The sequence below is a fragment of the Notolepis coatsorum genome (assembly GCF_963971535.1).
Source record: "Notolepis coatsorum genome assembly, chromosome: 11".
Classification (NCBI taxonomy): Eukaryota; Metazoa; Chordata; class Actinopteri; order Aulopiformes; family Paralepididae; genus Notolepis; species Notolepis coatsorum.
In genome coordinates, this window is record NC_140175.1 from 74,715,531 (window position 1) to 74,787,619 (window position 72,089).

The 72,089-nt window shown below is 44.1% G+C and overlaps 2 protein-coding genes across 3 annotated transcripts in view; both read left to right on the top strand.

Annotated features, from left to right (window-relative positions):
- The first annotated feature begins 20,201 nt into the window (after positions 1-20,201).
- Positions 20,202-53,920, top strand: swi5 (SWI5 homologous recombination repair protein). The gene is made up of 5 exons (XM_084324563.1): positions 20,202-20,329; positions 21,097-21,142; positions 27,318-27,427; positions 28,638-28,732; positions 53,090-53,920. Exons 1-5 carry the CDS (start codon positions 20,235-20,237, stop codon positions 53,152-53,154), a joined length of 411 nt encoding a protein of 136 aa, XP_084180689.1. The 5' UTR covers positions 20,202-20,234; the 3' UTR covers positions 53,155-53,920.
- Positions 53,921-65,199: 11,279 nt separating this feature from the next.
- The window catches only part of slc27a4 (solute carrier family 27 member 4), a 62,153-nt gene continuing 55,263 nt past the window's right edge, over positions 65,200-72,089 (top strand). Inside the window, exon 1 of one of the 2 annotated variants that reach the window (XM_084325224.1) lies at positions 65,200-65,329. The gene's annotated coding sequence lies outside the window, so the exon portion shown is untranslated. Of the gene's footprint in view, positions 65,497-72,089 lie in introns of both variants that reach the window. The other variant, XM_084325223.1, reaches the window with a different exon arrangement.

Below are 72,089 nucleotides of genomic sequence, written 5' to 3' on the forward strand. Positions count from 1 at the left end.
CCAACTCCAGTTGTTGTAATGCCAGTACCTTGGTCAACTTTACCTAACCAACTAACCAGTATTAACTTTATACTTTTACTCCACTGAATTTCAAAGGAAATATTGTACTTTTTACTCCACTACATTCATCTGAACACATATGTTACTAGTTACTTTTAATAAAAAGATTTTGGGCTTTGTTCCCTCCTAGCACTGTTTTATTTTTTTTTAAATAATGTGCTAAATTGTTAAAGTTAGATGTTATATGTAGGGTTGCAATTAACTGTCTAACTGAACATAACTGCTTCCATTGATTGTATATAACTGTTTCCACTGGAGGGCGCTATAGGCGGAGCTTTTACTGTTACTACCAGGTAGAGAGTATAAGAGCTCATGTCGACTCCCTCTTCTTCCTCTTCTCACATCTGCCTCTCACAGAGAGGAGACCCCATGTACTGCTGTGCTATGATCCACTGTAAATAATAAACCACGCTGATTAAGGGCTCAAGGTAGAAACCATGTCTCTTGACCACATTATTGTTGCCCTATAGCCTGATTCTGTCAACAGGTTATGGGCCAGGCCCCAGATCACGCCGGGGGCGAAATAATAAGGGTAGCAAGTTTAGCTAAAGTATAGGCTAGGTTAGCACCGGTAGTACCGAGTGGCTAGACGCTACCAACAGGAACTAAAACTACGGCCACCATCAAAGAGCAACATGAAAGCCAAGAAGTCTCCCAGGAGGGTCAAGAAGGTAGCAGCCGGGAGTTCCAGGAAGGTAGCAGCCAAGAGCCCCGAGGAGGCGGCACCGGGGAGACGGAGCATGCTGAGCACAACGGAGGCGAGGGGGAGAACCCCGTTTTAGAATGCGTGATGCCTGCTGAGCACAACGGAGGCGAGGGGGAGAACCCCGTCTTAGAACGCGTGGCGACCAAAGGGAGGAGCAAATGGCCCTCATTCAATGGAAAAGCAGAGGACTACAAGCTCTGGGAAGAGTGCATGCTATGCTGCATGCACGGTGCGGGACTGAAGGAGACGATCCTGGCAGCCCCCACGGGAGACCTGACGGCGGAAGAGCAAGCCCTGGACGACCAGCGTAATGCAGACGTGTACTGTGAGTTAGCGCCACTGCTCGACGACACCAGCTTGGGGCTGATATTCTGTGACACTAAAGACAAAGGCAGAGAAAGCCTGGAGGTGTTGAGAGAGCATTACATCGGGTGAGGAAGACCCCGAGTCATGGCCCTCTATATACTGACAGCCCTGAGGAAGGGGCACACCGAGACGGTGACTGAATACGTCAACAGAGCGGAGCAGATCACGACGCCATTGAGGAGTGCAGGAGAAGCACCAAGTGATGGGCTAGTGATGGCGATGATGATGAGAGGACTACCGGAGCTGTACAAACCGTTCACACTCTTGGTAACACACGGTTCAACGGACATGACGCTGAGACAGTTCAAGGCCAAGTTAAGAAACTTCGAGGCCTCAGAAGATACCCACCCAGCCGCCGCGGAGGCGGGAGAGAGGGTGTTGAAGGCCCGAGCGACACCAACGGAAAAGAACAGGCCCACGACGGAGCTGGCGTGTTGGCGATGTGGAGAGAAAGGCCATCGGAGAGGTAACTGCACGAGGACTGTCTGGTGTGGCTTCTGCATGAAGAAACGCGACCAGGGCGCGCGACACGCGCATGGACAAGATGGCGGCGATGGTCGGCGTGAGATGGATCGAGGCGACGCCTGGAGAGTAGCGGAACGAGAGGGCTTCATCCCCAGGGCGCAGACAGCATACGTCACCAGGCCAACGCAGCTGCAACAGGCCCAAAGGAAGGGACTGATCGTGGACACAGGTGCGTCGTCCCACGTCATCAACAACAGGAGTCGGTTCAAGAACTTTGACAGAACTTTCCGCCCGGAGAGACACAGCATGGAGCTGGCAGACGGAAAGCGCACCTATGGGTTGGCGAAAGGGAGAGGAGACGCACAGGTATGCCTCACGGACAGCGGGGGGCGCCGGCGTACAGTGACGTTAAAGAACGCTCTCTACGTACCATCGTTCCCACAAGGACTATTCTCTGTAATAGCGGCTACTGCGAACGGTGCCAGAGTGTTCTTCATTGAAGGTAAAAATGTTCTTGTAAAGCCCAACGGTACGCGATTTGACATAGAGGCGTATCAGAGAATGTATTACCTGAAAACAGAGTGTAATGACAATGATATGTGTAAAGTAACTGTCAGCCACGATATTCAGACATGGCATGAGATTATGGGTCATTGTAATTACGAGGATTTACTGAAACTGCAAGCAGTGATAGAGGGCATGCACATTGAAGGTGAAAAACGTAGACCTGATAAAGAATGTGTAGTGTGCATAAAGGGGAAGTTTGCTCAATCGAGAAACAGAAATCCCACAGAAAAAGTAAGGGTACCTGTTGTGAAGGGCCAGATTAAACCGAATATATATATTTATTTATATATATATATTTAATTGTATTTGTATATTCTCTAATATTCCCTGATATCCCTTGTATATTCCTTGTACAATATGCATTGAATATCCATTCTAGCCTACTGAACATCCCATAATAGTCTCCATTCTACTATTGGTCGAGACCTTGGTGCCAGGCTGCCATACCCCCCAGACCCAGTTCAAACGTACCGCTCAACATGTACGAACAAGTCCTAGTTCCGCGTAGGAATCTGGCTACCGCACCACTAATGGGACTATTTGTTCATAGTGCGTATATATACTGCGCTACTAAAGTAGGACTTCCCTTTCAGTCCAGTTTCTTACCCTCCAATAGAGTCACAGACGTAAAGCCTCCCCGCGACGCCACGTGTGGGAGTAAGGCCAAGTTCGGCTTACCATCGGTATTGAGACATCGTGTATATTAATATTTGAATAGTCATATTTGGCACTATATCGTTGAGTTGGACGTAGTCTATTAAGCTAATAATAGTCTGTTAATATATAGTGCTTCGTGCGGTGAGAATACTACCGTAGTCAGTACCCCATCGTTTCGGGCAGAGAACTGGCTGCTTATCCAGGGTGGTTGACCCCACGTGAAGCTGCACCCGAGGAGCCCCAGAGCCGACGAGCGAGTGGACCTGTATACCGGATTATTCTACCGACGACAGCCCGCCTTCCCCGGCACGGATTATGCTTTGTATACGTTGATTATTCCATGGATAAAGACCCCCGACACTGCCGTGTGTTGAAACCCCCCCCCTGGAGAGGACGCAAGGTGAGGAGACGCTCTGCAAGACGAGGTCGCTTCACGTCTCTCCTCCGTGGACCGGAGGACGCCGGCCCACAAAGAGTCCACCTGCTTTCATCTGTGGTCCAAGGATCGCCGGCGCATTGAACGGCACTACAGTGGGTTCACCTGGGATACCCTTGGCCGGATGAGGCAGCCGGATTCTACCCCCCCCCCCTTCCTACTCCTGTCGGCTTACAAGCGACCGGATTAACCCCCCCTAGTGTATCCAGTATATAATCATTCAAGTATCATTGCTGTTATTCCTTAAACTATTCCAGGTCGTATATGTACCACCTGCGCCTTCAGAGATTGGACATTCTCTATTGATATACCGACGAATACTCTTGCCATAAAAGTGCATACTAATTCCCATTCATAAATGTGATTGATTTGATTAAGTGCTTGCTCTACACACCATCGCTGTGTAGAAATAAAGACCTATTTCTAATTCGTACATTTGTGTTGGATCCGTTTCATCTACGTGACAGTGTTCATCATAATATATTTATGCCGAGTACTGGGTGGCCGAATATTAAGTACAAAGGTAGTGGTAGTAAGTACTAAGTATCATATCTAGTAATACAGTCAGGGAATTGTACCCCTCAGTTACAATTGGTCCTTCGAGCCGGAGGGTAATTAGTGTAATATTAATATAGTGTTATTAATATTGAAATGGCCTATGATGAACACTCCACGAAACGATCCTCCTAACCAACGCCCGCAGCGCGAACGACGGCTCCCTCAGTACTTAGAGGCTTACGCTGTCAGTCAACAACCTAGTCTTCTACTAACAGTAAACGCGGTAAAACTAGAAAGTAAAAGTATGTCTAACCCCAACGCCCAGACTACCCCGACCATAGAGGCTCCTACGGGTTCTAATGTAACTGACCAAGTTCACGGTGGGGACCAGTGGGAACCAGACATGACTTCACACCCCGCCAGTACTGAAGAAGTAGTCCCCGATGAGTCCCGGGAGGAATACAACGCTACCGAGAGAGAACTCGGCACGGAAGAAGACGGGGAGAGCACCGTGGAGATAGAGCTCCAATGCTCCGCAAGGAGTACCCCGAGGGAAGGCTCCCCTATACAACCGCCTTCTCCCAGCGAGGCAGAGAGGACCCTACAGCAGGCCTTCCTCATCAGCCTGAACGCCGCTGCTGAACGCGACCGACTGCAGATCCAGCAGCGGAGCGAAGAAGAGCATATACGTCTAGAAATAAGACGCATTCAGAGGGAAGAGAATGTGGCCCGAGACCGAGCAGACAGCCAGCGAGCAGCTGCTGGTGCTCTACGGGACGCAGAGTGCGACAGACAGCAAGCGCAACTAATAGAACAGCTGATCAGACGGACAACACCCTCTCCCTCCGCCAGAGACTCCAGGAACTCGTCTAGACACACCTCCAGGGCGGCATCCCCTAGCCGAGTAAACAACCCTGAACTTGACCAACAGACGAGGTCTATACCCCCCACAGACCACGTCCCCCCACTGGTCCAAGCGAGACCTAGCAACCGGGAAGGAGCAGCATATCCTGTGGAGAGGCTAAACCAGAGACTACAAGCACTGGATGACCTAACTGAAGACGAAGAGGAAGAGGAGGAGAACCACGCCCGACGACAGCACAGTACTCTACCGGACCAGGAGGTCCGGTACAGCCCAGGCTATACTCCCGCGGAGCTGCGCTACAGACCCCCGACTCTATACACGGGTGAGCACGACGCACGACCCGCACCGAGGAACAGCACCTGGACAAGCGGGCCATGGTACACTGCCGGTACCAGCCCATACCAAGGAGCGGGAGGAGACTCGCCTAGGAGGCCTCTCCCCCAACGCTCGCCGATGTATCCACAGTCAGCGTCATACATTGGAGGGCGCTATAGGCGGAGCTTTTACTGTTACTACCAGGTAGAGAGTATAAGAGCTCATGTCGACTCCCTCTTCTTCCTCTTCTCACATCTGCCTCTCACAGAGAGGAGACCCCATGTACTGCTGTGCTATGATCCACTGTAAATAATAAACCACGCTGATTAAGGGCTCAAGGTAGAAACCATGTCTCTTGACCACATTATTGTTGCCCTATAGCCTGATTCTGTCAACAGGTTATGGGCCAGGCCCCAGATCACGCCGGGGGCGAAATAATAAGGGTAGCAAGTTTAGCTAAAGTATAGGCTAGGTTAGCACCGGTAGTACCGAGTGGCTAGACGCTACCAACAGGAACTAAAACTACGGCCACCATCAAAGAGCAACATGAAAGCCAAGAAGTCTCCCAGGAGGGTCAAGAAGGTAGCAGCCGGGAGTTCCAGGAAGGTAGCAGCCAAGAGCCCCGAGGAGGCGGCACCGGGGAGACGGAGCATGCTGAGCACAACGGAGGCGAGGGGGAGAACCCCGTTTTAGAATGCGTGATGCCTGCTGAGCACAACGGAGGCGAGGGGGAGAACCCCGTCTTAGAACGCGTGGCGACCAAAGGGAGGAGCAAATGGCCCTCATTCAATGGAAAAGCAGAGGACTACAAGCTCTGGGAAGAGTGCATGCTATGCTGCATGCACGGTGCGGGACTGAAGGAGACGATCCTGGCAGCCCCCACGGGAGACCTGACGGCGGAAGAGCAAGCCCTGGACGACCAGCGTAATGCAGACGTGTACTGTGAGTTAGCGCCACTGCTCGACGACACCAGCTTGGGGCTGATATTCTGTGACACTAAAGACAAAGGCAGAGAAAGCCTGGAGGTGTTGAGAGAGCATTACATCGGGTGAGGAAGACCCCGAGTCATGGCCCTCTATATACTGACAGCCCTGAGGAAGGGGCACACCGAGACGGTGACTGAATACGTCAACAGAGCGGAGCAGATCACGACGCCATTGAGGAGTGCAGGAGAAGCACCAAGTGATGGGCTAGTGATGGCGATGATGATGAGAGGACTACCGGAGCTGTACAAACCGTTCACACTCTTGGTAACACACGGTTCAACGGACATGACGCTGAGACAGTTCAAGGCCAAGTTAAGAAACTTCGAGGCCTCAGAAGATACCCACCCAGCCGCCGCGGAGGCGGGAGAGAGGGTGTTGAAGGCCCGAGCGACACCAACGGAAAAGAACAGGCCCACGACGGAGCTGGCGTGTTGGCGATGTGGAGAGAAAGGCCATCGGAGAGGTAACTGCACGAGGACTGTCTGGTGTGGCTTCTGCATGAAGAAACGCGACCAGGGCGCGCGACACGCGCATGGACAAGATGGCGGCGATGGTCGGCGTGAGATGGATCGAGGCGACGCCTGGAGAGTAGCGGAACGAGAGGGCTTCATCCCCAGGGCGCAGACAGCATACGTCACCAGGCCAACGCAGCTGCAACAGGCCCAAAGGAAGGGACTGATCGTGGACACAGGTGCGTCGTCCCACGTCATCAACAACAGGAGTCGGTTCAAGAACTTTGACAGAACTTTCCGCCCGGAGAGACACAGCATGGAGCTGGCAGACGGAAAGCGCACCTATGGGTTGGCGAAAGGGAGAGGAGACGCACAGGTATGCCTCACGGACAGCGGGGGGCGCCGGCGTACAGTGACGTTAAAGAACGCTCTCTACGTACCATCGTTCCCACAAGGACTATTCTCTGTAATAGCGGCTACTGCGAACGGTGCCAGAGTGTTCTTCATTGAAGGTAAAAATGTTCTTGTAAAGCCCAACGGTACGCGATTTGACATAGAGGCGTATCAGAGAATGTATTACCTGAAAACAGAGTGTAATGACAATGATATGTGTAAAGTAACTGTCAGCCACGATATTCAGACATGGCATGAGATTATGGGTCATTGTAATTACGAGGATTTACTGAAACTGCAAGCAGTGATAGAGGGCATGCACATTGAAGGTGAAAAACGTAGACCTGATAAAGAATGTGTAGTGTGCATAAAGGGGAAGTTTGCTCAATCGAGAAACAGAAATCCCACAGAAAAAGTAAGGGTACCTGTTGTGAAGGGCCAGATTAAACCGAATATATATATTTATTTATATATATATATTTAATTGTATTTGTATATTCTCTAATATTCCCTGATATCCCTTGTATATTCCTTGTACAATATGCATTGAATATCCATTCTAGCCTACTGAACATCCCATAATAGTCTCCATTCTACTATTGGTCGAGACCTTGGTGCCAGGCTGCCATACCCCCCAGACCCAGTTCAAACGTACCGCTCAACATGTACGAACAAGTCCTAGTTCCGCGTAGGAATCTGGCTACCGCACCACTAATGGGACTATTTGTTCATAGTGCGTATATATACTGCGCTACTAAAGTAGGACTTCCCTTTCAGTCCAGTTTCTTACCCTCCAATAGAGTCACAGACGTAAAGCCTCCCCGCGACGCCACGTGTGGGAGTAAGGCCAAGTTCGGCTTACCATCGGTATTGAGACATCGTGTATATTAATATTTGAATAGTCATATTTGGCACTATATCGTCGAGTTGGACGTAGTCTATTAAGCTAATAATAGTCTGTTAATATATAGTGCTTCGTGCGGTGAGAATACTACCGTAGTCAGTACCCCATCGTTTCGGGCAGAGAACTGGCTGCTTATCCAGGGTGGTTGACCCCACGTGAAGCTGCACCCGAGGAGCCCCAGAGCCGACGAGCGAGTGGACCTGTATACCGGATTATTCTACCGACGACAGCCCGCCTTCCCCGGCACGGATTATGCTTTGTATACGTTGATTATTCCATGGATAAAGACCCCCGACACTGCCGTGTGTTGAAACCCCCCCCCTGGAGAGGACGCAAGGTGAGGAGACGCTCTGCAAGACGAGGTCGCTTCACGTCTCTCCTCCGTGGACCGGAGGACGCCGGCCCACAAAGAGTCCACCTGCTTTCATCTGTGGTCCAAGGATCGCCGGCGCATTGAACGGCACTACAGTGGGTTCACCTGGGATACCCTTGGCCGGATGAGGCAGCCGGATTCTACCCCCCCCCCCCTTCCTACTCCTGTCGGCTTACAAGCGACCGGATTAACCCCCCCTAGTGTATCCAGTCTATAATCATTCAAGTATCATTGCTGTTATTCCTTAAACTATTCCAGGTCGTATATGTACCACCTGCGCCTTCAGAGATTGGACATTCTCTATTGATATACCGACGAATACTCTTGCCATAAAAGTGCATACTAATTCCCATTCATAAATGTGATTGATTTGATTAAGTGCTTGCTCTACACACCATCGCTGTGTAGAAATAAAGACCTATTTCTAATTCGTACATTTGTGTTGGATCCGTTTCATCTACGTGACAGTGTTCATCATAATATATTTATGCCGAGTACTGGGTGGCCGAATATTAAGTACAAAGGTAGTGGTAGTAAGTACTAAGTATCATATCTAGTAATACAGTCAGGGAATTGTACCCCTCAGTTACAATTGGTCCTTCGAGCCGGAGGGTAATTAGTGTAATATTAATATAGTGTTATTAATATTGAAATGGCCTATGATGAACACTCCACGAAACGATCCTCCTAACCAACGCCCGCAGCGCGAACGACGGCTCCCTCAGTACTTAGAGGCTTACGCTGTCAGTCAACAACCTAGTCTTCTACTAACAGTAAACGCGGTAAAACTAGAAAGTAAAAGTATGTCTAACCCCAACGCCCAGACTACCCCGACCATAGAGGCTCCTACGGGTTCTAATGTAACTGACCAAGTTCACGGTGGGGACCAGTGGGAACCAGACATGACTTCACACCCCGCCAGTACTGAAGAAGTAGTCCCCGATGAGTCCCGGGAGGAATACAACGCTACCGAGAGAGAACTCGGCACGGAAGAAGACGGGGAGAGCACCGTGGAGATAGAGCTCCAATGCTCCGCAAGGAGTACCCCGAGGGAAGGCTCCCCTATACAACCGCCTTCTCCCAGCGAGGCAGAGAGGACCCTACAGCAGGCCTTCCTCATCAGCCTGAACGCCGCTGCTGAACGCGACCGACTGCAGATCCAGCAGCGGAGCGAAGAAGAGCATATACGTCTAGAAATAAGACGCATTCAGAGGGAAGAGAATGTGGCCCGAGACCGAGCAGACAGCCAGCGAGCAGCTGCTGGTGCTCTACGGGACGCAGAGTGCGACAGACAGCAAGCGCAACTAATAGAACAGCTGATCAGACGGACAACACCCTCTCCCTCCGCCAGAGACTCCAGGAACTCGTCTAGACACACCTCCAGGGCGGCATCCCCTAGCCGAGTAAACAACCCTGAACTTGACCAACAGACGAGGTCTATACCCCCCACAGACCACGTCCCCCCACTGGTCCAAGCGAGACCTAGCAACCGGGAAGGAGCAGCATATCCTGTGGAGAGGCTAAACCAGAGACTACAAGCACTGGATGACCTAACTGAAGACGAAGAGGAAGAGGAGGAGAACCACGCCCGACGACAGCACAGTACTCTACCGGACCAGGAGGTCCGGTACAGCCCAGGCTATACTCCCGCGGAGCTGCGCTACAGACCCCCGACTCTATACACGGGTGAGCACGACGCACGACCCGCACCGAGGAACAGCACCTGGACAAGCGGGCCATGGTACACTGCCGGTACCAGCCCATACCAAGGAGCGGGAGGAGACTCGCCTAGGAGGCCTCTCCCCCAACGCTCGCCGATGTATCCACAGTCAGCGTCATACATTGGCACGCCTATGGTACCCGACTTCACCCAAGAGAACCGGGCCCAGTATACAGAACTCCGCATGTGTCTGGAGACCATGTTGGTGGATGTATTGGATGAACGCCACAAATACGCCATCCTACTGAAGCACTTAAAGGTACCCCGCGCACATAATATAGCGCTCGCCTACGCGACCTCCACCACCCCATACACAGCAGCGCTGGTAGCATTGGACCAGAGGTATGGGCGCATATGGGATTACGTGATCCAGGAGATCCGACACATCGACCGCTTACCCCCAGCAATAGACAATCGAGCACTGGACGACCTGTCCATCAGAGTGCAGTCCCTGGTAGGGATGTTGGGAGCGCAGAGAGAGAAGGGGAGGCATGAACTTTACGCCAACTCAAATGTGGAAAGGATCTTGGAGAAGCTGCCGCCCGCTCGACAGGAGCGTTTTAGACGGCAGAGAGACCACCGAGACCCGAATGGCCCCGAACCGAACCTCCTCGATCTAGCAGACTTCCTGGCGAGAGAAGTCAGCAGCCTACGGCTAGATACATTCGGACGGAGCACCCCTGGCTCCAGAGAAGGAACCAGACGACTAAATGATGGAAGAAGATCGGTGACTGTGATGCACCAATCGGAGTCAGTACCGAGCAGCAGGAGCCACAGTACCCCCTCCAGAACGGAGAAGTGGAAGATAGTGTGCCCCTACTGTGAGAAAGAACACTGGCTAGCGCAATGTGACTCCTTCCCCAAGCTGAACGCGGAGGAAGCAAGTCAATGGATAAAGTCCAACAAGCGCTGTTTTCGCTGTGCGCGCTCACACATGGCAGCCGAATGCCGCTTAAAGAAAAGGTGCACTAAGTGCGATGGAGCCCATCTGGACATACTTCACGACAGTAACAGACGGCGCCCTTCACCCGCACCATCCAGCAGCAAAGCGAGCGTCATGTACATCGATCCCGCCAGCAGCAGTGGAGCCCGAGTACTCCTAAAAGTAGTGCGTGTGACACTAAGCTACCAGAATAAAGTCCTGGACACTTACGCCGTCCTCGATGACGGGTCCGAGAAGACCCTTCTGCTCGCCTCCGCTGCGGCCCAGCTAGGGCTGCGGGGAAGCGAAACCCAAATGACAATTCGGACAATAAGACGAGATTTGAAGACGATAAAGGGCGAGAATGTCTCATTCTCTATCGCAGCAAGCGGCCAGCCTGAGCGACGGTACCAGATTACAGACGCTTTCACCAGCCAAGAAATAGGACTGTCGCGGTACACATACCCCGTCGCCAAGCTGATGGAGAAATATGCACATCTGCGCAAGTTACCGATCCCGCTCATAGACAATGCTATGCCGACCCTGTTGATAGGCTCCGACCATGCAGACCTCATTGTCCCGATAGACCGGGTTCATACCGGACCCCGAGGCTGTCCTGCAGCAGTCGAGACCCGTTTGGGATGGACTCTCCAAGGCCCGCTCGCCAAATCTCTCAACCGAAGTACAGCCACTAGATGTCTCCACTCCCGAGTCACAGAGGGAGAAACCGCACTCCTGCAACACGTAGAGCGGCTATGGACCTTGGAACAAATGCCCTTTAAGAACGGAAAGAAAGACATTCGCTCTAAAGATGACATTTACGCCATTCACCTCCTCGAGACAGGGACCAAGAGAGTCCCGGTCAACGGCGTGTTGAGATACGCCACGCCACTCCTGCGGCGAGAAGGAATGCCTACTTTCCACGCCAAGACAGACGCCACAGAACGGTACCTGCTGAACACGGAGCGGCGCTTAGCCAAGAACCCCGCCCAAGAGAGTGTATACCGCGCTGAGATTGAGAAGCTCATCACAGCGGGACACGTCACAAAGATGGACATTAAAGAGGCTGACCAGACCACTGAATCGTGGTACGTGCCTCACCACAAGGTCCATCACAACGGTAAAGACCGCATAGTATTTAACTGCAGCTACCAGATCGGATCCCAAAATCTGAATAAAGAGTTACTGCCCGGTCCCACACTCGGCCCCTCCCTACTCGGCGTTCTACTCCGCTTCCGCCAGGAAAAGGTGGCCATCAGCGGGGACATTAAAGGAATGTTCCTGCAGGTGAGATTAGTAGAGGAGGACAAGCCCCTGTTACGGTTCCTATGGAGAGAGAAGCCAGGAGATGAGCACCCAGCCATCTACCAATGGGAAGTCCTCCCCTTCGGAACGACGTGCAGCCCCTGCTGTGCTACATTTGCACTACAGAAACATGTAGCAGAGGACCCAGCAGCGGACGAAGAGGTCCGACACAGCGTAAAGAACAGCTTCTACGTAGACAACTGTCTACAAAGCCTTTCAACCCAGGAAGAAGCCGAGGCTCTCCTGATTAAACTCCGCGCCTCATTGATCAAAGGCGGCTTTGATCTCAGGCAGTGGGCCAGCAGCGATCCGCAAGTACTGCGCAGCCTCTCCTCCGAGGACAAGGCAGCCAGCAGCGAGACCTGGATGGCTACAATCCCGGGAGAAGCCCAGGAGATGACCCTGGGATTGGTGTGGCGATTCAAAACAGATTCGCTTCACTACAGACACAAGCCCCTGACTACGGAGCAGGGAAGGCCGGCGGCGGCGCCGACCACCAGACGGAGTGTGTACACAACACTCGCCCGACAATATGACCCGCTAGGATGTATTCTACCGTACACCACCAGGGCAAAAATGATTGTACGAGCATTGTGGGACAAGGACCAGGGCTGGGACGACCCCATTCCCGCACACCTTGCATCCACCTGGAGAGAGTGGGAGATGGAGCTCCACTCACTCCCAGGCGTTAATATGCACCGAAGCTACTTCCCACCCACGGTGAGGCCAGAGACATGTAAAATGGACTTACACGTCTTCAGTGACGCCTCAGAGGTCGCATACGGATCAGTAGCCTACTTGCGGGCCCAAGAAAAGGGGGGAGAGATCTACACAGCATTTGTCCTCGCCCGCTCGAGAATAGCCCCACGCAAGCAACAATCTATCCCACGTCTAGAGCTCTGCGCAGCCCTAGCCGGAGCGCACCTAGCCACGCTCATCCAACGTGAGCTCACCATACCGGTGTCTAGAACAATCCTGTGGTCAGATTCCACGACAGTACTCGCCTGGATCAAATCGGACTCATGCAAGTACAAAGTCTTCGTGGGAGTCAGAGTCACCGAGATTCAAGACTTAACCGAAGAGTTAACCGGAGAAACAGAGTGGCGCTACGTTGATACAAAACAGAACCCAGCTGACGTCATCTCCCGGGGGATGCCCCTGGATGACCTCACCCGTCGCAATGTCTACAGTGACGGCCCAGCATTCCTAAAGCTCCCGGAAGGAGAGTGGCCCACGCCTATCCCGAGGGAAGCCAGTCAGGAGGAGGCTGAGAATAAGAAGCCTGTGTTCTGTGGATTGAGCACTGTTATCTCCGCAGACCCCAACACACTCCTGATGGGGCGGCTAGATCCTGCATTACCCCAGACAATGTACCGGCCTGAAGAAGCGAACGGCCGACGAATGTGGAGGTACAGCCAAGTATTAGCCGACAAGTTTTGGAGCAGTTTCCTACTGCACTACCTACCGTCTCTACAGACCCGCCAGAAGTGGGTAAAGGAGAGAGACAATTTGACAGAAGGAACAGTCGTCATGATTATTGATCAATCACTGCCCAGAGCTATGTGGCCGGCCGGCCGCGTAAGCAAAGTGATCACCGGTGCCGACGGCAAGGTCCGAGCAGCTGAAGTGCTCGTCCAGGGTCGCACTTACACCCGTCCCGTGGCGAGGCTCATAGAACTGCCCCGACTCCCAGACACAATCGATGATGACCATGACCCTATAACCCTATGACTTTGTGAAGTTGACTGACCCCTACAGCAAACCCTTATGTGTAAATAGACAACGCGATTAATCTGTCTCTGCTTAACTGATTAGGTCTGGGACCAATCAGGGGGTGGCTGTTGTGAAGGGCCAGATTAAACCGAATATATATATTTATTTATATATATATATTTAATTGTATTTGTATATTCTCTAATATTCCCTGATATCCCTTGTATATTCCTTGTACAATATGCATTGAATATCCATTCTAGCCTACTGAACATCCCATAATAGTCTCCATTCTACTATTGGTCGAGACCTTGGTGCCAGGCTGCCATACCCCCCAGACCCAGTTCAAACGTACCGCTCAACATGTACGAACAAGTCCTAGTTCCGCGTAGGAATCTGGCTACCGCACCACTAATGGGACTATTTGTTCATAGTGCGTATATATACTGCGCTACTAAAGTAGGACTTCCCTTTCAGTCCAGTTTCTTACCCTCCAATAGAGTCACAGACGTAAAGCCTCCCCGCGACGCCACGTGTGGGAGTAAGGCCAAGTTCGGCTTACCATCGGTATTGAGACATCGTGTATATTAATATTTGAATAGTCATATTTGGCACTATATCGTCGAGTTGGACGTAGTCTATTAAGCTAATAATAGTCTGTTAATATATAGTGCTTTGTGCGGTGAGAATACTACCGTAGTCAGTACCCCATCGTTTCGGGCAGAGAACTGGCTGCTTATCCAGGGTGGTTGACCCCACGTGAAGCTGCACCCGAGGAGCCCCAGAGCCGACGAGCGAGTGGACCTGTATACCGGATTATTCTACCGACGACAGCCCGCCTTCCCCGGCACGGATTATGCTTTGTATACGTTGATTATTCCATGGATAAAGACCCCCGACACTGCCGTGTGTTGAAACCCCCCCCCTGGAGAGGACGCAAGGTGAGGAGACGCTCTGCAAGACGAGGTCGCTTCACGTCTCTCCTCCGTGGACCGGAGGACGCCGGCCCACAAAGAGTCCACCTGCTTTCATCTGTGGTCCAAGGATCGCCGGCGCATTGAACGGCACTACAGTGGGTTCACCTGGGATACCCTTGGCCGGATGAGGCAGCCGGATTCTACCCCCCCCCCCCTTCCTACTCCTGTCGGCTTACAAGCGACCGGATTAACCCCCCCTAGTGTATCCAGTCTATAATCATTCAAGTATCATTGCTGTTATTCCTTAAACTATTCCAGGTCGTATATGTACCACCGAGCCTTCAGAGATTGGACATTCTCTATTGATATACCGACGAATACTCTTGCCATAAAAGTGCATACTAATTCCCATTCATAAATGTGATTGATTTGATTAAGTGCTTGCTCTACACACCATCGCTGTGTAGAAATAAAGACCTATTTCTAATTCGTACATTTGTGTTGGATCCGTTTCATCTACGTGACAGTGTTCATCATAATATATTTATGCCGAGTACTGGGTGGCCGAATATTAAGTACAAAGGTAGTGGTAGTAAGTATCATATCTAGTAATACAGTCAGGGAATTGTACCCCTCAGTTACAGTACCACTTGCGTTGGTTAACACAGATCTTGCCGGGCCAGTACGAAACGAGTCCATAGGAGGCTTTAGATATGTACAGTCTTTTACAGACGTGTGCACAGGGGCAGTGTTTGTTTACTTTCTTAAAGCAAAGCGTGACACACTCCAGGCCACGGAAAAATTCCTGGCAGACATAGCCCCTTATGGGGACGTAAAATGTTTTGAGGTCCGACAACGGCACAGAATTCACAAACAGGGAGTTCCAATCACTGTTGAGAAGGAACAAGATCAGACACGAAACGTCATGTCCCTACTCCCCTACACAGAACGGGGTAGCAGAGAGGGAATGGCGCACTCTTTTCGAAATGGCCAGGTGTAAGCTAGACGATAGTAGCATACCGAAGAGCCTGTGGCACTATGCGGTACAAGAAGCCGCTTACACCAGAAACAGGTGTTTTAATAAACACACGGGCACCACCCCATATACAGCAATGACAGGAAAAAGGTGTAATCTAGCCAGAATGCACAAATTCGGATCAGTGTGCTATGTTTACCGACAGGACATGGGGAAGCTTGAGTCCAGGGGTGAAAAAGGGCTTTTTGTAGGACACGACAAAGGGAGCCCCACTTTCCTAGTCTACTATCCCGATAAAGGGAAGGTGCAAAAGCACAGACTAGTGAAATTTGTCACAAAGACAACGTGCGAAATCAAGACACAAACAGAGGAACTATGGCTGGACTCCAGGGTTAGGTATGGGGAAACAGAGACACCACAGCCTAGTGGACTGAGCACAGACGTGCAGGCAGGCAGCCAGACACCCCCAGAGGACGATGACGAGGAGCACCCGAGGGTGACGTCACGTGCCACAAGCAGTGGGAGGTATCCCTCAAGGGAACACAGACCCCCAAAGTATCTGACAGACTATGCTCGGAGAGAAAGTGACGAGGATGACAGTACACTTACCACCATTGATTACTGCTACAGAGTAGTCAGTGGGGTACCTCAGACCTTTAGAGAGGCCATAGTGTCCTCAGAGTCGAGTAAGTGGGAGAGAGCAATGGATGAGGAGATGAGGTCCTTAGAGGACAACCACACCTTTACCCTCACCAAGTTGCCAGAGGGCAGACAGACAGTGGGAGGGAAATGGGTGCACTCAATCAAGGAAGGGATCGAAGGCCACGAAAAGTACAAAGCGAGATTTGTAGCTAAGGGTTTCAGTCAGAGGGAGGGGATAGACTATGGTGAAACATTCTCCCCCACAGCAAATCTGACCAGTGTAAGGGTAGTGGTTCAGAAAGCAGCTGAGGACAATCTGATTTTACATCAGATGGATGTGAAGACAGCCTATCTGCACGCACCCATAGATAGGGAGATATATATGGAACAACCTGAAGGTTACGAAAAGAAAGGAGAGAAGCTAGTGTGCAAGCTAGAAAAATCCATTTATGGCCTGAAACAGTCAGACAACACTAGAAACTTAGATCAGGTGAAAGGTATGCTCTCCACCAGATTCAAAATGAAAGACCTTGACAGGTTAAAGCATTTCCTAGGCATGGACTTTGAACAGGCTGCCAATTGTGTAACAGTATCCCAGAAGAGATATGTGGAAAAGGTCAAAAACTGAGATCAAAAACTGGACTACCAGGAGGATGCTCAGAAACGGACAGATGTAAAAATGTACAGGGAAGCTGTGTGTAGCCTCATCTATTTGACGACATGTACTCGCCCTGACCTATGTTTTGTAGTGAGTAAGTTGTCACAGCATTTTGCTGATCCCACAGAGGAGCACTGGATTATGGTAAAACATGTTTTTCGTTATCTCAAAGGTACAGTAGATAAACTGCTGTGTTTCAGAAAGAGCAGCGAGGCCTTAGGGCTTAAAGCCTACAGTGATGCAGACTGGGCAGCTGACATCACCGATAGAAGGAATACCACAGGATATTGTGTTAGTTTGAACACAAACAGCTCACTGGTTTCTTGGAAAACAAAGAAGCAGCCCACAGTGGCACTATCAACTTGTGAGGCCGAATACATGGCTCTGGCCATGACAATACAGGAGTGTATTTACCTAGAACAACTGCTTGAAGGAATGGATACCTATGTATCTAAGAAGACTGTTGTTTATGAGGACAACCAGGGAACCATTGCCATTGCAAGAAACCCTGTGTGCCGGCAGAGGTGTAAACATGTGGATATAAAGTACCATTTCATCAGATCTGTCATCAGAGAAGAAAGGATGACACTGGTTTATTGTCCAACAGACGACATGGCAGCAGACGCTATGACGAAGCCTGCTTCCAAACTGAAACTGAAAAGATTTGCAGAAGTCATGTTTGGTGTGTAAATGGTGACTGTCATATTCTTTTTTTGATGTTCTAAACTGTATTATTTTCTTTGTAAATAGTTTTGAAGAGGTTATACAGTGTGCTAAAACAACCCTAAGTGGGAGTGTTAAAGTTAGATGTTATATGTAGGGTTGCAATTAACTGTCTAACTGAACATAACTGCTTCCATTGATTGTATATAACTGTTTCCACTGGAGGGCGCTATAGGCGGAGCTTTTACTGTTACTACCAGGTAGAGAGTATAAGAGCTCATGTCGACTCCCTCTTCTTCCTCTTCTCACATCTGCCTCTCACGGAGAGGAGACCCCATGTACTGATGTGCTATGATCCACTGTAAATAATAAACCACGCCGATTAAGGGCTCAAGGTAGAAACCATGTCTCTTGACCACATTATTGTCGCCCTATAGCCTGATTCTGTCAACAACAAATAAACTAAACTAAACATATCACTTTACTAACCTATGCTCCCAAGCACTGGAATACACAAACAGCATGTAGAATGCATACTTTTACTTTAGATACTTAGGTACATTCAATAGCAAATATGTCTCTACTTTTACTTTTTTATGGAGGACTTTTACTTTTACCTGAGTACGATGTTATCTGGGTTTTTCTACATTTACTTAAGTAAGGAACTGTGTACTTCTTCCACCAGTGTATATTCCTAGCATGCATGTATGTTATGGTGGTTGAGGAAGACCATGCAAACACAGGGAGAACATGCAAACTTCACACAGAAGCCTGTTGGGGTTTGAACCCGATGCTCTCTCTCTCTCCTGCTCTCTGTTTTTGCCTGTAAAGCTGAATCCCCCCTCTCCTGCTCTTTCTCTATCCCCCTCTCTCTATCTAACTCTCTCTCCATCCTCTGTTTTAGCTGTAGAGCAGAATATCTCCTTTACTGCTTTCTTTCTCTTTCTCTAACCCTCTCCTATTCTCTATTTCTCTCTCCCTCTCATATTCTCTCTCTCTCTCTCTCTCTCTCTCTCTCTCTCTCTCTCTCTCTCTCTCTCTAACCCTCTCTAATATCTATCCTGCCTCTAACCCTGTCTCTATCCAGCCCCTCTCTATAGTCTATCTAACCCTCACTCTCTACACACACTCTTTCAGTCTCTCTATTCTCTGTAGAGCTGAATCTCTCCTTCTGCTATCGTCTTTTTCTCTCTTCCCTGCTCTTTCGCTAACCCTCTCATATTCTCTCTCTACTCTCACTCTCTCTCCTCTCTCTCACTCTCTCTCCCTGCTCTCTGTTTTCAGCTGTACAGCTGAATCTCTCCTCTCCCTTCAGTAGTTGTTCACTGAACCATACCCAGAAGGCTACAGCCACTGGATGTGTTGGGATAAATAGCTACCAGTGTGTGTGTGTGTGTGTGTGTGTGTGTGTGTGTGTGTGTGTGTGTGTGTGTGTGTGTGTGTGTGTGTGTGTGTGTGTGTGTGTGTGTGTGCGTGCGTGCGTGTGTGTGTGCATGTAGTGTGTACATTTATGTGTTTGGTCGCATTTGTCTGTACATGTGTGTGTGTGTCCTGGTGTCTGTACATGAGTGTGTGTGCTGGTGTCTGTACATGTGTGTGCCTGTGTGCGAGTATATGCACATACATTTATCTGTATGGTTGGCAGGGATTGAACGTGTGACCTTTTGCTTTGTTAATCCACCAATGGTGTAGAGCAGTGGTGGCAAGGAACCAAATTTGGGATCTGACCAGGCTTGAGAACTAATGGATTACGAGCCTACATTTAATGGGATTACACAGTAATCATAGCCTAATCCATTACAGTTACGGTACAAAACACTCATCAGATTATTATTCATATTATTTATTTAAAAAAAAAATATATATATATAGTATATTAAAACAGGGCATTCTTACAACTATAACTGTTTATATGGGGTGGGCAGGTGCCCTTTTAAACTAGGGTACATTGTAATATTCTATGGAAATAAACTAAATAAAAAAAGATCAGAATTACAACCTTTTTGGTAGAGAAGTCTTGCCTTGCTTCAGACTGATTATTAGAACACAATGCATTACAGTTTAGGCTATCTATCTGATTATGCAAGAGTCCCCTTTGTGTGTGTGTGTGTGTGTGTGTGTGTGTGTGTGTGTGTGTGTGTGTGTGTGTGTGTGTGTGTGTGTGTGTGTGTGTGTGTGTGTGTGTGTGTGTGTGTGTGTGTGTGTGTGTGTGTGTGTGTGTGTGTGTGTGTGTGTGTGTGTGTGTGTGTGTGTGTGTGTGTGTGTGTGAGTGAGAGAGTTGTGACCATTTCAATAAATGTTCAGAGCAATTCGAGGCAAGTGGTAAAATGCCGCCATCTAGCGGCTAAATAAGGACATTGACTTTGGTTGACTTGAAGACAATTAAATTAGGTTAGTAGCAATGCAACAACAATGCCAAACCTTTTTGTGTGGTAAAGAAAAGTGCAACGAATAAACTTTTCCTTCAACATAGATTTATCGTAACATAATTGTCTTACGTCTTACCATCGTTTGAAGTTTAGCTGCAGCAAGGAAGGGAAGTCCCGCCTCCTAACACGAACCAACCAATGATGGTCTGTTTACCTCTAGCGCGGGTTACTTGACCGCTTCTCCATTTCCTAGCGTCCTTTTACCACCAGAGAACTACATGTTATTTGAGATACTTTATTGGCGATATGGATACAGAACAACGCGCTGAACCGAATGGCTCATCGAATGGCTCATTTTCAACTCCGAAAGGAAACTGCTTGACCAAAGGAGCTCGGAGAAGGTTGTTAATTGTAGCATGGCAGCTAATATTATTAACGTTAGTCTGTTTGTTTGATTGATTGATTGAAAACTTTATTAACAGATTGCAGAAAGGGTACAATACAGTACAGCTCTATACACACAATTGTTAAGGGGATGCAGACCAGAGAAAGACTTTCGTCTTGTTTACATCACGGTCCCCCATTTTCAATTCATCATAACATATGACATACAGATAGACAGTACTGCTACATCTATACATTTATGACATACCAGATTTACAAATGCAGTACTGTTTGTGATACAAAAAGAGTCCAGAAAATAGAGTATTGTTTGACGTAGAAACTGTACATTGGAGTAGGTGGGGTGGGGGACAGTGTACAAGTAGGTAACAAATAGTCATGTTCTCTAGACAAATATGCTATTGGATTTAATTACCGATTAAAATAACCAATTTCGATGTGTTTTGTTTATTCTGAGGCAGTCTGCAGGCTGATGTTCCTCAAATGCTATACCAATGACAATACATTGCATCTAATCTCAAATCGCGCACTAGAGGGCGCTAGAGTGTTGAGTAAACGTCAGTCTTCCTAAGAACGTTGAACATTCAATACAATGAGCACGGTATTCATGTCACCCACTGTACCATAAAATAGGCAAACGTACGTTATTATGTAAATAATAATCAATTATAATCAGTTGTGATTAGTATAACCCAATTCGACATGTTTTGTTCCCAGATTGAATACATTTCTTGTGTTTCTACTTATTTTACTCCTTTGTCTCCAGAACCCCATTTTCAAGGATGAATACATTCTCCAGCTTCAAATCGCCTGTAAGTTGCCTTTACTCTAAAGTATTTACTATTTACATACAGTAGTATGTTTACATTTAGTCATTTAGCTGATGCTTTTATCCAAAGCAACTTACAAATTGTGTACAAGTCAGTGTTGTTCATCTAGAAATGTCCATCTTGGGTGCATAGTAGGTAGCACATGCATAGTACGTAGTAGATGGGAGTATAGACATAGTACATAATAGTAAAATAAATTTTAATTCAGATGTTGATCGAAGAAGTGTATTTTTAGTCAGCGGCGGAAAACTGGGCAGGTTTCAGCTGTACTGACTGGTGGGATGTGCGTCCTGACTCCTACCACCGTGGAGCCAGGAGTCCAGGACAGAGAATAGTCTGCTTTGTTTTGATGACCCCTCAGCAGCCCTAATAGTAATAACGTGGGTCTCAGAAGATGCAGAGCATAGGGATCATGAGGGTGTGTAGTTACGGTGTAGTACTCGCCTCCTCAACCTCACATAGTTTCCTACACTTTCACACAATGGAAGTCTACACACATGAATGAACATATAAACATGTCATACCCCACCTTGCAAAAGATAGCACTCACACTCGAATGACTTATTATATTATCAAAAAGGCGAAGGAAGGACATAAACATTTAGATATTCAGAGACACATCTGTTACATATTATATACACATATTTGTCATTAGCTCCAGATCTTTACAATCTAGTGCAGTGGTTCTCAACGTGGGGTCCGGGTCCCAGGGGGGGGTCCCAAGAAAAACGGGGAGTAGTTTAATTTGACTATTTCATTCAGTAGACGTTAAGCCCAATGAGAGAATATATTTATTGATTGATTGAAACTTTTATTAACAGATTGCAGAATGGGTACCGTACAATACAGTACGGCTCAATACAAAACTGCTAAGAGGATGCAGACCAGAAAAAGACTTTCGTCTTGTTTACATCAGTATACATTCGAAGGGGAAGAAACTACATTGGGAGGGGGAGGGGGGGGGGGGGGGTTGGACATTTACCGGGGCCAGTTTCTAATTGCAGCCACCTGGTGCTCTTTGAGAGTGGTTTTGAAGGAGGGTAGGGATTCACATTCCTTTACGGCTGTGGGTAGGGCGTTCCACATTATTATGGCATAATTGCAAAACATGTTTAGTCCCTTGTTTGAGCCGAATCTGGGTTGAACATGATTTGTGGAACTCCCTCTGGTGTTGTGGTCGTGGAATTCACTGACCTTTTGGAAGTATTTTGACATGTACATGGGTATCTTAGTGGTGTAGTGTATCTTGTAGACCAGGCCCATTGCAAGTTGCTGTACTCTGTCGTCTACTCTAAGCCATCCTAGGTTGTCAAAGTGGGCAGGGGTGAGGTGGGTTCTAGGAGTAAGGCCCAGCAGTAGTCTGACCAGTTTGTTTTGTGATGTTTGTAGTCTTGTTTTTAGGGCCTTTGAGGTGCTTTGGTGTCTCGGCTGCATTTAAGCAAAGCCGCTCAGTATAATCGCCCACTATGTTGAACGCGCGTTATGGTAGCTTGTTACATGCTAGGTAGCTAGCCAGCTAATCATTAGCCTCACGCCCACTTGTCATTCTCATCCGACTCGAAGGAGACGCGTCGCGTGCTGTTGTTCGCCCCCATGTCAGACCGCACTGATATCCGAAAGCGACGACTCTACATGCAATTATTTTCATCCACTGATGTGTTTTTGTCTAAGTTTGTCTACGTTGTCAAGCCGGTGACAGGAGTCTGTAGGGCCGCACGCAGTGGTCTATCCACTTCCCCTAGATGGGCGGCATCTTCTAGAAAACGAGTGTTCATTGGAGGAGCTTAGAGCGCAACGATGATGTTCATTTGTTATGGATTATTATGAGGCGCAAATGGGAGGAATCATAAGGGGGGAGTCAGAGTTCGGCTTGTGCCAGTGAGCGAATCAGCAGATTGCAGAATGATTTTTTAAATTTGTTTTGTTTACTACTCGCCAGTGTGGCGAGTGCTCTTCATGAATCACTCGCCAAACATAAAGAATACTCGCATTTGGCGAGTAAAATGGCCTAATTTCCTCCCCTGCATCCCACTATCGCAGAGTCATCAGAAAACTTCTGAAGGTGGCAGGACTCTGACCGATAGTGGAAGTCATTGGTGTAAACTCAGACTGTGAAGAGGAAGGGAGAGAGGACTGACCAGTCTGTCTGACACACAGTCTTGTAGGCGCACATACTGTGGTCTGCCCGTCAGATAGTCAACAACCCAGGACACCAGGGGGGCCTCTACCTGCATCACCTCCAACTTCTACAGGGTGTGGGTGTGAGTGTGAGGGTGGGTGAGTGTGAGGGTGAGGGTGGGTGAGGGTGGGTGTGAGTGAGTGTGAGGGTGGGTGTGAGTGAGGGTGGGTGAGTGTGAGGGTGAGGGTGGGTGTGAGTGAGTGAGTGTGAGGGTGGGTGTGAGTGAGTGAGTGTGAGGGTGGGTGTGAGGGTGGGTGAGAGTGTGAGGGTGGGTGGGTGTGAGGGTGGGTGTGTGTGTGAGGGTGGGTGAGAGTGTGAGGGTGGGTGAGTGTGAGAGTGGGTGTGTGTGTGGGTGTGTGTGTGAGGGTGGGTGAGTGTGAGAGTGGGTGTGTGAGGGTGGGTGTGAGGGTGGGTGTGTGAGTGTGGGTGTGAGTGTGTGACTGAGTGTGTGAGTTAAGGGCTGTTGTTGTTGTTCTACATGAGATGTAGTACATTATTATATTGTGAACATCGAGTATATGTTGTCACGTCGCGGCTGATGAGACTTTAGCTTTAGCGCAGAGCTGTCCTCTTATTTCATTATAGACACATGACCAGCGCGGACCTTAAATGACATGCAATTGTAATTTTTTAATTGACGCAAGCAATGGGCTAACGTTAGCTGCTAACTAGTTATCCCACATGACTAGGCTAAGCTAACTAGCTAGCGTTAGCTGCTAACCCTGGAAAACGCTTAAAGCGGACTCCACGACACTAGTTCCATTTGCGAGGAAAGGGGGTGGGTTATATTGACGACGCTTGACAACAGAAGTTTAAACATAACTTCATATTTATTGGTTATTCGTTTCTTTATATCAGCATCCAGTTTCCATCTCAGTTTGTTAAACTCTTCCTGTTGACATTCGAGTGTGACGTCGAAAACGCGAACCTAAAACAAAACCCGAGGAGGGGGGGGGGGGCTGGCTCTCTCTCGCTCTATCTCGCTCTCTCTCTACATTCAATGATTTAAATTAGCCAAACGTTACAGTATAAATACTAACTGGATAGTTGATGATATAAACATTTAATTTCATTATCTGAAATATTCTAAAATCATTAAGTCTGCTATAGGCCATTATCCCTTTGTGTATATATATGTGTGTGTGTTTGGCTAAAGTGGATAGAAAACACAGTACTGTGCAAAAGTCTTAGGCACCCAATAGTTTTTATATAAATTGGCTTAGATGTAAATACATTTTATTTATTAGTGTGTCAGTAGACTACTCTTAGTACATTTTCATTTACCGGTAATTATTTTTTAAAGCATCTTCATGGTTTAATAATGCAAACATATGTTGCAGGGACTTATTATAATCATCATATTGGCCTGACTGTATGCATCAAAGGGTTAAATCAAGCATTTTTAAGTGCTTTAGAGCAGCGGTTCTCAACAGGGGTGCCGCGGCACCCTAGGGTGCCGCAGAGAGCTGCCAGGGGTGCCTTGAGATAAAAAAATAAATAATATTTTTTTTTAATTCTTTTTGGATTACAGAAAATTATCATTAAAGTGCTATCTGTTGCAGCTGCACTGTTTTCCATGAAAATACCATATTTGGATAGGTTTTACCATTTCTCAAAATCTGAAAATCATTATTTAATAAAACACAGAAAAGGATCACCAAGTTACTCTGGATAAAAAAAAATACCTTTACAGACAACATTGAGAGTGAGACAAAGCTTCCTGACACATCTCCATCCAAACTCTTGGAAGAACTCATTGAAATCTCATCTGATACCACCTGGAGAGCTAGTTTCAGAGTGTGGTGCTGAGTACCAAGTATCTCATGATGCAGCAGTTAAGGTGTTGATACCATTCAGCACCACATATCTGTGTGAAGCTGGCTTTTTATCCATGACAGCTCTGAAAACAAAATATAAGGCCAAGTTGAGCCTTGAGGATGACATGCGTGTTGCCTTGTCAAAGATCTCCCCACGTATTGACCGTATTATTAGCCAGCAGCAGCAGACCTCGCATTGAGCTAGAAATGTCCACTGAGTGAACGAGTGCTTATTTTCTGTATTTATTTATATTTTTTGAGAAATGGTAACTTGGTGATCCTTTTCTTCATTTAAAAAAAATACATGATTTTCTGTTTTTGAGAAATGGTCAAACTTATCCAAATATTCTATTTTTATGGAGAACAGTGCAGCTGCAACAGATAGAACTTTAGTGATCATTTTCTGTATTTAAAAAAAATACATGATTTTCAGTTTTTGAGAAATGGTCACCCAAATATGCTATTTTTATGGAAAAGTGTGCAGCTGCAACAGATAGCACGTTAGTGATAATTTTCTGTAATTTTATTTAAAGAAATATGGTATTTGATTTACTACTACAAGCAGTGTAATGTCAACAGTACTAAGCCATTTAGACCTGAAACATCTGTTAATAATGCATTATATAGCCTGCATATACACACAAATGTGTTTCCCGGTTTCTTAAATAAACATTATTTTGAAAGCAAGCACTATTGTCATCATTGTAGCAAAAAACACAGGACCGGAAAAGTCTTTATCGTATGTAGGGGTGCCCTGGAATATTTTATTGAACACAGGGGTGCCTTGGCAGCAGAAAGGTTGAGAACCCCTGCTTTAGAGGAAATGTCAAAATATTGCGATATATATCCAAAAAATATCGCGATATCATTTAGAGGCCGTATCGCCCAGCCCTAAGCCGAGTGACATTTTATTATTACCGAATTATTACCGGGTTTCCCCCAATATCACCACTCGCCCATATGCCCTTCACAACGGTGATGTTGTCATACTTGTCATTCAGAATACACCTGCTGAACCCCTAGCGTTGACATGAGATTCGATTCCAATGTATTGTCATCATACAGCACAAGTACAGTACAACCAGAATACGTTTGGCATCCAACCAGAGTGCAAATGTAACAAGTCAAGTTCAAGTTTTGTTTTATTTAGCTATTACATTACAGTGAAATGCTTGGTTCTTTCACTGCCCAGCCCAACCCAGTCCAACCTAGACCAGCCCAACTTTCCCTGCCCAACCCAGTCCAGCCCAGCATCTTTCACTGCCCAGTTCAGCCCAACCCAGTCCAGAATAGTTACCTCTTTCATGTTAATATGTGATATCCTAATATTTTGAAGAGTAGAGACGGTGTGATTAATATATGTTTTATGCTAATATTGTGAAGAGTAGAGACGCTTATTAATGTTTTATGGTAATAAATATTTTAAAGAGTAGAGACACGGTGTGATTATTACTATGATTGAAAATCTATTTAGACGAAGACATACAAAGAAGTAATTATCCCAATTAGCGATTTATTTATGGCTGGTAAAAAATCAGTTTGGCTGGTAAAAAAAATCATATACTCGCCAGTTGGCTGGTAAGCCAAAAAGTTAGTGTCCTCCCCTGGTGGGATGTATAAAGGGCGGTGATGAGGAGGAATACCGGGAACTGGTAGCGGACTTCGGCACATGGTGCGATAAGAACCACCTCTAGCTAAATGTGACGAAGACCAGGGAACTGGCTGTGGATCTGGGGAGGAGGAGGAGTATACCTGTGACCTCCGTTTCCATCAGGGGGGTCGATGTGGACATGGTTGAGGACTACAAATACCTCAGAGTCCACATCGACAACAAACTGAACGGGTCAAAACACGCAGAGGCACTCTACAAGAAGGGCCAGAGCCTACTCTACTTCCTCAGAAGGCTGAGATCCTTCAACATATGTACAAGGATGTTGAGGATGTTCTGCAAGTCTGGTATTTTTGCTGGATAGTTGTATATTTAAGATTTACCTTATTTTATTCTTTATTTTATTCTTATTTTTAATATTATTATATTCTTATTCCTATTTTAGTCCTATTGACTACCTAAATGTTTATTGTTGTTCAATGTGAGCAATCTGTAGTGCCGAATTTCCCTCTGGATTATTAAAGGATTTCTATTCTATTCTGTACCTGTCAGCTCCAGACTGCCACAGCCCAGCGAGCTGGAGTCACTTCAGAGGAGGAGGTGAAGGAGTTGAGGAGGAGACAAGATGAGCTGGACACACAGATAGCACTGCTGGAGACAGAGTGAGTACAGCTAGCTACTGTGTGTGTGTGTGAGAGAGAGAGTGGTTGGTAAGTATGTCTACTGTACTATACTTAGTCGTCTTGTAATCCGAAGGTTCCTGGTTAGATTCCGGCTCCCGGCACCGTGTCGAAGTATGCTTGAGCAAATCACTTAATTCCTAACTGCTCCCAATGAGCAGGTTGGCACCTTGCATGGTTGCCTCCGCCGTCAGTGTGTGAGTGAATGGGTGAATGTGAGTCCATTTACCAAAAACGTTTACCAACGTTTAGACACTTTGCAAAAAAAGAATAAAAAAAAATATTCTAAGATTCAGTTTAAATCAAATCAAATGTATTTGTAGAGCCCAAGATCACATGGAATTGCCCCCATGGGCTGTACAAGTCAAGAAGAAACATCAATCAATAGATCAAGAACAAAAACCACCTTAAAATCCAAATCTGCAACACTCCCAGACTTTCCCCAATGAAGATAAGGAACGACTCACTAAAAACCTAGCAATAGGCGGGGGGGGCAGCACCACAGGCGATGTGGAGGAGAGAAAGGGGATCCCCCAACTGGATGTCGTTGATAATATAGTGTTGCTATGAATGTTCAAGTTTGTTTATTATTTGTCACAACAAAATACAGAATACTTTATGATGAAATGCTTGTTTCTGAATGGAGAATACTAGAACAGGCAAATAATTGGTATGTATGTATATATACATGTAATGAAACACATATATATACATACATGGTAGCAATAGTATCTAAGGTACACAAGAACATTGAAATTGTTTTAAATAAATAGAGCTAAGAACAACAACAAAAAAATCATAGGAAAACGAGTGCTGGTATGAAAATGTTAATGATAAAGGCGAAAAGTCTACAAAGTATCAGTCATTCCCCAGGGTTTAGGTGGTAGAATAATGACATTTTAAATATGAAATGTTTTGGAAAATTATAACACCCATAAACATTAATACAAATTATGGGAATTAAAAGATCATGGTCATAATTGTATAATTTGTGTACATTTAAAAATACACATTATAGTAGTTGTGAAAGAGGTGAAAATGTATCTGTTCCAACATTGAGCCACAGTAAAGCTTTCATAAGAAGTGTCTCTGTATGTGTGTGTATTCATCTTTTTGTCAATGTGTAGGCTATTTGGTCCATGTTTTGATGGTTTTTATGTTTATTAGTTAAGATGTGTGTGTGTGTGTCCAGGGGGTGCAGGGTGGAGGAGCTGGATCAGCACATTGACCTGCTGCATGAGTATAATGACATCAAAGACATTGGGCAGATGCTGCTGGGGAAAATAGGTAAGGTACACACTACATACATACTAGGTAAGGTACACACTACATACACGGTAAGGTACAAACTACATACACACTACATACTAGGTAAGGTACTCACTTCATATGCACTACATACAACCGCTGCCCTCCTCTTGTTCTCCTGCTGTCTCCTGGAGGAGCAGTCACAGTGCAGCACAAATGCACTTTTGGGGGCAAGTGCAAACCAATAGGAATAATGGTGTAAAAAAAATAATAATAATGTATAGACAATGTGCATTTACATGAACTCTTTAATTGCCAGACCCGAGATATCTCGGGTTAACTCGCCATCCGTTGGCTGCCAGACCTGAGATACTGTATCTCAGGTTTTGTTCGTTTTTTCTTTTATTCGCTATTTGTATTCATTATTCATCCATTGACCTCTGTGTTGCCATAGGAAGGGATTTTGAGATTGCCAAAGTGCAATACCGGCCGCATCCTGCCAGATGGCAGTGTCGCCCACCCTTTGAAACATCTAACTCTGTGTTACACTCAAATGTCACGGGCGCTATATTTAGACGGAGCCGAGTAAGACGCTTCATCCGAGCACTTCCAAACGCATCTGGCACTCTCGATCCATAAGTTGTGCCAAATTATGTCCGGGACCAGACGGACACCAATACTGGAAATTGCGATCAGACAATTGGAATATTCTTTTTGGAATACCGCCGACCACAGGTAAGGACTATCTGACATCAATTTCAGCTTGATCCAACAATGTTTTGATACTGATCCAGCTGATCAGCGTTTTTAGTGTTCAATACGAATGCCGTTATTGGCAATCAATAATAGAAGAATAATAAAAGACTCTGCCTCTTTGAACTGCTGCGGTCAGGCAAGCGATACCGGAGTCTCATGGCAAGCACAGAGAGACTCAGAAAGAGCTTCTATCCCCAGGCCATCAGGATGCTCAATGACAATTAACACAATGTAACAAACCATCAAACACACTCACAGCACACACACCCACACGTACACACCCACTTTAAATGGACAACTCACTGTAGCACCCACTTTACACACTTTAGACACTAACACACTTTACATTTATATATTATATTATTGGCAACTCATTGCACCTTACCTTACCACCACAAGGTGGCACCACAAGCTATCTCATCCCATTTACCTCATCCCATTTATATTGTATTGTAAACACTCTGTAAACACAAGCTACCTCATCCCATTTATATTGTATTGCAACTACTCTGCATTGTATAATGTACATATTATGTATATTGACATTTTTTGTCTGGTTTACACTTGTTTAAGTACTTGACTTTCTATTTTATACTTATTATACTTTTTATAATTATCTATTTTTACCTAGCACACTCTCGGGAGCAAAACAGAAAGAACCATTTCATACAAAAGTATCCTGTATTTCTGTCTGACAACTAATAAAGAAACTTGAACTTGAATCAAAGCATCAGAAACGACCCCCCCCCCCCCTTTCATGCATTCATGATGAAACATAATACCTATTATATACATTAGAATTGGAAATAGTAGCGTGTCCAGGCAAGAAATGCCAACGCTTATAGTAGGATTCACGCTGCGCCCTATTACTCGCTTCCCAGGAATTATCCCGTATCACTCTGAAATTATACTTATATTCACCACGGGATAACGCGTGAACGTATGCATGAAAAAATGATCTCTTTTTTGCATCTTGGACGGAAGAAAGACAGTGTCAAATGACCATAGTCTTGTCCCCATAGCTATAATATAAAATATAGATATAGCTCTACAAACAAGGTGACGCACTCCTATTTTTAAAGTGTGGCATAGCTACAACGGGACCCGGCTAATGGCTGGCGCTGAATGAGTTAATCATTGTTACATGAAAATATGTTTACACCAGATTTAGCAGAAGCTAATTTCCATCTGTAGTCTATCCAAAACACATGAAATACAAATAGTGCAAGAGTTCAAAATATATATACACGTAAAATGCCACACATGCACAGCACACACAGCATAAAGAGTGTAAAATACATACACATAGAAATGCAACATAATAAACATGCACATACACACAGCACAGTGCCAAACATAATCATCTATTCTTGACACTTAAAATACAAGACAGAATTCAAAAGTACAAAGTAAAAGTAACTGAGTCCCTTGTGTAATCATCTATATATACACATGGATTGACTTCCAATTTCCAAGAATTTAGATTTGTAGACGCCCAGCAGAGATTCCAACACGCTTTCCACACCAAAAGGTGAGCAGAACAGAACAAGAGTGGGTGGTGTTATTTTCCGCGTTTAAAATGCTGGTTGTAGCAGGTTGGTTCCAGCGCGTGGTGCTGAAATGGAAAACACGGCGTGGACGTCCGTGCATTAGAAAATTAGACCTTCGCACTTGGAGTCTGCTTTGGGTCCGCTTTCGGTCTGTGCGAGTCCGCTCCGTGTACGGTCCGCTCGACTATTCTTAATAGTTCTCGAGTTCTCGAGCAGGTTGGTTCGAACGGTCCAGTCTGACGGTATCAGTGATGGTGATCCAATAACATTTTACTGCTAGCAAAAGCTAACAAAAGAAGAAATAAATGAAGCGGTTGAAATACTGGAGTCTTCCTGTGCTAACTACTAATGCCATTATAATTATCCATAGGTCAGTAGGTGAGTCAAGGCTTCCAATAAGAATGCTTGTTTAAAAAAAAAAAATATATATATATATATATATATATATATATATATATATATATATATATATATATATATCTCAAATAACCATATGATATGATAGATTTTCATTTATAATGCGCCCCCAGCCAATTTTTACATCGGTCCGGGGCGCAGCCTGGGGGGAAAAAAGAATACGAATAAATTGCAGGACAATGGAGACAGGGAACCAGGCAGACGGACAGACAGAGAACATAAGAACACCTCAGACACACAACACAACAGCAAAGTAACTCAGTGATCATCCAGAGCGAAAAGGTGGGTTTTAAGCAAGGCCTTGAATGTCTGTACGGTGTTGGCAGACTTGATGTTGAGAGGGAGCTTATTCCACAGTGTCTGCACCATCACTGCAAAGGCCCGGAAACCCGTTGTCACCAGTTTGGCCCGCGGGACCCTGAGACACAGTTGGTCATTTGATCATTTGGTCATTTGATCTGAGGGACCTGGAGCTGACTGGTTGGACCAAGAGTTCCTCAATGTAGGCATGAACACCAAGGCATGAACCAAAATAGATGGCTCAGTTATGTAGTACTAATTCAAATAAATCACAGGGGTGCATATCCTGGCTGAAAACCACCTAACACAACATTGACATACTGTTCCTACAGTCTCTTGACAGCTCCATCCAGTCAGCAACAAGTGTGAACAACAAGGCTATGATTTAGAAGATGACCTTGATGCAACTGAAATGTGTCTTTTCGCATATCCCTCCTAGTTACACACACACACACAGTCCCCCACGCATGTGCATTTCTGCGGAGATGCAGGGTTGCCCGCAGCATAGCGCCCTTGGAGCACTGGGTTCATTGTCTTTCTCAAGGGCACCTAGGCAGAGATGGTGGTCATGGTGGCTGTAATACCAGCCACCCTTCTTTCACCAACTCATAGCTGAAATATACCGTCCTGTCAGTGTTAGGGATCGAACCAGTGACCTTTCGGTTACTGGCCGGCCTCTTTACCTGTAGGCCTAATGTATTTAACTATAAAGAAAGGAATCTCTACATGTTTGTCTTTGTATCTGTCTGTGGCTCACATAACTCCAGAACCGTTCATCCGATCGACTTCACATTCGGTGGGTGTATTGGTGCCATTTGGCCAAATTGTGGCACTATCACCCAAGGGAGTGTGATGTCAATCAGATGAGTCATACTGTGCTTCTCTAGAACGCTGCAAGCAGCCATACTGTGGTTCTCTAGAACCCTGCAAGCAGCCATACTGTGCTTCTCTAGAACCCTGCAAGCAGCCTTACTGTGCTTCTCTAGAACCCTGCAAGCAGCCTTACTGTGCTTCTCTAGAACCCTGCAAGCAGCCTTACTGTGGTTCTCTTGAACCCTGCAAGCAGCCATACTGTGGTTCTCTAGAACCCTGCAAGCAGCCTTACTGTGGTTCTCTAGAACCTTGCAAGCAGCCTTACTGTGGTTCTCTAGAACGCTGCAAGCAGCCTTACTGTGCTTCTCTAGAACCCTGCAAGCAGCCTTACTGTGGTTCTCTAGAACGCTGCAAGCAGCCATACTGTGGTTCTCTAGAACGCTGCAAGCAGCCTTACTGTGGTTCTCTAGAATCCTGCAAGCAGCCATACTGTGGTTCTCTAGAACGCTGCAAGCAGCCATACTGTGGTTCTCTAGAACGCTGCAAGCAGCCATACTGTGGTTCTCTAGAACGCTGCAAGCAGCCTTACTGTGGTTCTCTAGAACGCTGCAAGCAGCCTTACCGCAGGACTCCACAACACTGCAAGCAGCACTTCAGGCACATGCTCCGAACAGGCACTGAATAATGGTACCACAGTTCAAATTCCCAACGTCACCTGAGTTCGGTATGTATTGCCTAACACCAAATATCCTCACAGTGGTTCCCAAACTGTGGTGCGCGCACCCCTTGTGGTGCGCGAGCGCCCTCTAGGTGGTGCGTGACATAAAAAGGCTAATGGTGGTAAATAAAAATATATATAGTATATATTTTTTTTATTATTTTTTTTTACAATAAAATGTCATAAAAATATTAGTCAAACCTTTAGTATTATGGATATTAAACATGCTGGCAGAGTACATGCATCCATGTTGTCGTGAACATTTTAATTAAATAAAAATTCCCTATCCTGTCTGACACAGGTGTGCTTCATCTGTGCACGGAGACCAGCAACAATTGTTTCTAACAGAACCCCATTGGGGGGTGCGTCAGCTAGGTCGGGAGGTGACAGGGGGTGCACGGCCAAAACATTTTGGGAACCGCTGCTCTATAGCCTTGTTATAATTGTAGACTATGCCAGCGCACGTTCCAAACGGGGACATGCTCCGAACGGGCACTGCCATAGTCGGATGAATGGTCCAACAGTTCAGATCCCCAATGTCGGCTGCATTGGTATTTATTGCCTAGCGCCACATATCCAATATAGCCTTGTTATCACCACTGGCAGGCTAGTCACATGAAAGGTATTTTAAGCCAGAGAATTCATATCATGACCCTGTGGACATTTCAGGGTGATCCTATCTGACACTACAGGCCTGCACAGAAAGGCGACAGTTTTTTAGCCAAAATGCTTTAGCTGAAGTCTAAAAGCCGAGGTGTCGAGATGGGGTTTGATGCATGTATGAATGAACATTACTAATGCAGTGACCAGGTTCAGACTTCACAGGCATGTTCTGAATGAAGCTGTATCAAAGTAACTTTCGGTGTACAATAGATTTTACACACACACCCCACGATCACCACTGAAAAACCTTCACAGCCCTGACGTCTCACCCATTATACACTGTAAAAAATTTAAGTTAAACTTATTTTAGGAGTGATAAAGGGAGCTGATTTAATTAAAGGGGCACACAAAAAGAAATATGCAGATTTTTCTTTGCACATAATCTCAGACACATCCAAACAGTTTTGCACACATTCATCTAGTTTGACAGTTATTGAGAGTAAATTAGTTTGAATATGGCCACCAGTGATGTCATCATGAACATTGACATTTTCCAGTGGCTATCCGTATGACAAAATAAGCAAGTGGTAGAAGTATGTTACAAATTCCTGTCTCTCTCTCTCTCTGTACTTCAATGATTTTAAGAAGCCAAACGTTACATGATGATAATAGATATTTCACTTAATTAGCTGAAATATTCTAAAATCATTAAGTCTACTATAAGCCATTCTCCCTCTCCTGTGTGTGTGCGTGTGTGTATGTGTGAGCGTTGTGTATTAGTGATTCTGCCTAAAGCCAGGACTTGACAGTGCAATTTTTCCACTCGCATTGACGGTCCTAATATATATATATATATATATATACCGTATATATATATATATATATATATATATATATATATATATATAATTTATCTATATCCGTACTATGAATATACCGTATATGCATATAGTCCTGTATACATACCCACTCTATGCACTGTACACGTTGTATATACTTTATCTACAGTGTATATCCCATACTACAGTAGTTATATCGCTGGCTAGTATGGCTTACTACCATAGTATATTTATACTTGTACATTTACATTTACATTTAGTCATTTAGCTGACGCTTTTATCCAAAGCGACTTACAAGTTCTGTGCGACAAGACAGCAAGAAGGGTATAACTCTATCAGCTGAGTAACAATGTTCATCAAAGTGTTGCGTGTTACAGTGTAGGTTAGTTTATTAGGACAAGTGCATGACATTAAGGTTAGTCGGGGTTAGATTTTTTTTTTTTTTTTTTTTTATCATTTCAGATAATGGTTGAAGAAGTGAGTCTTTAGTCGACGGCGAAAGATTGGACGGGATTCGGCTGTCCTAACTGGGATGGGTAGTTCATTCCACCATTGTGGGGCAAGGACTGAGAATAGGCGGCTTCTCTTTGATGACCCTCCGGGAGCTTGGATAGGAGTAGATCTGAGGCGGCCAGAAGACGCAGAGCGTAGGGGTCTTGAGGGTGTGTAGTTAGAGACCATTGACCGGAGGTAGGCGGGAGCGGTTCCCTTTGCCGCACGTGCAGCAATGGGGAGCCAGTGCAGGTCCCTAAGAAGTGGGGTGACATGGGCTGACTTCGGTAGGTTTGAGATCAGGCGGGCCGCTGCATTTTGAATGAGTTGAAGAGGCTTGGTGGCAGTGGCCGGGAGGCCAGCTAGCAGTGCGTTGCAGTAGTCGAGGCGGGAGATGACTGTTGATTGGACGAGGAGTTGGGTGGCTTCTTTTGTCAGGAAGGGGCGTATCCTTCTGACGTTGCTCAGGAGGAATCTGCAGGTTCTGGTTGTCGCTGCGATGTGAGCAGAGAATTTGTACAAGAGAACTTGTATTACTGTACATAATAATACTGTACATACTACATAGTACATCAGATTAACATATTTACTCAGTGCTTTGTTATATATATTCCATTGAATCACTTGTTACACTGTATATTACTCACCTGTCCTATATATTGTTGTGTAGTTTTACTGTTACCTTGCACTCTGGTTAGATGCTAACTTTTAGTTGTACTGTACTTTTGCTGTGTGATGACAATACATTTTAAACTAATCTAATCTTATATGTTTATATCAAATATATTATTCTGAGGGCCTCCCTTAGTATAATGATATAGAATATATTATTCTGCTCAGGATATTATATAGAATAATATATTCTGAAGGTCCAGTAGAATGTTATATAGAATGTCTTCTGCTCAGAATATTATACAGACTCGGGAATGGATTCTGAGGAAGGTCCAGTATTGACTGTGAACACTTCACTATTGAAAGGTATAAATATCACGTGTCGCCATAGAAACCCTCCTGGCTGAACTTAACCGTCAAGGTCAATTTGTTCAACCGTGAGGAGCTCAGGTTTATTAAAGCTGTTTCTTACATCAGGATTTTGAGGAGATTGTTGAGCTCTGTGTCGTTTCTACCCGTCTTTTTATTGGAGGAAAAAGATTCCTTTAACTAAATGCTGAAACACAATTCAAGTTCAAGTTCAAGTTCTTTAATAGTTGTCATACAGAAGTACAGAATACTTTCATACAAAATGCTTCTTACTGTTACGCTCCAGAGACTGTGCTAGACAAGATAGTATCAAATAACATAATAACATAATATAGCATGAATTTAGAAGAAGAAAATGAGGTCACAGTGTTCGGTATAGACATATGTACAATGTTCTGAGTTACCATATAATATACAATACACAATACTATGCAGTGTACTAATGTACAGTACTATCTAGTGCAAAGCAGAAATGGGATGAGGTACAATTTTAGGTACAATTTACAGTAAGGTGTACGAGTTGTAGTGCAATCCTTCATCCATAAATATAAAGTGTGGGGAGTGGGTGCTACAGTGTGTTTGTTTAAAGTGGGTGTGTGCTATAAAGTGTGTGGAGTGGGTGCTACAGTGTGTTTGTTTAAAGTGAGTGTGTGCGTGTGGATGTGTGTGCTATGTGTGTTTGGTGGTTGTTGTTGTGTAGTGTTCATTCATTGTTCGTTTAGCAGCCTGATGGCCTGGGGATAGAAGCTACTTCTGAGTCTTTCTGTGCTCGCCTTGAGACTCCTGTATCGCTTGCCTGACGGCAGCAGTTCAAAGAGGCAGTTGTTCGGGTGGCTCGAGTCCTTAATAATTCTCTTAGCCTTCCCCTTGCAACGCTTGTAGTAAATGTTCTGGAGGGTGGGGAGCCCCCCTCCAATTGTGCGTTCGGCTGAACGTGTCACTCTTTGTAGTCTGCTTTGGTCTTTTGCAGTGCTATTCCCAAACCAGGAGGTGATGTTGCCGGTCAAGATGCTCTCTATTGTACATGAGTAGAAGTTCTTAAGGATCTTCTGGCTGACTTGGAACTTCCTTAGGCGCCTGAGGAAGTAGAGGCGTTGTCGTGCCTTCTTCACCACACTGTTAATGTGTGTGGTCCATGTCAAGTCCTCGGATATGTAGGCTCCGAGGTACTTGAAGCTGTTGACTCTCTCAACCGGTGCCCCGTCGATGCTGAGGGGGCTGTAGTCCTTGACCCCCGACCTCCTGAAGTCCACAATCATCTCCTTTGTTTTGCTGACGTTCAGGGAGAGGCTGTTTTCCTGGCACCATCCCGCCAGGACCTTGACCTCTTCCAGGTAGGCCCTCTCGTCGTTGGCAGAGATCAGGCCCACCACCACTGTGTCGTCAGCAAATTTGACGATTGTATTGCTACTCCGCTGAGCCACACAGTCGTGTGTGTACAGGGAGTAGAGGAGGGGACTCAGAACACAGCCCTGGGGGGCCCCTATGTTGAGGGTGATGGATGAGGAGGTGCAGTTGTCTGCTCTCACCACCTGGGGTCTGCCAGTCAGGAAGTCCAAGACCCACTGGCAGAGGTCATAGCCCAAGCCCAGGTCCCTGAGCTTGGCTATGAGTATGGAGGGGACTATGGTATTGAATGCCGAGCTGTAGTCGATGAATAGCATTCTCACATAGTTCCCCTGCCTCTTGTCCAGGTGTGATGCTGCTGTGTGCAGCACATGGGATATGGCGTCCTCCGTGGACCTGTTGGGGCGGTATGCAAATTGCAGGGGGTCCATGTTGATGGGGAGGGAGGAGCAGATGTAGCCCTTTACTAGCTTCTCGAAGCACTTCATGGCTATGGAGGTGAGAGCTACAGGGCGGTAGTCGTTGAGGCAAGCAGGCTTGGATTTTTTCCACATAGGTTCGTTATCTGCAGTGTTGCGGGAGTATGAGCATGTATATTCCCATGCATTCTTTTTGCTAATCTATCCTCCACACGATAGAGGGGTGAACGCGGAATTTCAAGTTTATTTTATTAGTCCTATGTATGTAAACACAAGGTCAACAGTACAATGAAATGTATTTAACCAGATAAACAGGTCAGCTCAGCAGTAGGAGCGCCTGACACATTAGAGCACTAGTCATATAAAGGTCAAATAAAGTAAGATGTAAATAAACATGGGATAATATAAGTAGAAGATGTTTATGAGTTTGGTGGTGCCTATATTTGTCTCAAGCCAAGTGGTGTTACAAGTAGTAGGACCCAAATGCAAGACAAGCACAAGGTGAAGTCTCCAAGAGTGTTTACCCCTTAAAACTCCAAAATACAAAGTACAAGGTATTTTTTTGTTTTGAGAAGACACTAGAGACAAGAGTCTAGGTGTTTCTCAGAGGCTTTTCTGTGTAAAAAGAAAACAATTATTCAAATCACGACATGGTCAGAATCAGTTTTATTGTCACATTCCCTATTCCTTTTGCAACATAGAGTGAAATTATTTTGTTCTTGGCTCCTCGGCCTAGCAGCCTTATCAACATAAAGTAGTACAAAAGGAAGCAATAAAATAGTATAAAAATGTAAGAATTAGCTGCTTAAGCAATGGTAAAAAGTTAATGGCACTTATTTACAATACAATAATCACAATGTAATTATTGGGTGAAAAGTAGCAGTAGAATCAGTAAAGTAGCTCTAGGATTCTACATCAAACACTGTGTGTGTAGTTGTAGTGTGTGCACATCAGTAGCAGAACAGTGATGAAATAGCCCTGGATCCCCCAGTCACAGGCCAGCTGTTTGTTCACATGTTACAGATAGCTATTGGCAAAGGATTTTAGCATTGGGGAAATTCTGTTGTACCAATACCCTAGTTTGGCCTGGTATGTGTTAGGGGTGAAATGTTTCAGTTCATGTCACGGTTTTGGGGTCACGGTTTTTGGTAAGGTTCAGCAGGGAGAAGGAATTACATTGCTAATTCAAATTGTATGTGTTATATATTAAAAAATAAAATAAAGAAATGCATGCACATGCATGGAGCATATGTGTGTAGGTTTTTAGATAACAGGTATTAGGGGTATATCCTATATAAGACAATTAACTAAAATGTGATTTCATTGGATGTGCACTGACAACTAATGCTTGTATATCTTATCGTGTGTTGTCATGTTTGTTTATGTGTTTGTTTAAAAAATAATAAAAAAATAAAATACAAGAAATGCATGCATCACTGTAATCAAGTAGAGCTAAATGTTCTGACCAAGTTGTCACTGTGTACTTAAAAAGATAACTTTTCATCTAAGTACTTGTACAAGGTCACCCTTTCAATAGATATACCATCAGATGTTAAAATGCGTAGGCCTGGGTGTAGACAAGTGTCATCCGCATATCGATGTATTTTTGCCGGAGTGGCCTTACCCAAATCCCCTTTTTTTTTTTTTTTTTTTATAAATATAATTGGTCCCAAAATAGAGCTTTTGGGGGACACCTTTAATAATCTCCGGAAACCCAGATTTGTGGCCATCAGCAGAGATCTACCAGATTGTTTCTGAACCAGTCAACAGTGTTAGAACTAAAGCCAATAGAGATGGGACATTATTATTCAGGTCTGAGGCGTTACCACCACCTTAAGTAAGGAGAATGTAGGCCGCTTTCCACATTTTAGGTATCAAGTTGGTTGAGAGACTCAAATAAAAAATATGAGCAACGGGCTCAGCAGTTATGTCCACTGCTACTTTTAAAAGATATGGATCCAGATTATCAGGACCCTGCAAACCTTTTGCCAAAAAGTCTAATAAATCTGTCGCTCAGATACCATAGTTGAGGAGATTAGTTGGCATTTGAATATCTGAAAGCAGACCCTGCATTATTAAAGTGCATGTTGAACTCAGTGACGATAGCAGCTTTATCCTTTAATTAATCTGAATTAACCAGGATGTGTTCAGGGAGGCCTGAATCAGCATTTGCACCTGACAAAGATTTGATTTGTTTCCAGAATTTTGAGGGATTATTTAGCTTATCTGTAGTCAATTTAAATAAAACTCAGATTTAGATTTTCTTATCAACAATGTGCATTTGTTCCTTAGAGCTCTAAAAGTAGAGCAGTCAGCAGAGGAGTCTGAGGACCTAGCTTGGGCCCGGCACCCATTTCTCTGTTTAATTAGCTCTGACAGACTTCTTCAGAATCAGGGATTGTTCCTGCCACGGTGCCGCCGATACTGAATGTTTTGATGGGGACATGTAGGGTAGTAGGGATAGTAGTACTAGTAGTAGTTTTATTCAGTCGTCACACACAATACAATAATGCACCATCATTCCAGACTGTCAATGGTTTTTGATTATGGCAGTGACTGAAAAGGTACATGTATGCCTGTCCTATATTAAGTCTCCAAAACAAAACAAAGATAATTACAAAATAATCTCATTTGAATCCCTTTCTTAGGAGTAACTTTGCTTTAGCTCTATACATTTTTGCATTATTTTACAATCTAGCAAATTGGGACTTTATAAACAGTAGATTTGTGTGATCATTGTAATCATCATTAATACTACAAATGACCCACTTTTCCAGTAAGACTGTTGGATTTACAGTCTTCGTAGTGGTTCTGTTAAGATCACTGGAGTATAGGTCATGCAAGAAAGCCTGCTCTTCAAAACCTTTAAAATGTCTCTTGAATAGAAAACCTGGTTTTACCATTTTAGTATTCCTGACACATGACACATGCACAGTGAGAGAGACACACCCGTTGAGGTGTATTTGTATGGCGTGTTTGTTAAAATTCAATCTTAACAGGGTAGATTTATTTTGTGCTTTTGGATTTGGTCTAGTTGGGGCATTAATGAGTTGCACAATATTCAATGTGTTACACAATTCTTTAAAACAGTCTGAGGCCTGTGTAAGTCCAGTCTCAATTGAGGTCACCTATAAGGATGGATTCTGTATCATTTAGTTTATGAAAATCATCTGAGAGTGAAGTAAGTGCATCCATTGAGGCGGACATGTTCTACTATAGCAACTAACCACAGTAAAATGGGAGCATGTCATAAGGGGCCATGTCTGAAAAACCATCAGTGTAATCAAAGAGTTGTTGTCAGTCTGGTAACTTTGCTCTGGAGATCCACCCCTCTGTGTATAGGCCTGTAGTAGACGTGATAACTCTTTGACAATTCTGTTTCGTGTCTGTTCTAAGTTTGGAAATGACCTGTTGCTGGCGATGCAAACTGGCCCATAACATTAAATGTATTGACTCTTATACACCTCGTATAGCGCTATTCTCGCACGCTATTTAATCCATCTCTATCATAAACAAAACTAAACCTGTAATGCAGCAGACTTAAACGATGCTATGTGCAATTCTTCCACTTGAACATTTAAATTCCAGATGATCACACACTTGAAAAGTGTGTAATCATGCACTTGAGAATTTTGTTAATTTGACATAATTACAGTTTCCCCTCCCTTCCCATTATGTATTTTCTAATTATGTATGCGTTTCTTTCACCTGAGTATTTAGTTAATTCCAGATAATCCCACTGTTTACACCCTATTATTAGGGTGGCTCAGGAGGTAGAGCAGTCGTTCCCGGGCAGCATGTCGAAGTGTCCTTGAGCACTTAACCCCTAATTGCGAAGTGTCCTTGAGCACTTAACCCCTAATTGCTCCCGATGTGCAGGTTGACACCTTGTATGGCCGCCTCTGCCATCGGTGTGTGAATGTGTGAGTGAATGGGTAAATGTGAGTAACAAATTGTAAAGCGCTTTGAATAAAAGCACTATATAAATGCAGCCATTTACCATTTATTATTAATCCAAATTAACGTGAGGCTAATCACTGATTAAATGTGTATCGTTTCTGTGTGGCACCACCGACGTCTATTGTTTCGGTTCTTTTTCTTTGTCTCTGTGGTTGTTTTCAGATGACAATTGTTGATTCAAACATTCACAACCAACTTTAGATATTGAAAGGGATATAGCACTCAATTTAAGAATGGAATGTATATTTCATTATAATAATACACAAGATACTTGTGCCCTAATTATAAGGATAAGTGCTCAATGAATAAACCCAATCCCATTGGCAGAAGAAAGTCTAACATGCCTATAAATACTATGGAATTACACACTACAAATATATTACGTGGCCCATAATGCCCCCCAAACAGCATTGCCAACTTCAACAGAGCAAATTCTCAATTTGTTTGTAAATTGTTCTATGTTGTCTGTCTGCAAACTGCCTGTCTTGGCCATGACACTCTAATGTCAGTGAAGCTTTTCTGGTTAAATTAAAAAATATATATATATTTATTTTTACAGTAACAGCATGCATAAGAGGCCAAACACAGCAAATAAATAAATAAAGTGATGTGATGTGTGAAGCAACCTACATCTCATCTAGTAGTAGAGCCTTTGACGAATATGCTGGTGAAGCAAAAGATTCTCTCAAATCAATACTGTAGTTGTATAGATTTAATATAAGATTAGCATAGTGGCAGTTGGTTGTTAGGTTGTTAAACCTTACCTGTTAAGCCCGTATGTCCCCCTTTATCATATCATGGGGTATCATTGGAAAGCCACACTCATTGGAGGTCGGGAGTGGTAATGTGTACTTTGGCGCACGCCTCGCATATCGGCATGTAACTCGAGAACCGCTGAACGGATTTTGTCACCTGAAAGGGCAATTGACAGGCAACAAATAGGGCTTTAATTCTATCTATATATGGTATTAAAAGAAATGCAGACCCAAGCCGCTAGAGGTCGGCAAAGTGGCGCTTCGCGAATCGTCCTCATGAGGGCCCACAGTAAATACCATAACCCTATCAAAACAGTAGTCAAAGTGTATATTTTCATTTACCGATGTTTTATACGATTTACAGAAAATACGAATTTATCAAAAAATGCTAATTATATCTCTTATCGTAAAACCGCAAGGAAATGACTAAATCCAGATTCAACCATGCCACTGGAAAGAGGAGCCCTTTCCCTATCCATTAGGGGTGTAACGGTACACAAAATCCACGGTTCGGTATTGTTTTCGGTACAGGGCGGAATACAAAAAAAATAGCTTTTCATTTATCTATTTATTTAACTGTATTAAACAATATAAAACGAATTGGCCATAATTGACTGAGCAAACTAATGCTTACTGCTGTAACCTACTAATAACACTTAAGTAAATCTGAAGATTATTATATAGCAGATGCCTTGGAGGATAAGTCGTGGACAACTGTAGCGTGTGCTTGTTTATACATAACCCCTTTCATGACTGTGATGCTTGAATACAGGGGCAGGGCTTGCATCACAGTCATGAAAGGGGCTAGTTTATAGAGCTGGTGGTATGACTTGCTGGCTGAAATACGGACGAGAGGGAACTAGGTAGCGGGGCTATATTACTTTTAACATGTGCTTAAACCCAGTGTTCTCGACAACGGAGTATGGTCGCAGATCTGCTGCTATAAAAACACCTATGGCATTTGTTATTGCTTTGGCCCGGTCTGAATTAATAGCGAGATGCTTCTTGAATGCCACGGGGAGCTGGGTTTGCACTAGGATCTGTTTCTTCCGTGTACCAGTGATATTCACATTCGGGTGATGCCGTTTCAAATGCGTGATGAAGTTCGCAATAAAGTTGAACAATGACATGGTTCTGGCTTGTCAGTTAGTATTGACTCGCCATACTAAAGCTAATATGCTATGCTGAATTACAGCTCTCGTTCAGTGTAGCTGTGCGCTGCGTGGAATGAACAAACAACATCCGGTTAGTTGTGCACGTTATATTAGGGCCGGGGGGATTTAAGTTTAGCAAAAAAAGGTTCCATACCGTTGCAATCGCTCGGTGCACAGCGCATACTGTACCGGAGGACCACATTGAGGCGGTACAGTACGTATCCGTGTACCGTTACACCCCTACTATCCATAGATGTATGATTTGGCCATAATAAGGTCAAGTTCAAGGTCAAATATGAATTTTTTTATTCAAATCGATTATCATTTATTACTGTATCTACAAATCCTTCTGTTTAATCATCTTCCCTTTATTCATTTGCTTAGGTCTTTTTTACACTTGATCTCAAGAAGGTGCTGAATGAGCTCAGTGAGCGAGCTCGGCTTGCTCACAATTGTAACATGGTGTTATTCACCGGCACAGATGCAAAAATAAATCATAATTTATATTTTTCATTACAATTTACTCAAGGCTAGTAACAGACAAAATATTTCTGACACTGGAAATACATACCCCCAGGTCCCTAGATGTTCCTAGATACCAAGAACATGCAAATTGGCCTTGTAGAAGTGGAGCAATCTTCCATTTACTTAGGCATGTACCTTTAGGCGAGATTTCTGAAAATAGGGCTACAGCTTAACAGGTTAAAACCAGCAATCTATGTCAGAAATAGTGAAATGATCACAGTGTAACTCAGTGCTTCTCAACTTAAAAACACATTCAGGCTATTTAAAATATTAAAAGTGCTATAGATAATATTCAGCCACTAAGTGTTGCACTAGAGCACCAACACTAAGGCTGAGACGATGAGCCATTTGGAAGAATCGATAAATCGGGACCAGATTATCGATAAATATCGATATTTTTATTAGTAAATTTCTTTTAAACATTTTAAACGGGCGCCCCAGTGGCAAACCACATAGCGCGCTCAGCCGCGACACGGCTGACCCGGGTTCGACTCCCGAACCCGTCGTTATTTGCCGAATGTCTTCCCCCCACTCTGTCTCCCATTCCTCCTCTGTCTCTCTCTACTGGACTGCCCAGTAGCAATAAAGCGATACAAAAATATATATATATAAAAATATATAAAAAAAAATATTTAAACAACAAATTTGTTTATTTTGCAGCAATTCTTTGTTGTTGCCGCCATCTTTCGTGTTACAGATTTCCCCCATTCAAAACTACCACAGTGATCCTTCTCATTTTATAGTCTGTGGTCTCTGGATGTGATGGAGGAGTGCACTGCATATTGAATGCACAGTGCAAAGGGCGGCTAAGTGGCGCAGTGGGCAAGGCGCTCTCCACTAACGCAGGAGATGCTGGGTTCGAGCCCAGCTCTCGGCGTTGCTTCCGGCTTGGCTGGTCGTTCATACTAATACAATCGGCAGTGTTAGGGGGTGGGAAAGCCGGTCGGTGGGGATCGGACGTTGTGGACAGTGACTCCTACAGGTCGGTTGGTGCGCCTGTACAGCAGAATCAGGAAGTATCGGGGGCAGCGTGAGCCTCCCACGCGTTACTCCTCGCCACTGAGAGATCGCGCTGTGCAGGTGAAAAGATGCGACGGCTGCCTCCTCGTGTACTGGAGGGGACACGTGATGCAAGGCTTCGTCCACATTGCAGCCGACCAGTGGGAGGCATGGTCTAGCGACATTCGAGACAGGGGAGGGTAGAATTGGATAATACGAAATTGGGATGGGAGAAAAATGGGGAGAAAAAGTAGATCAAGAATGCACAGTGCAGAATTGCAATTCAACTGAATTTACATGAAATGGGGATGTTTTAACTAAAACATGCCACAATACCTAGTATTTTAGTATAGTATAAAAAAAAATGACGCCACTTAGCGATATCACGCAGTTATCGATAGTTATAGATACCGGTATATCGATAAGTGATCTCAGCCTTAACCAACACACCAGCATGTATCATCAGGAGGGGATACAGGGGCAACATGTAAACAACAACATTCATTTTGGACCCACCAATGTTTTAAATGATCAATTAATTCATCAATATATACATACAACCTTTTTTCCACACCTTTCTAAAAGCTCTGTGTAAAAAATAAAGATGACTACATTAATTGTTTTGTCTATAGCACTTTTTTTTTTTTTTTTATCCACTTTTTCTCCCATTTTTCTATATTTTCTCCCATCCCAATTTCGTATCATCCAATTCAACCCTCCCCTGTCACGAACGCTGTTTCTTGCCTCCCACAAGCCGGCTGCAATGTGGACTAAGTCATACATAGCACAAGTCCCCTCCGGTACTTGAGGTAACAGCAGTCGCATCTTTTCACCTGCGCAGCTCGATCTCTCAGTGGCGAGGAGTAACGCGTGGGAGGCTCACGCTGCCCCCGACACTTCCTGATTCTACTGCGCAGGCGCACCAACCGACCTGTAGGAGTCGCTGTCCACAACGCCCGATCCCCACCCATCAGTTTCCCACCCCCTAATACGGCCAATGTGTATTAGTACGGACGACCAGCTAAACTGAAAGCAAATGTGGAGCGCTGGGCTCGAACAGGCAAGCCCAGCGTCTCCAGATTTCGTGGCGAGCACCTTGCCCACTACGCCACGTAGCCGCCCTTATCTATAGCACCTTTAATGATCGGAAGAGGGCTTCAGACTTCAAATATTAATTATTTCACAAGAAAAAAGTTATTTGTACCGAAGATTCTAAACACAACTTAATGTAATTGTATAGCTTTTCACGACCCCACAAATCCTTGTGTAGCATCTTTTTTTTTTTTTTTTTTCTATACGCCATCTAAAGTAATAAAATTACAGTAACAGTAGTAACTGCCCCCAACACTGGTTGTGATTGTGAAATAGTACAATTAGTATGGAGTGGAGTAGAATGGTGTTCCTCTTTTAAACGGCTACAGTGGGGAGAGTTCACCAACACTACAGTAATGTTGCAAGTTGACCTCTGCCAAACTGTGGTGGAGGTGTGTGTAATGCATGAAACACTATCACTGTGGGCTGAACTATCCCCCACTTGGTTAAGCCTGCCTGATTTGCCACTGGGAGTGTCTTAATCAATCCAAAGAATCTCTCGTACCAGCGTTTCTTTTTGAGGAAATCAGAAGTAGAAATTGTTAGCGTTTGTAAGCAATGTTATACAACGGCATGCAAATTTCTCGATTCTGATTGGCTGAAACAGTCCATTTACACGTATGTATTGCGATCAGTCCACGCTTGCTGGCCCAGGACCCGCCCACAACCGAATCACATCACATCAATCCGCCGGATCACAAGAAGGTGGACAATAATCTTTACAAATGGATATGTTGATAGCGACTAAACGACTAAATATCAAGCGATTCTGTCACAGCGAATGTCTTAGTCGTTTAAACAATGTTGGATGATGTAATTGATGGGTCTTGAATCATTCTGTAACAAAAGAAAAATCGCGGATTGATTGATTGATTCATTTTCAAAAAAAAATCAATTTCTTTTTCCTTTCGACTGTCAGCGCTCGCTCTAGTCTCCACCCACCGCCACACACCCCCCCCACACACACACACGCACACACACACACGCACACGCACACACACACACACACACTCTGCCTGCAACGCGGGGGATAGTCAGACTGAGAGAGCTGGGTGCTGCGCTGTTCTAAGTGAGCATGGCCTATTGAGTTGATTGATTGCTAATTTTATTACTGTACGCTTGGTTTCCAACTGGTTAAGTTTAGGCCCTCTACAGTAGGTTTAAAAAAATAAATAAAAGAATAGGGCGAAGAAAACGTTTTTTTCCTATAGGGCAAAGAAAACTTTTTAATTTGTTTTACCTACTTTCTATAGAAGCATCTAAGAATGAAGTTCTATGGAAAGTAGGTCTGCATTCCCTTAACAATTGTGTGTATTGAGCCGTACTGTATTGTACCCATTCTGCATCTGGTAATAAAATTTTCAATCAATCATTCCAATAATACACAGTTGGATGTGTTAGTTGGTTGGATGCACTTCAAGCTGCTTCCACATGAGGCAACTTCTCTCAATCATTCCAATAATACACAGTTGGATGTGTTAGTTGGTTGGATGCACTTCCGATCTGCTTCCACATGGAGGCAAATTGTCTTTTGTAGTTGTGGGAACTACTTTTTCTGGCGGATGGTTTTTTCAATAAATCTTTGATTAATGTGTGTTTATTGTATAGAAATAAGGTTGGATGAATGTGGCAGTTGTATAAAAGCTTTACACCACTTGCAGTCGTGATTTGTGAACAATAAACTTGTTCACAAACCACTCCTGCGCGTGATGTAATGCTTAATTAACTCATTCTGCGCCGGCCATTTTCCTCATCCTGTTCTAGCTAGGCCACTCTTTAAAGATAGGTGTGCGTCACCTTGTTTGTAGAGCTATATCTATATTCTATATTATAGCTATGTAGACAATACTATGGTCATTTGACTCAGGGCTCTACGCGAACCTTTTTCCCAAGGAGCACATGTGCTCCTAAATGAAAAAATTTAGGAGCACACAAAAATATTTAGGAGCACAGTGAAAATATTTCAAGTGAGTTTATTTAATTTTTTTCAAAAATAAATTTATATTTGTACTGTGCGTGCATGTGCAAACGGGAATGGGACACACATCTGTGCAATAGCACATACCACCAAAGTCACTGGCCCACTGTGTGCGTGTGTGTGTATCTGCGTGTGCAAACGGGACTGGGACACAGACATTTGAACTATTAAGTGATGAATGCCTACTGTGGCAAAGTTGTAGCCAACAACTAGGCCTAATAAAAAAAGGCAGTGACATTAAACAAAAAGGAGACACTGGCATTACCACCAGGGCCATCAGTAGAGGGGACTGTAAGGTGCCTTTTCGGTATACTACCTTTGCTAAAACTGTGTTCTCTGTTAAAGGTGGTAACTACTGGAATAGCCTACCAGTTGTGATTAGAGAGTGCCCCACATACTCCATGTTCAAGACTCATCTTAAACTGCATCTAAAGGCAAACCAGAACTGTGATCATTTTTAATCTGATTTAGTTTATGTAACTTGTTTCTTGTTTTTATTGTTGTTTTTATCATTGATTGTCACAATGCTTTTACCCTGAGCAGGCTATTTATTTATTGAAAGAGTTTTGCTGTCTCCTGCTTTGCTGTCTCCTGGTGTAAATTAGCTCTTGCTACAACCCTGCATGTTTACATTTTGTATTTTGGACTTGTTCATTAAATTAACATGTGCTGTCCCTATCAAATCAAACTACTGCTAACAAAAGTAACAGTCACTTAACTTTAGCGTTTGCCCCTTTTATGCATACAATGCCTATGTTTTGGCTAGTGTTGCTCTTCTAGAAAATAATCCTTTCAGGGTTGCCTATTGAAATACTGTACACCTCCAGTACAGAAACATTGTTTATGAGTTGTGGGACTTGTAGTTTTTTAATGTAGGTAGACCATTGATTGACAGTCGATTCTGCCAATTACGTCACACCGCTTTCACCCACCTCTGCTGTTGATAACGCTAGCCAAGTTAGCACACACACATACACACACGCACAGTGGGCCAGTGACTTTGGTGTAGGGGTGTAACAATGCATCGATCCTAAGGGGAAAATTCAACTCCATCGATTTGAAAATGTTAGAATCGATGTTATTATCATGTCCGTTACAGTCAACACAACGACATACGCTACTGCATCAACGTTATGATTAACAAAGCAAGGCATTCGTTTTGTTGCATTAACGTTATATTACTATTGCTATCGATAAATCTAGGTGTTCTAAAATCTATTGCTATTGGTAAGACTAGAATAAGTTACATAAAACTTAATGTTACTGTCTCGGGAATCTATCGCATATCGCAATGACGGACTTTCAGGAAGTAAACAAGCAAATGAGAGCTTCCGATTGGTCATTTCCTTGATTTCCCTTGAAACCAGTCACGTCACTCTACTGTGATTGGACCGTTGGCTTGAGTGCAATGTGGGACTTGTCGTTTTTTAACGATTTATCAGCGGGGGGGGGGGGGGGGGGAAGCACAACTGAGGCTGTAATCTTCACTCGCACACCATGCGAGTAATTGATTTTTCCAGTTCGCACACACATATTTCTAGGGGCATATGCGAGCAATATGGTCGCACTGTAGAGCCCTAGTATCTTCCGTCAAACATGCAAAAAAGAATACATTTGGGTGTTATCCCGTGGTGAATATAAGTATAGTTTCAGAGTGATCCGGGCTAATTCCTGGAAAGCCAAGTTATAGGGCGCTACGTGAATTCTACTAAAAGCATTGGCGTTTCATCCCTGGACACGCTACTATTTCCAAATCAAATGTATATAATAGGTATTATGTTTCATCATGAAAGGGGGGGGTCGTTTCTGATGCTTTGATTGCCAGTAACGGCATTCGTTGTGAACACAACACACGCTGATCAGCTGGATCGATATGAAAACATTGTACAATCAAGCTGGAATTGACGTCGGATAGTCCTTACCTTTGGTCGGGGGAATTCCAAAAAGAATATTCCAATTGTCTGCTTGCGATTTCCAGTATTGGTGTCCATCTGGTCCCGGACATAATTTGGCACAATTTATGGATTGAGTGTGCTAGATGCGCTTCGAAGTGGTCGGATGAAGCGATCTACTTGGCTCCGTCTAAATTCAGCGCCCGGAGGGGTTTAAACGTAACACACTGTCTGGAACAGGGTTTACTGCACTCTCGATACTGCCATCTAGTATGATATGGCCGGTACTGCACCCTCGGGGTCCCAGTATGCCTTTTAACGGCAACATACAGGTCTGTGACATTGAATAGAATATTAAAATCGAAATCCAAATAACACATATATACGTGGTTGGTGTTCAACGGTTGTCGAGCAAACACGTATATAAACGTTGTTGGCGCAGATTGAGTTAATGGAAGTCAGTGCGGTTGTTTAGCATGTCTCTAAGAATAAATCAAACAAAAGGTGTTTTATTTTATTTAAAAAAAATGTATTTAACCTTTATTTAACCAGGAAGTCCCATTGAGATACAAGATCTCTTTTGCAAGGGAGACCTGGCCAAGATGACAGCAATAACATTTGCAATATGTCAGACAGCAATAAAATGTGCGATACATCACACAAGAACATAAAAGTGCATGTATACAATACATCACATGTAAATACAAAAACAGAATAGTCTACATAATAGTACATAAGTGTACGACAGTAAAATACAGGGTAATACAGTAATTTTGTAGTTTTAGGACTACTATCTAGTTAACAATGTTGTCAAATAGATAGCAAGTTGTTTGGAAGATGCTAACTTGATTATGTTTTTATATGCATAGCACTTCATAGACCAGCAGTGGCACATGGTCAGTAATTCTCATGGTTAGCCACTCTGCCCCTAGTGGCAGCTTAAAGGCGTGACGCTGTAAGAGAGCAGCTCAGTCCCATGCAACAATGCTTCGCCTGTATGACACTGTCCTTGTTCAAAGACATGCTAACAGACCCCATTGACTTACACTAGCATTGCTAACAAATTCTACTTCTAATGCCCCAAAAACCAATTTTTTTTGATAGTTTGAAATGATTCCATTTTGTGACAAATCGGATCGGCTTACAAACAAAGTGAACTGTTCCTTTAAATCCAGATAATTTGTAGCCCTGTCCTCTCAGTACAGTGGAGGGTGGATGATAATGACCTCTTAGTGAATGGAGGTGGCGTTTCGCCCTTGTCACAATGCTAGTCTTTCACATCATACACACACACATACTCAGTTTTTGTCTCTCTCTCACACACACACACACACACACACACACACACAAATAAAACACACTCACACTCTCACACATGCACGTCTTCTGTCTCCCTCATTCATTCTCACTCACACACGTGCACACACACACACACACACACACACTCTTTGATGCATACTCACACACACAAACACACCATCACTTTCTCTCTCACACACACACACACACTCACTTTCTCTCACACACACACACAGTCTGTACTGATGAGCTGCTGTTCTTTGTGAGCAGGAGGAGATGGGCAGGCAGGCGTTTGGCCCTACAGTACCCTTTCAACACAACTGTCTCTTTGTCTGGCTGTCTGTCTGCCAGGGTGAGGGGTCACTCAGTCCTTCTGGGGAAATAATTTTCCAATCATATCTTCCAAATAAATGCGTGGAATTTCACCAGTTAAATATAGGGATGCACCAGGGCCATTTTGTCCACATTGCCTAAGATACCGATTCAGAGTCCTGAACATTTTGTATCGTCTGATCATCAAGTACCGTCTGATCCATTATCCATACACACGTCATACATTCCGTATACAACCATTATGTCACTCAACCGTTCCTAGTCTCTAGCAAGAGTTGTGATTGGAGGATCAAGGAAAGAGGGCAGAGCTTGATATAGGTCAATTGACTTTCTCTGAGGCATTTTAAATGTGTAGTGTGTACTCACTCAGTATTTGATTGCTGCATCTAGGGGTCATCTTCTGTCATGCACTGTTGAATTCGTTTGGAACTAAGGTTTGCCCCAGAAACGCATGTAAAGTATCTTAATCTTTTTGCCCTAATGCGCAGCAATCACCTTTGTGATTAACGGACGTTTGGATCCGTTTCATGGATCTGCTCTACATGAATCTTACAGAAAAGTTGAGGAGAAATTATCACCATTGATGGTGTCAGTGAAACCGCTTGGACTGCATTTGATTTCCTGTTGCTGTGTTTGCTAATGGGACTCCCTAAAACCCAGGCATCCCGTGTATAAACCCAACCCTACCTTAACCCTAACCTTAACCGCTCATTGGACGCGGTGCATGATGCAGTACATGAGACGCCTGTTTCTTTTGTGAATCCTGTTTGCTATTATCAACAACTGACAATCAAGCATTATCAACAAATGCAGTCGGTTCTAGAATGTTTGTTTGATTTTGTTAGGTTGCATCCGTCCATGCAGGGATGTGTTTTTCTTTTTTGAGGGTTTTGTGGATTTCAGTGGATTTGGACACAGGTTGCTCTTTTGGATTTCTTGTGTTGCAATGCTTTTCAGCAGTATTTCTAGTGTTTTATATTGTCGTGATAAAATCACCTAATGTAATTTGAAAGATATTATTAGGACACAGGACCAGTTAAAAGCTTAATACTCCCAATGTAAGTACTTTTTTTCAGTTTACTCCTTTTTATTAATTGATTGAACAGAAAATCAAAGGGACTGAACCTTATGGCCTACTGATGGGATGGAACCCCTACTCTTCTCTGTGTTACAGCTTCTCTGAGGGGAACGACCACAAGAGACCTCTACAGTCACTTCGGACTGGAGCTGAATGACTGACAGACAGAACAGAAGGACACAAAGTCTCATCGATGTGAAGCATTCATCATGATGTTCATGGATTGATCTTACACCAAGTGCCGTGCCTGTGAACCACCACTAGGGGCAGATTGGTTAAGAGTGTAAGAGTGAAATCTTGCTTCTTGGAGGTGCGAAGAGAGATGGAAAATAATAAAAATAATGGACTGCTCTCCAGCCAGGTGTCTTCAACTCCTCAGTGTTTTTCCTGGCTGTTGGAGAGGTTTAAAACAACAATTCTGGGTATTTTCAACTTTCTTTACTTAGGTCTTTAAATTCCCACAAGCCATCGATGAAACCCCTCCACCCTCTCCGGTCTTGTGCCCTCCGATCCACATGTTGCCATGACAGCCCTTCCGCCTCCAGGTGCTTCTCAGGCTTCCTCTCTTCTTTCTGCCTTGTAGGGTTCCATGTTAGAGCCTGCTTTGTGGTTGCTTTGTTTTGGCTTGAGTGTGTGACCGATCCAGTTCCATTTTCTCTGCCTTGTTTGGATTTCTATTGTTTCTTCATTGGTGAGTTCCCACAGGTTAGCGTTTGTGACGTGTTGGCCCAGTAGATTACCAGGCGGCAGCCTTTTAATGCATGTCTATCTAGGGCTGGGCGATATAACGATAACGATAAATATCGCGATATATTTTAATAATTGATATCGAATATCGAAATAATTTTTTTTTTTTTTTATAATATATATTTTTTGACCTGCAACAGGGCAGTTTTAAAACCAGAGACAGTGGACTGACTTGTCTTTCTTGCCTGCAACTTAAAGTAATGGCTTTGCTTGTCCAAATGACAATACTGACCAAATTGAGATTTATTTTTCTCTTGTCCATTTATTTTGTTTGCTTTCTATTTTAAAATACAGTTTGAAACCGTCTGTACACAGTAGGCTATGTGTGCTAGCAGAACTAGACTCCAGTCACGAGTCACGGTGCACATGTGCGGTGGTTTGTCCACCAAAAAAGCGCCAAAAGATCGAAAAAAAAACTAGCAGAGCCAGAACTGTTCAACTCCCCTAGGGCCACAGCCAGCAGAGAAGCCGGTTTACTTTCGCTTTTAAACCAGCTGCAGCCTGCGAACTGGAGTGTGAGGGGATGTAACACTAAAGATGGCGGCAATGACAAAGAATTGCTGCAAAATAAACATACATCTGTTGTATAAAAAAAAAAAAAAAAAATACTTATAACAATTCGATAATTATCGATATCGAGAAATATGATAACATTATCATATCGTTATCGCGATATGATTTTTTTCCATATCGCCCAGCCCTATGTCTATCTATAGTTTGTTGGTGGTTTTCTTCCACGTTTCAGATCCGTAAGAATAGTGGATTTGACATTATGTTATAAATTTGATATTTGCATTCCAAAACGGTAACGTCAATCTTGCCGTCGTATGTACAATCAGTTTAGAACTGTATTTAGAAACACAAAACGGACTGCCTTGCTAGAGAAGCTAACATGAGCTACTGTAACTTTTAGCTAGCGAACATCGGCCATCTTCGCTAGCTAGCCATGTGCAATGCTAAGCTAATGTCATATCAAGCTGACAAACGGAAAGCGATGGTTGAAAGGAAATAGTTGTGTGCGTATATGTCATGAATTGATCGTACGTACAACTGCAGGTCAACGTTACAACAGATTAGTTTTAACGCAGGAGCGAAATTGGTGCGCCCACATGACTCTTAGATCTCACTAGTTTGAGTCATGTGGGTACCCGTCAGCAATAGGCCCATAAATCATTGGGGCCCTGATCCATTATTCAGAATTACTTAAAAGGGAAGGAAAGAAGAAAAATAAAAGGAATGGAACTATTCTAATAGAGTTTTGTCCATTATTACTGAGACTTGCCATTTCTGTTAGGATTGTGGCTCTGATTTGTCTTTTGAGGACACTGTTTAGCCTTATTTGCGTATTTTGTGTAATACCCCTTTTTAAAGACAGAGAAAGGAACAGATGGAAAACAAATGTGATAACCAATGGGGAAAATTACGTTGCCTAACATACTGTATTGGTTCCATTTGAAGGGACCATCCACTCTAAACATTCTAAACAACCTTGCTGGTACAAGAAGAGAGAAGACATTTTGTGCACCTTTCATGGGAATTGTTTTCGTTGAGTTAATCTGAAAGGATACTGGCTAGTTCAGAATGGCAGTTCAATGTTTATTTCTCTTCTAACTGACAATAGTCTGGGAAATGTGGTTTACGAAGCTGCCTGCTGGAATGTAAACTCTGTCCTGAGTGTAGGCCTACTGGTTTATATAGCATTTCTATACCTTCTATGTTGTGTATTTCACTGTAGTTGAAGTTGGTCAATCAGCAACACCAGATCTTGTCATTATTTTCACCTAAACTGTTTATAAACGTTAAGGGGGTTTGAAGTGGTCACGTTTCATACATTTTCAAATTGAATCCCTTATCTATTTTCAGGATAATACAAATATTTTGTCTATTGATCTGTCTTTGTCTAATTGACTCAGGTATGTAAGTAACAACTAATAATGGGTGCACTGCATAGTGCTACACTTAACCCTTTAAGATGTGAACCATTTTACATTTTCTTTATTTTATCTATCTTTAACTATCTTAGAATTCTACCACTTGATAGATTTCATTGGCCAGTAGCAACAATGGAATATTAAGTTCACAAAATTGTAATCAATCCGGTGTGATCGTACACCATGAAAGGGTTAATCGTGTTGCTACATGGGTTTGAGTCCCATGTATCAAAAATAACAACCGCACACTGTTAAGACTTGCTCCCGCCACATGTTTATTGAGATCAACGTTTCGATCAAGGGATCCGTAGATGATCGGAATGTTGATCTTTCAATAAACATGTAGACAGAGTGCACTCCTACTCCATTGTTTACATATAACTCTCAGCAGAACTGTCTGCATGAATCACATAGCTAGCTTGATGGCAGAGAATGTGTGGTTTAAAGTTAGTAGAGGACTTCACTGTTTGACCTATTCCCTAAATATAAAGATACATTAATCAATAGTGAAGATTAAGCTATTTAATAAATTTAAAGAAAGAAATGTGTGTATATATATATATATATATATATATATATATATATATATATATATATATATATATATGAAATGTGTTGGACAAGAGGTCAGCGCAGCAGTAGGAGCACTAGATGCATTAGAGCACTAGTCCTAAAATAAAAATGGAATAACGAAAGGAAATTACAAAAATAAATAAACACTACATACATGATGTTTTTTATTTACGTGTAAGTAACAGTGTTAATATATATAAAGGATATCAGCCAATATATCAATATCAGAATAATTTGACTCTAATAATGGTATCAGCATCGGTCCTGAAAATCCAATATAGGGCGGGTTCTACAGTTCTAGACACACTGTGTCTTACCTCCTACAAATAATATGCTGTCAGGGGCTACTTAAGAGGGTACAATACGCCCTCAACTGCCTTGCACACTTTTCAACTTTCTAGGTACAGGAAATACAAGTTCAGTAAGTTCAAGTACAAGTTCAGTTTCTGCTTTCTAGTCGCAGGAAATACAAATTAAAGTTCATATAACTTCAAGTGTCACATTTCTCTTTTATTTATTTAAAGGAACACGCCAACATTATGGGAAATGCATTTACCATCTTCTCCAGAGTTTGACAATAAGATACTAGCACACATGAATGGAAGTGGATACGGACCATTAGCCTAGACGGTTTCCAATAATGTTGGCGTGCTCATTTAATTTTGAAATAACACTTTTATTTAGTACTGAAGAAGGGTCTCTCTGCCCACTGTTTTTCTTTTAAGTCTAAAACACGTTGTGTGTGTCTTTGTTTTCTATGCATGACTTGCACCGCTAGTTTCGGTGGAGGGAATGAATGAAGGAATGGAATGTTCTCTCGTCAGTCCGACAATAGTCACTGAATAACACTGAATATTTGAGCCAGATACCGAACGGTGTGCAGCTCAAACAGGAACCTCCTGCACAGACGTACAGCATAGTATGCTGTCTTTGATTGACGGAGTTCATGTTCAGGGGGCCAGTGTGCGTGTGGGGGACATAATGCACGGGGCGTGTCGTTATCAGTCTCAAACACTGATAGTGTGTTGTTTTCAGCTGATAGTGGCAGAAGGGCAACTACACAGCCCTCATGACTGTGTGTTTGTATCTTTGTGTCTACGTTAGAGAAATTGAAAATGTGTGCTATATATATGCAAGGAAAGAAAATACCAAGTGAATGTTTTATATCGCACACTTAACTGTGTGAAAGTGGAAATATGTGTGTAGGCTGTGACTGTCCCCATGTCTGGTGGTGAAGACTGTCCTCAGGTCTGGTGGTGAAGACTGTCCTCAGGTCTGGTGGTGAAGACTGTCCCCATGTCTGGTGCTGAAGACTGTCCTCAGGTCTGGTGGTGAAGACTGTCCCCAGGTCTGGTGGTGAAGACTGTCCCCAGGTCTGGTGGTGAAGACTGTCCCCAGGTCTGGTGCTGAAGACTGTCCTCAGGTCTGGTGGTGAAGACTGTCCCCAGGTCTGGTGGTGAAGACTGTCCTCAGGTCTGGTGGTGAAGACTGTCCCCAGGTCTGGTGCTGAAGACTGTCCTCAGGTCTGGTGGTGAAGACTGTCCCCAGGTCTGGTGCTGAAGACTGTCCCCAGGTCTGGTGCTGAAGACTGTCCCCAGGTCTGGTGGTGAAGACTGTCCCCAGGTCTGGTGGTGAAGACTGTCCCCAGGTCTGGTGGTGAAGACTGTCCTCAGGTCTGGTGGTGAAGACTGTCCCCAGGTCTGGTGGTGAAGACTGTCCCCAGGTCTGGTGGTGAAGACTGTCCTCAGGTCTGGTGGTGAAGACTGTCCTCAGGTCTGGTGGTGAAGACTGTCCCCATGTCTGGTGCTGAAGACTGTCCCCAGGTCTGGTGGTGAAGACTGTCCCCAGGTCTGGTGGTGAAGACTGTCCCCAGGTCTGGTGGTGAAGACTGTCCCCAGGTCTGGTGGTGAAGACTGTCCTCAGGTCTGGTGGTGAAGACTGTCCCCAGGTCTGGTGCTGAAGACTGTCCCCAGGTCTGGTGGTGAAGACTGTCCTCAGGTCTGGTGGTGAAGACTGTCCTCAGGTCTGGTGGTGAAGACTGTCCCCAGGTCTGGTGGTGAAGACTGTCCCCAGGTCTGGTGCTGAAGACTGTCCTCAGGTCTGGTGGTGAAGACTGTCCCCAGGTCTGGTGGTGAAGACTGTCCCCAGGTCTGGTGGTGAAGACTGTCCCCAGGTCTGGTGCTGAAGACTGTCCTCAGGTCTGGTGGTGAAGACTGTCCCCAGGTCTGGTGGTGAAGACTGTCCTCAGGTCTGGTGGTGAAGACTGTCCCCAGGTCTGGTGCTGAAGACCGTCCTCAGGTCTGGTGGTGAAGACTGTCCCCAGGTCTGGTTTTTGAAGACTGTCCCCAGGTCTGGTGCTGAAGACTGTCCCCAGGTCTGGTGGTGAAGACTGTCCCCAGGTCTGGTGGTGAAGACTGTCCCCAGGTCTGGTGGTGAAGACTGTCCCCAGGTCTGGTGGTGAAGACTGTCCTCAGGTCTGGTGGTGAAGACTGTCCCCAGGTCTGGTGGTGAAGACCTGCTGGGTGTTATGGTCCTTGAAGATGCTGTGCCTTGATGGCACCGCTGATGAAAGATGTCCTGAATGGCCGGGAGTCTGTTGCTAGTGCTGTGACTCTCTGTAGTGATTTGCAGCTGTTGGAAGAACAGTTCCCGTACCTGACCATGATGCAGCCCGTCTGCAAGCTCTCCATGGTGCACCTATAGAAGTTTGTGAGGAGGAGGTTTGTCACAAACTTCACTAACCCAATCAATCAGTAACTCACTCGTGGTTAGCCACCCTGCCTCTAGTGACGGCACACAGGAAATGCATTCTTTGCATCAATGACCTTTGTGATTGAATGACTCCATCCTTGTTCCTTTATGAAATGTAGCACAGTGGAGTGACAGGAAAAATTGGAAGGAGCCGAGGATGGCGTGCGATAAGGCTGAGCTGGATTCAAACCCACGGCATTGCGAGTTCATGGTGTACAGTGTGTCTTCTGGCTTATTGAGCCGCCATGGGGCAAGGAGGCTTAATGAAGGAGAGGACAGGATTGTCATATCCTGTGAGAAGTTGTGGCGTAACCAGAGAGTGCATTTCCATTTGATTTGGAACCCAAGCACACACACCACCAGCGCAATCTCAACGCAACACCTTCCTTCTTATTTTAATATTTTTGATCCCTTATGCATTTTCTGACATCTACTGACCTAGGGGGCACAGTTTGGCCACATATAATGTTTCCACAACTATGGGTTTGGGACGCAAAAAGGTTGGCAGGGTCTCCTTCTTGTGGGTGCTGTAACATGAAGAAATCAAATAAAATGCTCCTGCCCACAACACACACACACACACAGCTGAATAATTCTGTTTTGCATCAATATATATATATATATATACTGTATATCGAGGCAAAACAGAATTATATATACAGTATATTGAGGCAAAACAGAATTATTCAGCAAACGCATTATCATGTAAGATGTGCAACGAGATATATGCCTATATATTATAGTTTTGGCTAATTATAATTTCGAGAGCACTAATAATGTTTGGCCAGCTAATTATCCTTTGGATTTCATGTGGTATCGTATCATGAGAGCAGGTAGAAATACTATAACAGTCACTCATTCACACAAATTGATGTGAATCAAGTCTTAATTTATTATTATTATTGGATACAGGAGTTTATGTACCAAGAGCTTCTGCAATTAACTTTCACATTATATTTGGTTCCGGGGGGTTGATACTGTTATTTTGATATAAACTCCATTGCAGAGATGGTTATTAAGACAGTATTTATAAGGAATGTGTAAAGCGTTTAATTGTGAATGTCAGTACTCTGATACAAATAATTTGGTTGATTGATTGATTGAAATGTTTAATTAACAGATTGCAGAATGGGTACAGCTCAATACACACCCACCCAACCACCTCCAATGTACAGTCCCCCCCCAACCCCACCCCACCTACCCAACCTCCAATGTACAGTTTCTACGTCAAATGTATATACTCTCTTTTCTGGACTCTTTTTGTATCACAAACCGTACTGTATTTGCAAATCTGGTATGTCATAAATGTATAGATGTAGCAGTACTGTCAAGTTTTAAGTTTCTTTAATAGTTGTCATACAGAAGTACAGAATACTTTTATACAAAATGCTTCTTACTGTTACGCTCCAGAGACTGTGCTAGACAAGATAAGTATGAAATAAAATAGTATAGCATGTAAAAATAGAAGTAAAAATAGAAGTCACAGTGTTCAGTATATACATATGTACAATGGTCGATGCAGAATAGAAGTAACTGAGTTACCATACAATATACTATGTGTAACTGCAGCTATGGTTAACAGTTGGTTAATATAGTTATTTATGTTTACAATTTATATGCTTATTTTGTATAATAGTAATGATACACTCAATTGCTTTTCAATGTATTTCTTATTTGTTTTATATAAGATATATATTAGTGGTGCACTGTTTTTTCTATTTTATTTGTGCAATTACCACATCTCACGAGAGTTGACACCCCTGGTATCCGGTGACGTGTTTCCGCCTTCTCTCTTACGTTGGAACTATGAACTTGAGTGGTAATGAAATTACCTGGCATTCTAATAACTAAAGAACAAGCCATCAAGCCAGCTGCCAACGTATCAAGACAATCTTCCAAGAAACTGACAGAAGACACACTACAGTAAAGCATTGATGTTCTCATGTACTGGCACGCAGCCAATAAGGTATTGATGATGGAGATGACAATTGTGGTGTATAGTGACTTTCCAACCATTGTTAATGGACTTGATAGTAATGGTATCTTTTGTATGCATTTGTACTCATACAGATTTTACGGTTTGGATGAAGTTTTGGATGCTTCTTCATTAAAATCAGTTCAAGAAATCAACTTGTGTTTTGCGTCGTGCCCGAGGATGTCACACTATGCAATATACTAATATACAATACTATATAGTGCAAAGCAGAAATGGGATGAGGTACAATTTACAGTAAGGTGTACTGAGGTATAGGTTGTAGTGCAAATCCTTTACCAATAAATATAAAGTGTGTTTAGGTGTTCTAAAGTGTGGGTGCTGCAGTGTGTTTGTTTAAAGTGAGTGTGGATGTGTGTGCATTTGATGGTTGTTGCATAGTGTTATTGTTCGTTGAGCAGCCTGATGGCCTGGGGATAGAAGCTTCTTCTGAGTCTTTCTGTGCTTGCCATGAGACTCCGGTATCGCTTGCCTGACCGCAGCAGTTCAAAGAGGCAGTTGTTTGGGTGGCTGGAGTCCTTGATGATTCTCTTAGCCTTACCCCTGCACCGCTTGTTGTAAATGTTCTGGAGAGTGGGAAGCCCCCCTCCAATTGTGTGTTCGGCTGAACGTGCCACTCTCTGTATAGTCTGCTTCGGTCTTGTGCGGTGCTATTCCCAAACCAGGAGGTGATATTGCCAGTCAGGATGCTCTCTATTGTACATGAGTAGAAGTTCTTAAGGATCTTCTGACTGACTTGGAACTTCCTTAGGCGCCTGAGGAAGTAGAGGCGTTGTCGTGCCTTCTTCACAACACTGTCAATGTGTGTGGTCCATGTCAAGTCCTCGGATATGTGGGCTCCGAGGTACTTAAAACTGTTCACTCTCTCAACCGGTGCCCCGTCGATGCTGAGGGGGCTGTAGTCCCTGACCCCCGGCCCGACCTCCTAAAGTCCACAATCATCTGTCTATCTGTATGTCATGTATGTTATGATGAATTGAAAATGGGGGACCCTGATGTAAACAAGATGAAAGTCTTTCTCTGGTCTGCATCCCCTTAACAATTGTATGTATTGAGCTGTACTGTACCCATTCTGCAATCTGTTAATAAAGTTTTCAATCAATCACACACAATTGTTAAGGGGATGCAGACCAGAGAAAGACTTTCGTCTTGTTTACATCAGGGTCCCCCATTTTCCATCTCTTAATGACAGTTCATGAAGTTTATCTTGGAATAATGATGGATAAGATAACGTTATTTGAAGAAGCTCTTGGTACCCAAACTCCTGTATCCAATAATAATAATAAATATCTGATAGACGGGACTCTGATGTAAACAAGACAAAAGTCTTTTTCTGGTCTGCATCCCCTTAACAATTGTTTGTATTGAGCCATACTCTGTATTGTACCCATTCTGCAACCAGTTAATAAAGTTAATTAAAACACAGTGCAACTAAGGTATGAAATCGCCAACGCACCACTGACCTGACCACGCCCCCAAATGTGTCCCCTCCACCATTGAAAACTAAATTACGCCCTTGGTGTAATGAAACACAGATATATGTGCATGCAATAGCAACTGAACATTTTGAAAGAGTACTAAATACTGCATGTTTAACATGTTTAACATAACGTGCAATTTGGTGGATGCATTTACCCAAAGCCCCCTTCCAGTACCATGTGTGCAGAATGATATGTATAGCATGGGTGGCCCCAGTGTGGCCATGGAACCCCTAACCCCAACTGACAGTGTTACTCAATATTATTCAGTCAAGTGTTCCTTTATTAATCCCCTTGGGGAAATGCAGGTGTCATAGCAGCATGGAGGAGTGGAGGTACAGGCAGAAGAGATAGTAATAGTAATGAACATGCTAGTGATGGGACATAGTAATGATAGTGATAATAGTAGTGAATGGCAAGATTCAATCAGTCAGTAATAATGGTGTTGCAAGTGTACATGGTTCAAAACGTAGTAGCACCCTGCGCCAGAGTCTGTGCAGTGTTTAGTATTAAGAGCCAGACAGTCCTAACAGTTCTCACGTTCTCCAGCTGTTAGCTACCCAGGTATTGGCAGCAGTCCATGCCCACGGTTGTGGACGCTGATGGCTACTGGCATTGGGTTGGGGGTAAGACTATGGCTGAACGTGTTCCTCATCTTGGCTAGCTCCTGATTAGAGGGTGGGAGGGGTTTTCCAGTATAGCGTCCAGCTTTTTCCTCGTCCTCCTCTCTGCCACCACCTCTAGTTTGACCAGTTTGACGCCCACTACGGAGCTAGCCTTCCTCACTTCAGTTTGTTAGTGTCTCTTGAGTTGACGTTACCCCCCCCAGCAAACCACGGAGCAGAAGAGGACGCTGGCGACCACTGACTGGTAAAACCACTGCAACAGCCTGTTACACATGTTGAAAGACCCGAGTCTACTGCTATTCTCTATCCCTTAAGCTATAAATACACTATATACCATAAGACAAGGTCCCAGCCAGGTGAGGGTTATTATACGTTAGTTTTGTATTTTTGGTTTTGGTTTTAATTTTTGTTTTCAATTTAGTTTAATTTAGTTAGTATAAGTTCTACCACTTTAGTTGTTTCGTTTTAGTTTAATTTTTATTAGTTTCAGTGTTATATTTAGTTTTGTTTATCATAATATGGTGTTGTGTAATACAATGAATGATTGAAAACTTTATTAACAGATTGCAGAATGGGTACAGTACAGTACAGCTCAATCCATACAATTGTTAAGGGGATGCAGACCAGAGAAAGACTTTCGTCTTGTTTACATCAGGGTCCCCCATTTTCAATTCATCGTAACATATTATGACATACAGATAGACAGTACTGCTACATCTATACATTTATGACATACCAGATTTGCAAATACAGTACTGTTTGTGATACGAAAAGAGTCCAGAAAAGAAGTATATACATTTGACGTAGAAACTGTACATTGGAAATTAATGTATGCCCCACTGCCTCCTCATGCTTGCTGCTGACACATTTGACCAAATTGACTAAAGACATTTTCTGTATATTTTAATTTAGTTTGTTTTGTAAATACACAATATATATTTTCAGTTAGTTTTAATTGTTTCCTAAAGTATATTTTTTATTTCAATGAACTAAAAAAAAAAAAAAAAAACATCTAGTTTTAGTTACATTTTTGTTAATTATAATATCCTTGGGCAAAATGTGTTAAATTTGGGTCATGAGACTGAAAGAACTCTGCCCTAGATGTCATGTATTAACCTTGTGCAACAACGATATGTTCCATGATGGTGTGGTAATAAAATAGCTGGAACTGGTAGGCTACTGTGTCAATGTCAGACTCGTTGTGCCATCCAATAATAGGTGGCATTGGTGGACTGCAAAGTATTTCTGTGGCATAGGTTAATGTTGCTGCACCTGGGTATACTTCACTCTCACTTCACTGTGTTGAGAGGTAACTTTCATTCCACCTTGGCGCTTGTGATTTCTGATGTTTGTGTAAGTCTTACATATTTGTTCTAGACTGCTACTATTGTACTATGCAATTCCTCATTCGTTGTTGGTGTCATTCGTTTGACAAATGTGTGCAAAGCCACATCTGCGGGTTGGCTGAGGCCAGGGTCATGACTCCTGAATGTACGTTAATGACGTTGCGCTACGCAGAAAGACTCCCCACCCAACGACAGAATACCAGTTTTATTTATTTATTGCCACGCCGTACGGTTCGGCAGCGGAGCCTTGTCACTACCGGGTGGAAACTGCCGTGCGCTCAGTTTTATTTATTTTATTTATTTATTAGCACAATTAAGTGATAACAAACTAAAGTATATAAAAACAAACATAGCAGGGATTGTGCAGGATGTACGAAAACCAAAAAGGCTAATGTAATGGGGAAACACCTCCAATCTAGGATAAGGATTTACAATGTATCCCAATACTATGGATATTAAATATTTATTTATATAACATTTTATAATTTAATTTATATTTATAAAAAAAATAATAACATCGTCCTTACTCCTTAGTTTCTGTAACAGTCATCTACTCGCAGTAGGGCCGCGTTTCTCCGAAATGCTGCAAAACTCCGCCCCTATCGGATGCAATGTGTAAACATTGGGAGATTTAATAGGAGCGCGCAGCTGCCAGTCACCGCGCATTCCTGACACAATTGGTGGACATTGAAGAGGTGGGCGGGCGCAGCTAAGAAAATTATAAGGTCATTTGAATTACTGTGGCGAGGAAACGCTTATCGGCTACAATGAAGCAGAAAAAAACCATATCAATGATAAGGATGAACGGATGACTTCAATGGGGCCAAAGTCGATGAACCGCGGGGCCAGGCTGATTTGATTCCAACCCCACCGGCAGAAGGGCAGATCCCGGTGTGTGTGTGTGTGTGTGTCTCTGTCAACCCGAGCAGCGGCAGAGAGGAGCGCTGGACGAGGCTAGAGCCGATAAGCCGATCAAGGTGGAATCGCACAGAACGGTTTCCCCGCGGCTGGTGTTTTTACGCACATAAGGTGGTGTGATTGCGTGGACGTGATACAAGGTATGTCAAAGCAAACAACACAACTCGTACCACGTACCCATTGTGTCTCTTCATACGGCTTGAATGAATAGTTTCCGGATGGGTCCATTATTATTATTGACTAGCGTTGTCCTCTGTCAACCTTGTCACCGGCCAAGCCGCGAAGCCTCTCTGCTTGTGCACATAATAATAACATGATAATACACGAGGGCTTTAGGTTACTACCGGTCATTTCTCAATGTGGCTGCTGGCAGTGACGGCATGACGGCGCCTCATCATCCCAAAGAGCCTGTCGCTGTCACAGTGGGTCCGTTATGTTATGTGCTGCTATAAGCCGATGCGCACATAGAGGCTGTGCGTCCAGCCTGCGAACGCTCCTGCGGATCGCTATCCACCAGGGATATGTGATCACAATGGTTTAGCCGAGCCGGGGCAAATCGCCCCGATAGCAGCGCACATGGCGTCGTCGGTGGGTTGAGCCTTTCTCTGTGATATTACCATTATGACGGGTACTCGACTCCACTACCGCAATATGCTGCTGCTGCGCGCCGTTACATGTCCGAGTGTACAGTGTGTACACCACCAGGCAGCGAGTGATGATGCTCGCTCTTTCTTCTAGTTTGAAGAGTGGCCTGATGCCTCCTCAACATCAGTGTGTGTGTGTGTGTGTGTGTGTGTGTGTGTGTAATGCTACAGTATATGTTGGCTGGACAGCCTATAGCAATTCAAATGTTTATATAGCCTGCGGTCCAAATCCAGCCCGAGTCACAGCCTGCATTTTAAATGAGTTTTTATGTTGCCGTGATGATGCAGCACCACACATCATCATCAACATCCATGATCCATCAGCGCAGACGCAGTGTGTGTGTGAGAGCACATTGACTCATCATGCGATCCCCATAATAATACTCTCATTATCACCCATAATACCCCTTCTCTATAGCCTATTACAGCCTATTGCACTTGCCTTATTCCATCGTACATAACTGTCTCATAATTCTTCCCACTATGATAAATGGTGTCTCAGCAATGACAAAAGGTGTGTTTTCTTAGGCATAATTAATAGATAATGGAGTGGTGCTCTCTCTAAACCTATCACTTACAAGTTGTGTAGGATCATCTTCCAGGCTGATGTATATCAGGTAGCTCTCACTGCTATAATGTCAACATAATCTCTCCTCTAAGGTGTTCTGTCATTTGCCTAAATAACACAAATCCTTTCAGAATACCACCCGGTGAAAGTCCTCCATTCAAACATCTTCATAAAGTAAAAGTGCTAAAGGTGGCTAACATGGGCTGCTGTATCAGGTAGAGCTCTCGATGTAAACACAATGCATCCCTATGCTGCCCTCTCACTGGCTGCTTGTTGCATACAAGATATACTTTAGAGACGGTTGGTTCTAGGTTTAGGTGACTATCTTAACTAATAGTTCAATAGTGGCAACAGTGGCTCAGGAGGTAGAGCGGCCGTCTGGTGATCAGGAGGTTTCCGGTTCGATTCCGACAGTGTATGGAAGTGTCCTTGAGCCCCTAACTTAATTTGACCCCTAACATGCAAGGTGCAGGTTGGCACCTTGCATGGTCACCTCCACCATCAGTGAGTGAATGTGTGTGTAAGGGTTGTAAAGCGATTTAGATAAAAGCGCTATATTGCAGTCCATTTACCTTCAGTAGTATAGTGGATTAAACACAGGTATATGGACTAGATCCACCTATTTTACTTCCTTCAACCAAATTACTATTGGAATATTGTCATTCGGGGAGGCAGCCTTTGCAAACTATGCACCAAAGTTATGGAACACACTACCTATGGACATTAGGGAAGCTAAATCTCTTAATATTTTTAAAAATAAGCTAAAAACGTACCTTTTCGCCATAGCCTTCTAATACACTCTGCTGTTGATTGTACTGTAGCACTATTTTACTCTGTCCATAGTAATAGTTATTGCACTGTATTATTTTACTCTGTCTATATGCTTTTTATTACAGGTTCAAAACTGTCGGGTATTAAACTGTGTGGGTATCAAACAAGAGACTGTCAGGCTTTAAAACTGTGTAGGACCCAGGCCTAGAACTGCACCCTGAGAGAGGGAACTGTGCCCTGAGAGGGAGGTTTGCCCTGGGTGGGAGGTTCGAAGGGTCAAAGTGGGTATAAAACAGGAGGGAAGACTGTCAAGTTTTAAACTGTGGATACCAAACAGAGAAGGTAAAGATGACTTTGAACTGTTGAACAGTAATCCAGAACTATTTTATTGCAAACAAGGGACTAAACACGTTTCGCAATTATGCCACAATAATGTGGAACGCCCTACCCACAGCCGTAAAGGAATGTGAATCCTACCCTCCTTCAAAGCCGCTCTCAAAGAGCACCTACGGGTGGCTGCTATTAGAAACTGGCCCCGGTAAATGTCAAAATCCCACCCCACCCCCCTGTCCTAGGTTCTAGGTTGAAAATAAGTGTATGCTTAGGTTGAAGGAATGGCCTTGATGTCGCCGTCGGAGTGTTTTATTATAAGCGTCTTGCAACGTTGGTTAAGATATGAAATACTTGCCAGTAGTGTAAGGAATAAGGATGCATAGCCATTAGCTAGCTTACTTACAGAGACTTGTGGTGGAGGTTCTAGCTGTGTTCAACTTCTGAACGAGCCCACCAGCTTGATTTCAGGCAGAAAACGGGTCCAGAAACGAACGTTTTAATCCACACCACAATATGTAAACAAAGGTTTTAACCATCCACAACAGAATACTGAGAGTCCAAATGTATTTCCGATGCTTGATTCTTCTCTCAGACCGACTGTCTTGAAACTATTCTGTTTATTGGCGAAGCGAGTGTATTACTACTACTAGGAGTAGTAGAGTAAACAAACACACCCACAGCGTGTCTCCGGTCTCCGCACACAGGAGTCAGGACTGTGCTCAAGCTCGCTACCAATCTACATAAAAATAACGCAGGAACGATTCCGAACCATTTAGTAACGGTAACAGAGTTACTGAATTTAAAAAGTAATGCGTTGGAGTACTAGTTACTGACAAAAGTAACAGCGTTACTGTAACACGTTACTTTGTAACACGTTAGTCCCAAGTAAAACTGCTTAAAAGTGCTATATACAGTAAATGCCATCCATTTACCATTTATGATTAGAATACTTTTACTTGCGATTAATAAGATCAAATGTTTGAACCATTTTCTTTAGGCCTATACCAGCCTAGACTGTATACTATTGAAGGTAAATGGAACATCTTGTAGCTTTGGCAGGCCCACTCTGGCCAATGATAATAAACAATCTCTATAAGGGAGCCTAGTCGCGTTGAGTAAGCTGACTGGAATGTGCAGGATGTTTAAACAATGTCACGATAAACAAAATATTTTGTTTAGTTATTAAAGACATATTTTACTTGAGTAGAACTTGTGAAAAACCAGCAGTCTTGTCTTACCCCTAATATAAAGTAATCTGTAAGCTAGTGACCCCTGCTGTCCCTGTCATCGGCTGTCAACGCCACCATTCCTCCCAGGGGTCAGGCTCCTCATTCACTTTCATTCCTTTTGAGGACCAAGTCTAAATATCATACTTCTCTGAAGTATAAACAAACTATAAAGCAATATTTTTCTGTGTCAATGGTTTTTCTTTAGCTAATGTGTACATTTTCAAATGATCAGTTAAGGAACTATTTCTCACTTGAGAACTGTCGACTTTTCACTGAATGTTTGGAATCGTTCCCACAGAGCTGTCTGCCTGTACACCACAGCCTCGTTCCCCCACAGAGCTGTCTGCCTGTACGTCACAGCCTCGTTCCCACAGAGCTGTCTGCCTGTACGTCACAGCCTCGTTCCCCCACAGAGCTGTCTGCCTGTACGTCACAGCCTCGTTCCCACAGAGCTGTCTGCCTGTACGTCACAGCCTTGTTCCCCCACAGAGCTGTCTGCCTGTACGTCACAGCCTCGTTCCCACAGAGCTGTCTGCCTGTACGTCACAGCCTCGTTCCCACAGAGCTGTCTGCCTGTACGTCACAGCCTCGTTCCCCCACAGAGCTGTCTGCCTGTACGTCACAGCCTCGTTCCCCCACAGAGCTGTCTGCCTGTACACCACAGCCTCGTTCCCCCACAGAGCTGTCTGCCTGTACGTCACAGCCTCGTTCCCACAGAGCTGTCTGCCTGTACGTCACAGCCTCGTTCCCACAGAGCTGTCTGCCTGTACGTCACAGCCTCGTTCCCCCACAGAGCTGTCTGCCTGTACGTCACAGCCTCGTTCCCCCACAGAGCTGTCTGCCTGTACGTCACAGCCTCGTTCCCCACAGAGCTGTCTGCCTGTACGTCACAGCCTCGTTCCCCCACAGAGCTGTCTGCCTGTACGTCACAGCCTCGTTCCCCACAGAGCTGTCTGCCTGTACGTCACAGCCTCGTTCCCCCACAGAGCTGTCTGCCTGTACGTCACAGCCTCGTTCCCCACAGAGCTGTCTGCCTGTACGTCACAGCCTCGTTCCCCCACAGAGCTGTCTGCCTGTACGTCACAGCCTCGTTCCCCCACAGAGCTGTCTGCCTGTACGTCACAGCCTCGTTCCCCCACAGAGCTGTCTGCCTGTACGTCACAGCCTCGTTCCCCCACAGAGCTGTCTGCCTGTACGTCACACTCGTCACAGCCTCGTTCCCCACAGAGCTGTCTGCCTGTACGTCACAGCCTCGTTCCCCCACAGAGCTGTCTGCCTGTACGTTTAATTCAAAGTACTTTGGTGAGTTCATAAATCTTCAGTGTGCAGTAGCTGCAGTTGGAATGGAGCCCTCAAAGGAACAATCCAACATTATGGGAAATGCGCTTATCATCTTCTCCAGAGTCAGACAAGAAGATAGATACCAATCAGTGGCGTTGCGCAATATCTCGGGGCCCCCCCGCAGGGCAGACCACTCCCCTAAATCAATAATAAAGTGAGAAAATTTTGCGATCCATCCCATTACAACCGACCCTAATGTCGAGCTCACCCTCCGCCTATGCAGGCTCTGACACTACTTGCAGTTTCAGTAAATCCTCGTAATTACAATGACCCATAATCTCGTGCCATGTCATATCGTCCCGCTACAACACACATCATTATTATCATTACACTGGACATCGCGGCTGTAGGCTACTTTTTTAAATGTTTTTTTTTCAGGCATCTTTTGTAAACAGTATAGGGTCAGTAGGAACTGTATAATAATATAATATAATCAGGGCTTCAGCAGCGGGGGTGCTGAGATAAGTGATATAATAATAATAATAATAATAATAATAATAATAATAATAATAATAATAATAATAATAATAATAATAATAATAATAATAATAATAATAATAATAATAATAATAATAATAATAATAATAATAATATTATAATAATAATAATAATAATAATATTATAATAATAATAATAATAATAATAATAATAATAATAATAATAATAATAATAATAATAATAATAAAATAATTAATAATAATAATAATAACAACAACAACACTCTCGTTTACTAGAGGAGACCACTGCCCAACTCCGCGCTCTCACGCTCAGCTCTGCGGAGCGACACAAACAATGTAACCGTTTTGATGCATACATGTAACCTGTAGTAGCATACTGGTTATGGCGAATAAAACGTTCTATTCTTCTAACCTGTCTCGCCGGCTGTAGCGTGGCTGGGGCCTGGCTGGGCTGTGGACGCGGCACGGCGGCCGGCCTGGGTGGGGAGCTTACTGCCGATGCATTCTTCAGTAACGTTAGAGTCAGTATACCTTTGCTGCCTACTGGAACAATGATGTTCTTTTTCGTAGCTTTGCCGTCTCCTGTTTGGCTTTCGCTCTCATCTTGTTTTTCTAAGCACCGCCGCTTGCTTGGATATTTGCAGCATTTTTACCGGCGCCTTCCCGCTGTGTTTTGAACGCTGCCAATGAACATTAGTTATCAGCCTAGCCCTATCGCAGGTGAGCAAATCATAGCAGGGAGGGGGGGGCCCGCCCTCTGCGCGAGATGCATCCACCTGCAGCCCCGCAGGCAGAACCATAATGGGCTCCACTGTCAGCGCCCTGTTCGCGCGCGTTACGAAATCTAAGAGGATAGTCTAAAGTGGGGGCGGGGCCCCCTAAGATCTGGGGCCCCCCCCGCACCGCGGGGGTTGCGGGGGCCTCCGCTACGCCACTGATACCAATGTCCTCTGTGCATTCAGTAGAAAACTATCCGTCTGCAAGCTAGCACAGCACAAAGTAATGGAAGCGGATACAGACCAGCTAGCCTAGTTATTGGCCAAAAACACCTCTCCCGAAGTTTTAAGCTAGGCTAGTGGTAGTGGTAGGCTAGTAGTCCATATCCGCTTCCATAATTTTGTGCTAAGCTAGCTTGCAGCCACATAGCTTTCTACTGAACACACAGGGAGTCGATTGGTATCTACCTTCTTGTCTGATTCTGGAGAAGACTGTAATCGTATTTCTCATAATGTTGGCATGTTCCTTTTAACCAGTGTTAGTGCCATGCCCTGCTAATAGTATATAGTATACTTAACAATAAGTATATAGACCAAGATGGCCACAAAAAATAAAACAAAATAAAACATAACAAGCTGTAAACAATGTACTTCAAAGAAACGAGGAATTCAT

Bases quoted from the DNA above. Each gene is read 5' to 3' on its own strand.
- swi5 (XM_084324563.1), top strand. From the start codon at position 20,235: ATGGATACAGAACAACGCGCTGAACCGAATGGCTCATCGAATGGCTCA. The intron at 20,330-21,096 runs GTTGTTAATTGT...CTTTGTCTCCAG, and splicing joins ACCAAAGGAGCTCGGAGAAG to AACCCCATTTTCAAGGATGA. The intron at 27,428-28,637 runs GTGAGTACAGCT...GTGTGTGTCCAG, and splicing joins ATAGCACTGCTGGAGACAGA to GGGGTGCAGGGTGGAGGAGC.